Source organism: Oncorhynchus nerka, linkage group LG27, assembly GCF_034236695.1.
Source record: "Oncorhynchus nerka isolate Pitt River linkage group LG27, Oner_Uvic_2.0, whole genome shotgun sequence".
NCBI classification, from domain to species: Eukaryota; Metazoa; Chordata; class Actinopteri; order Salmoniformes; family Salmonidae; genus Oncorhynchus; species Oncorhynchus nerka.
Genome location: NC_088422.1, coordinates 42479143 through 42540090, shown reverse-complemented (window position 1 = coordinate 42540090; position 60948 = coordinate 42479143). Strand labels below are relative to the sequence as shown.

At 42.4% G+C, this 60948-nt stretch overlaps 3 protein-coding genes across 4 annotated transcripts; 2 read left to right on the top strand and 1 right to left on the bottom strand.

The window, feature by feature from the left end:
- The first annotated feature begins 2747 nt into the window (after positions 1-2747).
- Positions 2748-12679, top strand: tbx3b (T-box transcription factor 3b). Of its 2 annotated transcripts, XM_029638248.2 has the most exons (6): positions 2748-9333; positions 9516-9662; positions 10232-10308; positions 10399-10496; positions 10626-11230; positions 11378-12679. In XM_029638248.2, exons 1-6 carry the CDS (start codon positions 9070-9072, stop codon positions 11825-11827), a joined length of 1641 nt encoding a protein of 546 aa, XP_029494108.1. In that variant the 5' UTR covers positions 2748-9069; the 3' UTR covers positions 11828-12679. The 2 variants fall into 2 exon arrangements, with proteins under 2 accessions (XP_029494108.1, XP_029494109.1); XM_029638249.2 differs by lacking the exon at positions 2748-9333 and having other exon boundaries at positions 9356-9662.
- Positions 12680-23429: 10750 nt separating this feature from the next.
- tm2d2 (TM2 domain containing 2) lies at positions 23430-35798 on the top strand. Its single transcript, XM_065011265.1, is given in 5 exon segments — positions 23430-23828; positions 25076-25163; positions 25375-25420; positions 25423-25480; positions 35400-35798. Coding segments are annotated over 5 exon segments (435 nt in total). The 5' UTR covers positions 23430-23790; the 3' UTR covers positions 35605-35798.
- Positions 35799-40439: 4641 nt separating this feature from the next.
- htra4 (HtrA serine peptidase 4) lies at positions 40440-56940 on the bottom strand. Its single transcript, XM_029638247.2, has 10 exons — positions 56159-56940; positions 47999-48098; positions 47548-47752; positions 46120-46209; positions 45861-45965; positions 45527-45559; positions 43598-43712; positions 43346-43403; positions 42965-43060; positions 40440-41150 (listed from the first exon to the last, which is right to left on the bottom strand). Exons 1-10 carry the CDS (start codon positions 56577-56579, stop codon positions 40985-40987), a joined length of 1389 nt encoding a protein of 462 aa, XP_029494107.1. The 5' UTR covers positions 56580-56940; the 3' UTR covers positions 40440-40984.
- Positions 56941-60948: the final 4008 nt, after the last annotated feature.

The window sequence follows — 60948 nt, the reverse complement described above, 5'->3', positions numbered from 1 at the left end:
GCCTGGGCTTGGTGTGAGCTAGCCTGGGGTTGGTGTGAGCTAGCCTGGGGTTGGTGTGAGCTAGCCTGGGGTTGGTGTGAGCTAACCTGGGGTTGGTGTGAGCTAGCCTGGGCTTGGTGTGAGCTAGCCTGGGCTTGGTGTGAGCTAGCCTGGGCTTGTTGTGAACTAGCCTGGTCTTGGTGTGAGCTAGCCTGGGGTTGGTGTGAGCTAGCCTGGGCTTGGTGTGAGCTAGCCTGGGCTTGGTGTGAGCTAGCCTGGGCTTGGTGTGAACTAGCCTGGGCTTGGTGTGAGCTAGCCTGGGCTTGGTGTGAGCTAGCCTGGGCTTGGTGTGAGCTAGCCTTGGCTTGGTGTGAGCTAGCCTGGGGTTAGTGTGGGTTAGCCTGTGTTAGGCTTAGTGTGGGCTAACCTGTGTTGGGCTTGTTGTGGGCTAGCCTGTGTGAGGCTGATGTGGGCTTGGTGTGGGCTTGGTGTGTGCCCACCTTGCCCACGAAATACCCATGTGGGGCCAATGGGGTCATATTTGCTCGGTAAACACTTATGAACATTCAGCTCTCAAGTGAAGCATGGGCAATGATCCTCCGATTAGTAGGAGTGCAAAGTTAAAATACAAAAAGCAAGATCCCCCTACAGTCTGTTGGCATAATAGAGCACCTGACTTGTTTAGTGGAACATTGTTCTTAATGACGGTGGTCACTCAACATCTGTGGGTGCATCCTGAAAGCAGCAGTTCTTGTAGAAGTGTTGGTCTAAGTCATTGACTTCTATTGCCAAATTCTAGATGCTTGTTATTAAAAAGCAGAGCCACCATTGCCATGAAAGGAGTATGGTTATAGGGCAGAGAGAGAGAGAGAGAGAGAGAGCACAGGAAGGAAGACATAGGCTAGCCTTTTACTTCCTGCTTAACCCTGTGTGCCTGTTTCAACAATAGACACGAGGGAAAGGTGAAAAGCAGTAACTCGAGGGTCGTCTGTTTCAGAGAAGGATCAACATGATGTAGAAATCGCAAGAGAATGTCAAGCTCTGAGAATGTTAGGGAAAGGGGATTAAGGAGGGGGGAGAGGAGGCCTCTTTCATTCAGAGGTAATGCAAACAAGGAAAAAAGAAAAAACATACAGTATGTATTCCGCCTATCTAACCTACTCCTAATTAAAATATCTGGCCTAATTAAGGGATTTGGGCATATTTTCTTTTCGAGTGGCCAATCTCGTCAAGAGGAGGTTGGGAGGACAAATGCTGAGGGCAGCCTTTGAGGATTGTGTATTCTATATTTTTTGTAACGAAGTCCCTCTAACAAATTCACCTATTTCTGTTAAATGCTTAAAAATTTTTTATCCACTTCCCCCACACACAGGAAGGAAGAGAGACATCAATAAACAGACTAAGCCTCATTGTATAGTTGACCTAAAGAGTAAGGCAGCAAATTACCAGCTGAGTTTTAGGTTAAATCCCCAGGGGTTGTCAACAACAACCACGTACATCTTGCCACAGCTGCTGCTCTTTTGTTATTAATCAAGTATACTAAGAGGTTTCCATTTACCGGGAGGTTACTATCCAACTACATCTTATTTTTTGCTAAACACCACAACAGAAGTTTACTCAGGATATGGCTGCCAGGGATCAGTACTGTTAAGACATTTGGGCTGACCACGAAAGCAGCATTAAGCTCAAAGCTTCAGCAAAAATGATGAGGCTTTGTGCTGAGAGTAGCACTGTCTACTAAACTCAAAGGCTGTACAGTATATCTTTATTTCCACCTCAAATGTATGTGCCAAGGCCTGTTGAATGAAAATCACTATTCAGCAAATACACTTTCCATGGACCCCAAACTTTACACAAACCAAAGGTTTTATTATTGAGTAAAATTCATTTCCGCTTATCAATAACAACAAGGCTATAAATCCTTTTAAAGCTGAGTGAAAGAGGAAAGTGAATGAAAAAGGGTTGAGCAAGGAGGAGGTAGCAGGTCCCGAGAAATCAATTTTCACACATTAGAACTATTAGCTTATTGAGAGGTGGCTGACAGATTGAGGGTTTGCAGTTAAAAAGAGCTGTACCTGTGAAATAGTCTCTTCATCCAAGTATTGATGAGTGTGTGTGTGTGTGTGTGTGTGTGTGTGTGTGTGTGTGTGTGTGTGTGTGTGTGTGTGTGTGTGTGTGTGTGCCTGCGCACATGTGTGGAGGGTGGCTAAGTTGAGTAACCCGGTGTTTGGAGAAGCCCTTCCCATACTCTCCCAGACAGAACAGGACCACACCACTGTCAGCATACTCTTCATGGAAACAGCTCCAGCTATACACAACACCATATCAAACTTAGCTAATTCATACTTGGGAAAAACCATCAAACTCTGATTTGATGAAGGTATTTCAAACTGTTAATAACTTAGCTAATGCTGTAAGTTATAAATAAATGAAAGCCGGTTACTTCAGATGATTTCCCCTTCTGTGTGCTGTCCAAGCACCTCTCTGTCAGTGGCATCATCTATCACAATACATACCGCCATAAAATCTCAAATATACAGACCTGTGTCAGAGCTATCCTTTACAAAAGGGCTGAGGAATATGTTCAAAGGGATCAGAGCAAATGTAGCCTATTCATTCTTTTCTTTTTCCTAATTGACCTTTCACTACTTTCATTATCTGGATTCATGTTCAATTCTGCAAGGGTGCTAGAACTGCGGGACTTTTATTCACAGAGTCTGGCAGTCCTTTGCTAATCTTGAAGAGTAGCTTTTCGCTGCACAGAAATGCCAATACAGTATATCTGAAGTGTTGTTGAGTGTGTTACTTTTACAATGTACCCAGTCCTAGGAGGACAGCTATCCATCTCAACAGGCAGGACAGCGAGACAGAAACTCAGATGTCCCAAGATGGCTCAGGACAGTCTAATAGGAGTCTGGTAGGAGTCTAGTAGGAGTCTAATAGGAGTCTAATAGGAGTCTAGTAGGAGTCTAATAGGAGTCTAGTAGGAGTCTAGAGTCTAGTAGGAGTCTAATAGGAGTCTAATAGGAGGCTCATTGAGTACCAGAACTATGATAAAATGTTAATCTCATGTGTCAAATCATTTCCACCTGTGTATCAGGGCAACCAACAGGATCCTAAATCAGCTCAGAATTTCAAACTACACGCTCAAATTAATAAACTAAAACAAATAACCAGAAGGGGGACTCAAGCCCAATAGGGGTTGGCCTTGATGTTTATAGGACCTATTGATCCCAGAGAAACAGTGAAAAATTACCTGTTTAGAATAGGGTGCCATTTGGGACACATGAGTGTACCAGACCTGGTAGTCTTTGGTGGGCATAGTGCACACAGCAGTGTGAGAGCTGTGTTCCTGTAGAGCCACCATGCTCCACTCTCCCTTCACGCCACTCAGATGTCACATTAATCATGCTGATCGCCAGCTGCCTCTAGTGTAGTCTGACGTCCCAGGCGGCATCACAAATGGCACCCTATTCCATGACAGAGTGCACTACTTTTGACCAGAACCCTAATGGGCCCTAGTGCACTACACAGGGGATAGAGTGCCATTTGGGAAATATCCCCAGTCTATCTGTGCCAGTGGACCACAGGGAATGGTGACAGGCAGCCATGCTAAAAGTTCCCTTTCTAGCACTTTGTTGAAACATCATGTTTCACTTTATTTAGTTACCGTATAATTTAGTGAGAACAGCTTTATAGCTTTTGATGTTGATTCTGTCAAAGACAGATAATACTGGTATCTACTGTTCTCCGTGACGGAAGGGAAGATGAGGTGATGATTTGTGAATGATAAAGAGGAAAGACAGTCCCTTGTGTGAGGTAAAAGGACATTGTCTGGATCATGGAGATAGTATTAGAACATACTGAAATATCTCCATGATGTGGCTGGTCCCCTATTTTCCCCCATTCCCAGATATTCTGCTGACCAGTAAGGTGGTCATCAGACCCTTATATAACCACTACCTTCACATTAGTTTTCATAGTCTGCTCCATCACCCTGCCACTTGGCTGCTGCTGTGTGTTTGATGCCCAATCTACTCCAGGGCATCCTCCCAAATGGCATCCTATTCACTACATAATGCACTACTTCTAACCACTGCCCATAGGGCTCTGGTCAAAGTAGTGGGGTGTAGAGGGAATAGTGTGCTATTTGGGACGTAACTCAGGATTTCTCCTTTAGCACCTCTGCTCCTCTGTTTAACTACATTCCTTGTACCTGCAAAGTCCAAATGTGTTCAGTCACACTGACCTGCTACCATTAGACCATTCATCAGTGTTCAACTGCCGAAACATCAGAGGTGTTAGGGAGACAGCATGGCCATGGCGGTTTGGAGAGCTTCCAATGACCCTGGCCCTAGCTGTGAGCTGAGATTCCATGGCTAGGCTAGAAGAAATGGCTTTATGAGTGCTGCAGAGAGACATGGATCAGAGTTGTTTATATGTGCCTAGGAAATATATTCCTAGGCAAATAATATGGCAAGATGGTTGACTTACATTGTATAGAATGCAATTATTAATCTATAGACCTTCAGTGCGAGCGTAGACTGTGGTACTATTTTCTCAGACTTTTAGCGTGCTGTGGTTTGTCACCTAGTAACCAACACACTCCTCTGGCCATCTCACTCTACCTTATGACTAAGACATAAGCTGAATTTAAAGTAACTTTGGTGCATAAAAGAAAATGGACAATGCCTGTCAACATAACACTTTTACTTCCTGTTTTTTTGGACTGAGATAAGGATGCTCTTCAAGCTCTCAGTGCCCAAGTGGTCAGGGAACCTACAGTGGAGGGTGGTACGTTGAACCCTGGCAACGAAAAGTTGATTGGCACGGCATGACCCAGGGGTGTACAACATGTGTAGTGTGTACACTGTTTCCACTATAGGGTGATACCAGTGCCGTCTTTGTTGATGACAGTTAGAGTTAGGTGACCGCAACAAGACTGAAATCTACTGCTGGCAAGCTCCCCCAAGGTCCCTCAACAAGTGTTGTCCCAGAGTCCGGACCCCTTATGTCCTTCATGTCCTAACAGGGGCATAATGTAGAAGTTTTGCAGGGAGAGGATGTCACTGGGCAGTGACCCAATAGAAATCTGCGGTTAGTCCCTTGTGACAGGTTTCACACGTAGCTTGTGGCCAAGCCCACAAATAACAGCCAGGCATCTTGTTTGCTCTCATTCTCCGGCTTGTTTCAGATTACTCAGTGGGCCTTTTTGAAGTTGGCTGATGGACAGGCAGGGTTTTCCCTTTCCTCTCCTGACAAAAAAAGATTGGGTCATCGTCAGTGCCAGTGTAACCCCAGAATACGACGCATATTTAGTTCAGGATTTGATCCGGGACACATAGAGAAACCTATACACAAAGGTTCCATGTTGAGGTATCATCTAATTTCACAGCGAGGGTTGTCATAGCGATCCCTTGTTTTTGGTCACTGGGTCAGCTCTGCAACACTGTACTGTATACAGTGACTGCCTTGCTTGAATTGTATTGGAAGATGAAAGCAACCTATAGCATAGTAGTACTGAGGCCTTGTAACAATTCACACAGATCCGGTCCTCAACAATCGCAGAAAGGAAATGAACATCGCCAGCTTTGGTGAAAGCAAACCAATGACACTGGAGGTTGAACGCCTGTCTGAGACTTTGTTGTCCCGAACCTGCTGCTCTCACTCAGTAAGAGGTTTCACTAGTACGTTCCTAGCCTGCCATGGACCATTGAGCAATAAAAAGCTCTGTAACTAAATCCAGAGACTAATCCATCCTGGACAATCACTGGCAGACCTTCTACACTACATGACCAAAAGTATGTGGACACCTGCTCGTCAAACATCTCATTCCAAAATCATGGGCATTAATATGGAGTTGGTCCCTCCTTTCCTGCTATAACAGCCTCCACTCTTCTGAGAAGGCTTTCCACTAGACGTTGGAACATTTTTGCGGGGACTTGCTTTCATTCACCCTCAAGAGCATTCGTGAGGTCGGGAACTGATGTTGGATGATTAGGCCTGGCTCGCAGTAGGCGTTCCAATTCATCCCAATTCAGGTGTTTGATGGGGTTGAGGTCAGGGCCCTGTGCAGGCCAGTCAAGTTTTTCCACACCGATCTCAACAAACCATTTCTGTACGGACCTCGCTTTGTGCATGGAGGCATTGTCATGCTGAAACAGGACAGGGCCTTCACCAAATTGCTGCCACAAAGTTGAACGCACAGAATTGTCTAGAATGTCATTGTATGCTGTAGCATTAAGATTTCCCTTCATTGGAACTAAAGGGCCTAGTCCGAACCAAGAAAAACAGCCCTAGACCATTATTGCTCATCCAGCAAACTTTACAGCTGGCACTATGCATTCGGGCAGGTAGCGTTCTCCTGGTATCCGCCAAACCCAGATTCGCCCGACAGACTGCCAAATGTTGAAGCGAGATTCATCATTCCAAAGAACGTGTTTCCACTGCTCCATAGTCCATAGGCGGTAAGCTTTACACCACTCCAGCCGACGCTTGGCATTGTGTATTGTGATCTTAGGCTTGTTTGTGGCTGCTCGGCCATGGAAACCCATTTTATGAAGCTCTCGACGAACAGTTATTGTGCTGACGTTGCTTCCAGAGGCAGTTTGGAGCTTGGTAATGAATGTTGCAACGAAGGCGATTTTTACGCACTCTGCTGCTACAGCACTCGGCGGTCCCAATCTGTGAGCTTGTGTGGCCTACCACTTCGCGGCTGAGCCGTTGTTGCTCCTAGACGTTTCCACTTCACAATAATAGCACTTACAGTTGACCGGGACAGCTCTAGCAGGGCATCCTATGACTGTGCCAGGTTGAAAGTCACGAGCTCTTCAGTAAGGCCATTCTATTACCAATGTTTGTCTATGGAGATTGCATGGCTGTGTGCTCAATTGTATACACCTGTCAGCAATGGGTGTGGCTGAAATAGTTGAATCCACTCATTTGAAGGGGTGTCCAAATACGTTTGTATATAAGGTGTATATAGGTGTATATATACTATATATATATATATATAGTAGCTGTGCAGAGCAAAGGCCCTGACTGTAGACTGTACCCATGCAGCCCTGTTCTCATGTCACAAGGCTGTCACAGTGTGGGTCCAGGAAGCCATGGGGCACAGGAATGGTGTGGGAAGACTGAAGCAAGTGAATGTGTTTTAATAGGCATACCAGTGTTTAGGATGGCCAATGGTATTTCCTTGATGATGCAGCAGTTGAAGGTGGTATTGGCCTATAAAATAAAACATTTGAGTATGTAATATGGACTGAAGATGGACTATTGAAACACTTCAGATAGAGTGACAAGAGAGGAGGTAGACAGTGATTGACTTTGAAAGTGTTGTCTGGGGGTCAGACATATTTGTTGAAATGATCACTGTCTGAATGTATGATTTGAGAGATTAATAAACATAGCCTACTTGATGACAAGACTGTATTTGAATTATAACCAGAGGCATTTACTTTAATTGTCAATTCTAATTATTTAAAATGAGCCTATAGTGGATAATAGTTGTCAAATATAAACTTGAAATATCTTTATGATTCTAATCATTCAAAAAGTAAGTTGTCCTTATAGTTAATGGATTAGCCTAAAGACCTTACACGTTTAATAACTAGACATTCTCCAGCCTTTTAGCTGGTAGTTTGGATAACCACACTTATTTATGATAAATGTGTAAGTCCACTATTTTGTGCTCATTCATTGTGAAGGGAAACATGGGCTACTGTCTACTACAGTATGTTTGCATACCACACTGAATCTCTTCAATCACTGACTTTCTTGGGTGTAGCCTATGTTCTTTTTAAATGTCAGCAAGGCAATATAAATAGGACAATATTAAGTCTACCCCGCCAAATGATTGATGAGAAGTGGAATTCAGCATCAGACGCACGTGGACAGCTCCTAGTTGCAATGGTGCGCACTAATCCTTCATTGCTCACGAACACTCTGACTATATGGCTCGACGTTTCTTGCAAAGTTTTATTTTGATCACCCGTGAAGTGGCAGAGACCGAACTGCATATGAACCCAACACCCCATGTTACAATACTGCTTACTGAACCGCTCTACCCACCTGATCCGTGAAACCACACCCATAATGGAATATACAAGGTCCAACGTGTCAAAGAGCCAATCAACTCCGGCTCGGACTTCGTAACGTATTCGCACAGTTCGGGAAGGAAGAACATGAGCTAAGTGCACGCTACATCTTTGATGGGATAGGCTATTGCCCCTTTTCTGGGTTTGTTTTTCTCCTAGTAGCCTAATATAATGCTAAGAATAGAAGACAATTCCTTGGAATGAGATGGAGATGCACTTATCGAATGCAACCGGTAACATTTGTTCGGATTTAACACAAACTAGCCTAATCGAAATTTGAAATAGGTGGCATATGGGTAGGCCTACTTTTGTCTTCTGAAAAGGGTAAGCTACATTATAATTACGATGAAATGGCAACGAAATACCAGCTTGAAATACACTTGAGAAAATGTGACAGTTTGACTGAATATAGCTTATTCCAAATATCAAAACGTGTGCATTTAAGAAATGATTGAAGACATCGGTTGTCCTACCTTGACATGAAGAGGATTCACTTTTGAATGATAGATCCACTTGTACCAGGAGATATGGCATTCCAACCGTTTTTACCAAACACTGCTTCGGATTTCACCCTCGACGCAATAATGGCCCGACAATCTCCGTTTTTTCCTGCTATTGCGTTAACTTCCCACGGGTCTCTTCACATGCCTGTTGCGCAAAGGCATCGCATGCTGGATCTGGTCAATGCTGAAACGATCCTCCGCAAAGCCTCGCTGGAACAGCATAATGCAACCCAGTCTGCCAAGCTCAGTCCTCCTAAAACGCTGGAGACGGAAGCCACGGAGGATGATCCAAAAGTTCACTTGGAGGCAAGGCACCTTTGGACACAATTCCACAAATCCGGCACTGAAATGGTCATAACAAAATCAGGAAGGTAAATGTTCTAAAATATCATCAATAACCATATCCTATAAAGTTATTCGTTTTTTTCAGCCTATATTCTATACGTCTGTGATTTAGAATCGATGTGTTTAACCTTTTCTCCAGGCGCATGTTTCCACCGTTCAAAGCAAGATGTACTGGCTTGAACCAAAGGGCAAAATATATTTTGCTCGTGGACATTGTTGCGGCCGACGACTTCAGGTACAAGTTTCACAACTCCCGTTGGATGGTGTCAGGAAAGGCAGATCCTGAAATGCCAAAGAGGATGTACATACACCCAGACAGTCCCGCTTCTGGCGAGCAATGGATGTCAAAAGTGGTCAATTTTCACAAATTAAAATTGACAAACAACATCTCGGACAAGCATGGGTTTGTAAGTTCCAAAAATACTAGCGTTTTGTGTTAATAATGTAGTCTATTTACAGTGCAGTTTAACTAATCTAATGTATTGTTATATTGAAATATAACTGACAGACTAGTTTTTCTTAAACTAAAGTTCGAGTTGATGACTAGGCCTAGTTTACTATTTAAAATGTATGTTGTCTCCAATTACAGACGATTCTTAACTCAATGCACAAATACCAGCCCAGGTTTCACGTTGTGAGGGCCAATGATATCCTCAAACTACCTTATAGCACGTTCAGGACCTATGTCTTTTCTGAGACAGAATTCATTGCTGTAACTGCATATCAAAACGATAAGGTAGGCACTCATTAATTTCATAAAGCAAATTTCAGAATATCAATGTATATTTCGTATTGATAACACTCTGGAAAATATAAATTGTATATTTATATATATATATATATATATATATATATATATATATATATATATATATACACACATGTATATATTATGCATAAAGAGTTTGTAAAGAGTTTATAGATGGTGATGAACAATTATTGCAGTTATATAGACTTCAATCCAGGTCTAAATTCATTACTGACATATAGGCCGAGATATACACTATAGCATATTATGCCCAAGGCTCAATATTCGGCAAGTAATGAAATGTTGATGTTTGTGTTTTCAAATATTTTGTTGTAATATGCAATATATTTACACAACGTGTATTAACTGCTTATAAACCCTTTACAAATTTCTTGTGGACAAAGATTTTGTTGGAATCGTTTGAAGGATTTTATAGGCCAACTCCTGGTTTATCACTAGCCTATAGCCTATGAGACTATGATTAATAGTTTTCAAATGTAATTACTGGTCTAATGTTTAGAAACATTACAGTCCTTAACAGTAATTTCTATTTTTAGATCACACAACTGAAAATTGATAACAATCCTTTCGCCAAAGGATTCCGTGACACTGGCAATGGTAGAAGAGAAAAAAAGTGAGACAAAAAACGAGAAATGTACATCTAAATACTTCTAGAAACTCTTAATTGTCAATAGGCCTACTAAAATGTTCCTTTTTTTATTAGGAAACAATTGGGGATAAATATACAAAAGTTCAGTGAAACCTCTGGTGACTCTTTGGATGAGGCTCCCCTGAAAAGCGCAGGAAATGCAACGTCAATCGGTGAGTTTGTATGATAACGAATTGAATACATTTGTACCTTTCGTACCATACTATATTGTAATGGTAAAATGTTTAGCCTCAACTTGTTTTCAGTTTACAAACAACATTGTATTTAACCAATCATGTTAGAGGGCTGCCAAAGTGACAACGAAAGCGGTCAAGAAATCAAACATTGGAATAATGTTGGACAAGACTTGCGAAAAACCTCAACCACCACAGAGGAACTGACACCTGAGCCAAATGTCACCACATTCCACGACAAAGCGGACAGGGCTTCAACGGACTCACTTAGGACCGAAACAGACTCAGAGGATCCAAAAGAGGACCATATAAACTCCATAACTGGTGGTATGACACGTTGCTTTGGAGCAGAGGATCCGAGGGCAACAGAACACTACCAGCCTTTAACCGTGGAAACGGACCAAAGTGCTCACATCACAGGCCTAGGACGCAGCACTTTTTCACACTGCTATTCTTATCCACCGGATTGGACAAGATATATTCTCAACCCCTTGGGTGTCGCTCACCGTCTCCTACACAATGCCCAAGTCAACATGCAGGGAGAAACATTATCCAGTGTAGCAGCAACAGCAATGGGGCACATGCTGATGGCCGTGTCATCTGGCGGAGTGTGCTCCATGGGCACGGCTGGTATCCCAGTATCTTCTGTACAAAGAGTGTCAGGAACGTCAGGATTACCCTTGAACTTTCAGCAGCATGCTATGGCATCGCAGGTATGCCTACCATCTATTAATTCAGCAACACTACTCAACAGGCGGCTTTTACGTTTATGACGTCGTAAATGAATTAGGCTAATTTAAGTAATGAAAATAACAGCAAACTTTGCAGCCCTAACCGCTCTTTCTTTGTTTCCCATATAGGGCCTCACGGTTTCTCCTTTTGGTGCTATTTTCCCCTATCCCTACTCCCATTTGGCCGCAACGGCTGCTCTCTCCACCACAGCATCAACCCCAGTGCATCGCCGCTCAGTAACCCCAGTGCATCGCCGCCCAGTGCGCCCTCCTACCCGGTTCAGGCCATACTTAATTTCCAATAGAGTAGGCCTACCAGACAACTGTTCAACGCCCCCGACATCTATTCGCCTTATGACGGATAGAGACGTGAATTGTCACACTATTGCAAATAGTCCGATTGCTGCTCCATTGCACTGTATGCCTATGTCAGAGGTAAACAGCGTTTCCTCGCTACAGAGTTCTGGTGCGTCAGCGGCAAAACGTGTATCCAGCAAGGATTGCATGGATCAGCTTCAATGTATACAACAGTTGGTCAGAGGTATTGACTCCTATCAAGACAGAGACTCATATTCCTAGGTCATAAATCTAACAAACTGATTACAATTTAGATTTTTTTTTTCATAGCCTGATGAATGAAGATTGAGATGTTTGCTATCATACCAAACGGCATTTTAACATTTCTAATGCGGAATGTATGCATAATAGATAACATTGTTTGCGTCCGTGAATTATGGTTGCGCTTGTGTGTTGATGATACTGTAATTTGTTCACTAATGGCACTGAAGTTTATTTGCAATAAATCCCTAATGTTTTTATATATTACTTAGCCATGCAACGAACCGCTATAAACCACTGTATTTTACAACCAAAGCACGTGTGTAGTTCAAATATGATTTATTTCGGGATCTTGACAAAATAGTTAATAAGGACGTTTTGAAAATTCGTTTTAATTAACCATTCTATGGAGGAATGTTTTTGCTGACTTGTTTGTTAAACATTGAAAAGTCAATGGCGTTGCTTCGGTCAGTTAATCAATATCATTTGCAGTTTCAGTAAGACAACATAACTATTTCATGTCGTGGTGTGTGTTTTGTCCTCTTTTTAAAAAAACGTTATTTTATCTTTAATCCCAGTGCCTTTTGCCTTTTGGTAGGCGTCATTGTAAATACGAATTTGTTCTTATTAACTGACTTGCCTAAAGGTCAAATAAAATAAAAATGTAACTATTTTTATTTTCTGTAATTATGTGCATGCGTTGTAGATCAACATAAATTGTCACAATATTTTTTGCCTATCATTTATTACAACCCATTATATGCCTACAAAGCTCTTTGTTATAACATGTTTGTTCATTTGAAAACTGCTCTTGAATGCGTGATATCAACGCAACAAAATAATGTTAAACGAAATAAAAGTATACTGTTTTAATGATTGAGGAGGTTCTTGAATGGATGCTCATGTCTGCATTTTATGTTTGAAAAGTTTCAGTTGATTTAAAACGAAAAAAGTTCTAAATTAATTTCCTACCTCCCTACTCTGTGCGTTTTTAACATTTGCAGCCTAAAAGTATATAAAATACATTATTAGGCTAACCTACTATTAAGGTAATCGTTTACTATCATAGCGCTTATAACTACTACTTTGCAAATATATATATATATATATATATATATATATGAGCACATTGTATATATATATATACATGTAAATGATCCCGTAAGTTTCATATGATGATCTATATGAACAAATGATTACAAAACATTTATATTATAAACATACGTTATTGTTCTTTATTGCATAAGCCTATATACTTAACAAATATATACTTCCGTTTTTAGCCCCTTAGATATTGTTCTGGTAGGGGCCTACAGGACACAGTATTCATATTCAACGATCATGCTTGAATACAAATATTGTTTATCAAATACATTCAGCATCATAGTTTTTATTTCGAAAACGTTTTATTAAAATGTCATAAAATCTTCGAAAATATGAATGGCAAAGTTATTACGAGCATTTAGTGTTTTGATTTATGGAGATATATAGCCTACCAGCACGTGCAGTATTACTAAATAACAAATAATTTGGCAGGTGCGAGCTTCACCTGCCCTCTGATAAGTGAAAGTTTCCCCATACATTGCTTAAACCAATCAAACCCTTTCATATCTCCACAAGGGCGTGGCTAAAAAGGATACAGCTTGTGTCAAATTAACATAACAAATAGATGATTTGTGTACATTTGATCTACCCCAACCCCCAACTCATGCGTCATTGATTTTTGTCATATCGCTAATATTCAAAAGATTTGAAATACCTGGTTGGAGGTCAATACTATATAGCAGGGCTAGGCAACCCTGCTCCAGTAGTGCTGCAGGCATTTCATGTTTTTGTTAACCATCCTGGAAGACCGGCTTGGTATCCCACAAAGCAAGCTAGATCTACTCAGTGTTTTCTAAAGCTAACCATCTTCAGTTGGCTTCACATTTCAGCTCAGGCTTCATCCATACCATAACGGTGGATAATGGCTTGTCGAACGCCGAACTCTTCATTGAGACAATTCTGAAACATCGAATTCAACAGGTGTAGAGTTTACAGTGAAATGCTTACTACAAGCCCTTAACCAACAATGCAATTTTAAGAAAACAAGTGAAGTAAAAAAAAAAAAAAAAAAAAAAGGTTAAAGAGCAGCAGTAAAATAACAGTAGGGAGGCTATATACAGGGGGTACCGATACAGAGTCAATGTGCGGGGGCACAGGTTAGTCGAGGTAATGGAGGTAATATGTACATGTAGTTAGAGTTAAAGTGACTATACACAGATGGGGGGGGGGGGGTGTCACTGCAAATAGTCTGGGTAACCATTTGATTAGCTGTTCAGGAGTCTTATGGCTTGTGGTAGAAACTGTTAAGAAGACGTTTGAACCTAGACTTGGCGCTCCAGTACCCCTTGCCGTGCGGAAGCAGAGCAATTTTTAAGGCCTTCTTCTGACACTGCCTGGTATAGAGGTCCTGGATGGCAGGAAGCTTGGCCCCAGTGATGTACTGGGCCATACTCATTACCCATACGCATTGCCCTCTGTAGTACCTTGCGGTCGGAGGTCGAGCAGTTGCCATACCAGGCAGTGATGCAACCATTCAGGATACTCTCGATGTTGCAGCTGTAGAACTTTTTGAGGACCCATGCCAAATCTTTTCAGTCTCCTGGGTGGGAATAGGCTTTGTGGTTTAATTATAATGTTGCTAGTTTTCTAGTTGTGGCCATCTGGTTAGTATCAACAAAGGCTTACGACAAATTCTAGTTCGCTAGCAACAACATTAGCACAGCTTGCTAGTTAGCTTACATTAGCTACAACAGGCACAAGCCAAACAAGCTACTGTCATCTTGTGGCCTGGAGTATTTAAACAAAGCAAATCGGAGGTAAAACTGTTCTATGTGAACATCCAAAAGTTAACTGCAGACACTCTGGGCAGAGGTGCTAAGTACCTATAGGCATTCAGATTTCAGCCCCCTGGAGGTCAGGGCCCCCTGCCCTGCGTGCCCGGTCAGTATTCGGCCGGGATTCCTACCAGTTTAGATAAATGGCTAGACTAATTGACCAATTGAAACATTGTTAGCTGACATGACTAATTGAGTGACTGTCAGTGAGAAAAACTGCTGATGTGGAACTTTGCTTTGTAGGATATCCCTCAAGACTTGAATGGAAATGGAAGTTGTTTTGGGAGCTAACATAGCTTCACCACTAGAGAGCAGTATTTACAAACCAATATATCAATAGCCTTGATGTTTCATAAAATCCCCTTTCTCAATCATATAAAAGCATTTTTTTTAACAATGTTGTCAATTTTCAAAACTGTCCACAGTAAATGCTTTTTCAAAATGAAGTTATCTTCTCAAAACATAGTTACATCATCAAAACAATATTATACTGTAAAAATTGCAAAAACATTCATAAAAGAAACCCGAATGAATGCCTGCAAAAAGATTCATGCAACCATAGTTTCCCTTGAGACCAAGCAAACAAAAACAAAAGTTAGACTGTCTTTTAAAAATACCAGTAGATCAATAAATGTTCTTTAATGTTCATAAATCATGATGATCAAAATTGGAAGTACAACTATCCAAAGTTACAGAATTATGTGCAATTTCTCTACTTTTATGCATATTTCACCAAACGATTTCATATACATCAAAACAAATATTATTCTTGATAAAACATTTAATAAAAATAAGCACATTGTGTGCAGGATTCATTTATCGGTATCATTACAATGTATTCAACATTTGGCTGGTTTGCTCTTAGTTTTGTAGACTTTCCCTTGCCACACAGAAACAAAGAAGGTGAATACAGAGGAGGAACACAACTGATATGAATATATAGGCCTTAATCCACACCAAAGCTCTATAATGGAACTGCACAATGTTGGAGATGATGACTTTGGATTTAAATCATTTAGCAGACACCCTTATCCAGAGCGACTTACAGTAGTGAGTGGATACATTCTTTGTACTTGTCCCCAGTGGGAATTCTGGCATTGCAAGCACCTTGCTCTACCAACTGAGCCACACAGGACCCGAAGTTGCTAAGAGGCATAGTAGTCATGCCCACAGGGGGCACGTGCGCCCTCAGATTTGTCCTATTTAAAACATTTTCAGATGCAAAATCTATTACTGAACTTTGTGTTGATTTCCATGTGGAATGGAGACAGAATAACAAGCAGAGCACTGACAGCTGGCTAACCTAGCTAGCTAATGTTATCTTTTGTTGCTACACTGTATTCAAAATATTAGCCAGCTAGCTAGAATATGGCTGATTCTGGAGCTGAATATGTCATAAGCATTTAGGGAAACCTTCACCACAGATGGATAGGGGAAATCAGTATCTTTGACTTTGCCATCTATTGTTATCTCCAAAGTTTTGGCATGTTTCATAAATTGCGGCTGTGAATCTGACATAGAAATATGAAGAACAATAAGATAAGAAGTTGGGTGCTTACATTTGTCCTATTTCATACATGTACAAGTGTGTTTTTTGCACATCCCACTTGGTCAGAGATGAGCCATTATGGGTTAAATGCCTTGCTCAATGGCACATCAACAGATTTTTCACCTAGTCAGCTCTGGGATTTGAACCAGTGGCCCTACGCTCCTAACTGCTAGGCTACCTAGCTCTGGTAATATGGATAGCCTAACTATTGAACAGTTACAGCTGTGTTGTTTTTTACATTGCAATGGACACAGTGCAACCTTTGGTAGGCTGCTGGCAGGCTATTCGGCTGCTGTCAAGCCCTGGCCATGATGGAGAGGCTTTAATTCTCTATTTTGGTTAGGCCAGGGTGTGACTAGGGTGGGCATTCTAGTTTCTTTATTTCTATGTTTTCTATTTCTTAGTTTTTTTTTGCTGAGTGTGGTTCCCAATCAGAGGCAGCTGTTTATCGTGGTCTCTGATTGGGGATCACATATAAGTTGTCATTCTCCTTTTGGTGTTTGTGGGATTTTGTTTTTATTTGTTAGCTCTTTGAAGCATGCAGAACGTGACGCTCGTTATTCTTTTGTTGTTTTTGTTTGGTGTTCTGAATAATTAAAGTATCATGAACACTTACCACGCTGCACCTTGGTCTCCTTCCGACGACAAACGTTACAACTGTGCTATAGCAATGCCGAGTCAGCCTGTGCTCACGCCATGGTTCTCACAGCTAGGGGAAGTGAAATGATAGGCTGCAATGACTTTCTTTGTTCATGCGTGCTGCATATTATATGTAACAACCCCCTGAGTGTATCGGACACAAAACGAAACACCAATATACATTAACAGCCCAAAAGCGCTATCGACTGTGCCGCAAAAGCATGCTCGTGAAGCAGGGTTGATTTACACTACTCCCTCCTTTCAAAGAACACGTCCTCGCGCTAGCTTATGACTCTACGTCTTACAGGAACGCGCTCGCCGGCCAAGCAAACGCACTGTCGTGGATGCAAGGTTCGATCACTTCTGACACCAATGTAATGAAACAGCAGGGAGTCGATAGCGCGCCGGACCTTCTAGCCCAAGGTCTGGCGCGCTATCGACTGTTCCGCAAATGCTCGTGTGGCAGGGTCGATTTCCGTGCTTATAAACCCAGGGTCATTACATTACACTGAACAAAAATGTAAATGCAACATGTAGATTGTTGGTCCCATGTTTCATGAGCTGAAATCAAAGGATGTGTGTATGACCACAAACTTTTCTGAAATAAAAGATCCCAGAAATGTTCCATATGTGCAAAAAGTTGGGGGTGCTGAGAAGTATTTCTGTCTTTAATAAAGCCATTTTGTGGGGAAAAACTAATTCTGATAGGCTGGGCCTGGCTCCCCAGTGGGTGGGCCTGGCTCCCCAGTGGGTGGGCCTATGCCCTCCCAAGCCCACTCATGGCTGCAGCCCCTACACAGTCATTTGAAATCCATAGATTAGGTCCGAATGAATTTATTTCAGTTGACTGATTTCCTTCTATGAACTGTAACTCCAAATCTTTGAAATTGTTGCATGTTGCGTTTCTATTTTTGTTCAGTATAGCATAGACACTTCTAGTTGCATCAATCAAAGCAGTGGAGCGTGGCCAATCCATTCATCTTGGGGCTGCGGGGGGAGCGGGATTGCTAAAACATGTTTAATGAAACTGGGGTCCCCTTGATCTCCCTCATAATGTAATGAGCACTACATTATTCTTTTTTGCAACACTGTCAGTCAATTCTCATTGCTTTCACACATAATGCAAGTGCATAAGCACATTTTTGCAAAACAGTAAACACAACTTTCTACAAAAGATGCAAAAATCAGCTGAGTAAATCATGTCAAACAAAATTAAAACATTTGGTCACAGCTGATACAAATTACTCCCATTAATATGAGCCTCTTCTGCATGTGTGCAAAACCTTTTTTGCACATTTGTTCAATCGGCAACGAGTCCTTATTCATGCATAAAAGAGGTCACCTCTGAGTTACTGTTTGCACGAATGGACCAAGATGCAGAGGGCAAGGACAAAGGAGAGGTAGAGGGGCCCATAGAGGAAGATCGCTCTCATTTAAAATGTAAAAATGTAAAATACTGTAAAGCCTTTTGTTTTTGGATATTCATGCTCTTGAGTGACATTTTTTCTGCATTGGTCATCTTTGGTAAAATAATTTTATGAAAACAGGAAAACAGCCCATGCTGTGATATGTTTGCTTGCCTTTTATGGTGCGTACTATAATTATAGTATCAACAAATGGCATAGACATATGCAAGCGGGTTATGTTAGGGTATATTGATAGATGTAGTTAGTATTTATTGGGTCATTGTGTAACGCTTGATTAAAATAGCTTTTCATTATATAACAATGTGTAGCTTTTGAGGGGAGTTAGTTAATTTTGTGTCATCATTTAAAGTTTTGAAAGTTAATGCATTTTGCAAATTAGATGTGTCATTTATGATGCCATGATATGTGCCTGCGTTGATTGTGTGTTATGATCCCATGTACTGTTGAAATTTGGATGAAATGTCCTAGGCATGTTAGTGCAGTATATTGAGATGTGTGATTTACAACAGTCAGAATGACACCCTCATTAAAATGACAATTGAACAGGAAAAGATGTATGCTTAGAAAACCTATGCAGAAAAATATACTTACATTTTTTTTTTAAACATTAGGCATAATGATTATGGCTCTAGATTGCAGGAAAGCTGGTTCGGGTGTTTGAAGAATTCTCCAACTTCCAGGCCAACCATCCTCTTGTACTTCAGACCTCCTATAAAATAATGGGTGTGTGATGCTCCTGCTTAGAGGTAACCCAACTTCATTCCCTGCGTCTCTGCATGTCCGCAATATTGTAACAAATACTATAAATGATTCCTCATTCTCTATCCCTACATTGTTGTACGACACTGATGGGACTTTTGTGCACTTGTAGTTACTGATTGCTGGATACAGTGTATGCAATTGCACACATTTATCTTCTGGTGAAAACCAAGTGTTATATTCTGTGAACAAAACCACTGAACAGTGAATTTTGTATTCACTGATGAAAGGGAAAGGGGGATGCCTAGTCAGTTGTACAGCTGAATGCCTTCAACTGAAATGTGTCTGACATATATATTTAAAGTTAATAAAAAAGTGGCCTAAGATCTGCAACTCAGTTACAAATGAAAGAACAATGATCAGAAGTTCTGAAAAATGTACAGTATTTGATCATTGCTGTTCTGCAATAGATACAGTTGAACTCGGAAGTTTACATACTGTACACTTAGGTTGGAGTCATTAAAGCTCGTTTTTCAACCATTCCACAAATTTCTTGTTAAAATCGGTTAGGACATCTACTTTGTGCATGACACAAGTCATTTTTCCAACAATTGTTTACAGATTATTTCACTTATAATTCACTGTGTCACAATTCCAGTGGGTCAGAAGTTTACAGACTGTATACTAATTTGACTGTGCCTTTAAACAGCTTGGAAAATTGCAGAAAATGATCTCATGGCCTTAGAAGCTTCTGACAGGCTAATTGACATAATTTGAGTCAATTGGAGGTGGATCTGTGGATCTATTTCAAGGCCTACCTTCAAACGCAGTGCCTCTTTGCTTGACATGATGGGAAAATCAAAAGAAATCAGCCAAGACCTCAGAATTTTTTTTTGTAGACCTCCACATGCCTGGTTCATCCTTGGGAGCAATTTCCAAACACCTGAAGGTATCAATTTTATCTGTACAAACAATAGTACGCAAGTATAAACACCATGGGACCACGCAGCCGTCATACGGCTCAGGAAGGAGACGCGTTCTGTCTCCTAGAGATGAACATACTTTGGTGCGAAAAGTGCAAATCAATCCCAGAACAACAGCAACGGACCTTGTGAGGATGCTGCAGGAAACAGGTACAAAAGTATCTAAACTCAGCAAAAAAAAGAAACGTCCTCTCACTGTCAACTGCGTTCATTTTCAGCAAACTTAAATGGGCTGCACCAGATTTGCCAGTTCTTGCTGTGAGATGTTACCCCACTCTTCCACCGAGGCACCTGCAAGTTCCCAGACATTTCTGGGGAGAATTGCCCTAGCCCTCACCCTCTGATCCAACAGGTCCCAGATGTGCTCATTTGGACTGAGATCCGGGCTCTTCACTGGCCATGGCAGAACACTGATATTCCTGTCTTGCAGGAAATCACGCACAGAACGAGCAGTATGGCTGGTGGCATTGTCATGCTGGAGGGTCATGTCAGGATGAACCTGCAGGAAGGGTACCACATGAGGGAGGAGGATGTCATTGCACAGTGTTGAGATTCTCTGCAATGACAACAAGCTCAGTCCAATGATGCTGTGACACACTGCCCCAAACCATGACGGACCCTCTACCTCCAAATTGATCTCGCTCCAGAGTACAGGCCTTGCTGTAACGCTCATTCTTTTGACAATAAACGCGATTCTGACCATCACCCCCGGTGAGACGAAACCGCGACTCGTCAGTGAAGAGCACTTTTTGCCAGTCCTGTCTGGTCCAGTGACGATGGGTTTGTGCCCATAGGTGACGTGGTTTCTGGTGAGGACCTGCCTTACAACAGGCCTACAAGCCCTCAGTCCAGCCTCTCTCAGCCAATTGCAGACAGTCTGAGCACTGATGGAGAGATTGTGCGTTCCTGGTGTAACTCGGGCAGTTGTTGTTGCCATCCTGTACCTGTCCCGCAGGTGTGATGTTTGGATGTACCGATCTTGTGCAGGTGTTGTTACACGTGATCTGCCACTGCAAGGACGATCAGCTGTTCATCTGGTCTCCCTGTAGCGCTGTCTTAGGTCTCTCACAGTACAGACATTGCAATTTATTGCCCTGGCCACATCTGCAGTCTTCATGCCTCCTTGCAGCATGCCTAAGGCACGTTCACGCAAATGAGCAGGGACCCTGGGCATCTTTTTTTGTGTGTTTTTCATAGTCCGTAGAATGGCCTACTTAGTGTCCTAAGTTTTCATAACTGTGGCTTTAATTGCCTACCGTGTGTAAGCGGTTAGTGTCTTAATGACGGTTCCACAGGTGCATGTTCATTAATTGTTTATGGTTTATTGAAAAAATCATGGGAAACAGTGTATAAACACTTTACAATGAAGATCTGTGAAGTTATTTGGATTTTTATGAATTATGTTTGAAAGACAAGGTCATGACAAAGGTATGTTTCATTTTTTGCTGAGTTTATATATATCATTTTCAGAAAGCGCATATTTTCTTTAGTTCTGCAAGAACTGGCAAATCATGCACTGTATGATGCAGCTGGTGGCCACACCAGATATTGACTGTTACTGTTGATTTTGACTCCCCCTTTGTTCAGGGACACATTATTCAATTACTGTTGGTCATATGTCTGTGGAACTTGTTCAGTTTATGTCTGTTGGTGAATCTTATGTTCATATAAATATTTGACACATGTTAAATTTGCTGAAAACTCTCCCACAGTTGACAGTGGGAGAACAGTTCTTTTTTTTGCTTAGTTTATGTAGATATATAGTGCTGTTAAGGTAATCAATGGATTATGGAAGTATAGCATATGGATCAGCAGCTCAGACATCTTAAAAAAAAAAAGCTAGATGTAATCCAGGTCATAGCCCTGTCGCGGAACAATGCAGGTAGAGTTGGGAGAGATGCCGTTAAAGTTGAGACAACAGTTAGCTATGACATATTGGGTAAATCTACAAGGACATAAGGCTACACATTCTACAAAAAAAGGTGCACGTACAGTGTACTGGGAACATTAACAAAATCTTAATACAAGCTTTGGGTGGATAGGCAATTGCATGGTGAGAGAGATGGGGTTGTTTGGGAGGGAGTTAAGCCCTTCTGTAGTTCTTTCTGCTATCCAACCTGGGTTTCTCTGTGACTTGGTGAGGTTGGACACAGGTGCAGAGAAGAGACCAGATGAGGAATCAATAGTTAAGGATAAACATAATACTTCACTGCGGAACCGTAACAGAAGGATCACAGTAACACTGACAAACCATACAAACACAAAGTCTCAAAATCACTCCGGAGACATACGCATACAGCACATACTTTAAGCTTCAGCAAAAAAACAAAAAAAACACACCTCTTTTAACAGGGAAATAATCAAAATGAGTAAATAGGACACACCTGAGTGTCGTTAATGTCTCTAGGACGGTCTCTGCCCCCATCTGGTGACAGGTGGAACCATGACATTCTCCCTCAGCCAGTGATAGATCTAGGGTTGCCTGAGAGGAGTAGATTCATTTGTAAGCGAACATTTAAGAACACAATACTATGCTTTCTTGAATATATTCAATTATGGATCTAAGGATCCCAAAACAGGGAGGACAGGAGCATATATCAGTGTTCCTGAGTTTAAGGTGGCAGTGACAAAAATAGCAACTGATAATTTACACAATTGAGGGGTAGTCATCCGCTCTGACTCCTGTGCAGCACTGATGAGCTTAAATTAATGTGTCTCAGGGCAGACATGATGTATTGTATGTTTTGCAGTGCTTGTATAGAGTGAAACAGATGTGGTATTTGTTATGTTCCTCTGGGTACCAGCTCACGTGGGAGTGGAGGGGAATGAGGAAGTGGATATTATCGTCAAACAGGCTCTTAAACATCCTAATGTTGAGATGGAATTGTCAATCAGTAAAGCAGAATCCGAGGGGTTAATAATAACAGTGGTTAAAAATAAGTGTCAAGAGTTGTGGAACAGGGAGAGAAAGGGATGACACCTGTACAAAATCCAGGAAAAGGTGGGGGCAGGGAGGTCCTCTGGCTGAGAGAGAAGGGAGGATAGTGTAGTCACAAGGCTAAATATAACATTGAAATTGGTGGGGAAACATCCGACTGGGAGGTGTGATCATTGTCAGGAGGAGATGGAGACAGTGAAACATGTTCTATTTCAGTGCCAGAAATATGTGAGAGAAAGGGAGCGATTGTTATTAGATTTGAGGAGTAATGGGGTTGAAGAGTCAGGATTAAGTGAAACTGCTGGGGAAATCTTCAGCAGATGTAGTGTTTCATTTTGTATGTCGTTTCCTTTGGGAGACGAGATTATTGGGTAGGATTTAGACCTTCACTGTCTCTGGTTCACACTCCAGTCCAATTGGTGGCGGTAATACACCTTAAAGTTGGTTGCCAAATGCGATATAAAATCCACAGAAATTTTTGAAGAATCAGCGCTCTCGTTGACGTCACATCCAGTTTCTTCCCAGCTGGATAAAATAACATAACTCATCTTTGAATAAAATATGAAATAAGATTGTATGCAACATTAATCAATGTAATCTAGCTATATTAACCAAACTATCTGGCAGGATACTGGTAGATAGCAATAAAATATGATCAGTTCTTAGCTAGTTCTAACGTTACAGCTAGCTAACGGTTAGTTAGCCATTGGCATTGCTTGCTGACGTTTCTCCAATCCAATGGCGCAACAAGCAAGCTATAGCTAGTAATAGCCGCAGTTCAACCAAAGTTGAGAAGGTGGCTAGGATTTCGGTCAGCTACATTCTTCTTTGCGGTCAAGTTATCTTGCTACTAACAGTGTTGCTTTTGCAATGTTTGGAAGGAATACAGTTGTCTTCTGCAGCCATCGGTAAGTATTACATTTATACACTAAACAAATAAACGTAACACGTAAAGTGTTGGTCCCATGTTTCATGAGCTGAAATAAAAGATCCCAGAAATGTTCCATATGCACAAAAGTGTTGTTTCTCTCAAATGTTGTGCACATATTTGTTTACATCTGTGATAGTGAGCATTTTTCCTTTTATCAAGATAATCCATCCTCCTGACAGGTGTGGCATATTGAGAAGCTGATTGAATGGTATGATCATTACACATATGCACCTTGTGTTGGGGACAATAAAAGGCCCCTCTAAAATGTGACATTTTGTTACATAACATAATGCTAGAGGGAGTATGCAATTGGCATGCTGACTGCAGGAATGTCCACCAGAGCTGTTGCCAGAGAATTGAATATTAATTTCTCTACCATAAGCCATCTCCAAAGTAGTTTTAGAGAATTTGGCAGTACGTCCAACCGGCCACGTGTATCTAGTTGTGTGGGTTAGCAGCTTGCTGATGTGCCCCATAGTGGCGATGGGGTTATGGGTAGGCATAAGCTACTAACAAAATTGCATTTTATCAATGGCAATTTGAATGCACAGAGAAAGCTTGACAAGATCGTGCCATTCATCCACCACTATCACCTCATGTTTCAGCAGGGTAATGCACAGCCCCATGTTACAAGGTTCTGTATGCAATTCCTTGTCCTAGTTCTTCCATGGCCTGCATACTCCCAGAGCTTATTTGGGATGCTCAGGATCTACGTATACGACAGCGTGTTCCAGTTCCAGCCAATATCCAGGAACTTTGCACAGCCATTGAAGAGGAGTGGGACAATATTCCACAATCAACAGCCTGAACAACTCTATATGAAGGAGATGTGTTGCGCTGCATGAGGCAAATGGTGGTCACACCAGATACTGACTCGTTTTCTGATCCACGCCCTTTAAAAAAAATGTTTTAAGGTATCTGTGACCAACAGATGCATATCTGTATTACCAGTCATGTGAAATGCCTAGATTAGGGCCTAATTTATTTATTTTAATTGACTTATTTCATTATATGAACTGTAACATCTTTGAAATTGTTGCATATATATTTTTGTTCAGTGCCACAACAAATTGCTTTGAGACTGCTCTCTAAGTTGGTCTGTCACCTCTTGCTTTTTTTTTGAGTGTCTTAGCTCCCTGTTTGCCCAGCCCGTTTTCTAATGTGGTACACAAAAATAGACAGAATACACATTTACATTTTTCCCTTTTCTGTCGGCATGTGAAGACTTGAGGAGTTCATACCCTGTCAAGATCCAGTGGACCATGCACAGAACTCCACTGCCATTCTGGAGATGGGACATGGTTGTTGGAAGGTATGTCAAACCGTAGTGGATAGGCCCTCCCGCTCTCACTCAATCTGTGTGTGGCTTTCTATTCTGCTAGTACATTGACTAGTCAGTCAAAAACAGATGGGCAAACTGGCACGGTTGAACATTGTTTCGATTTTTGGTATTCCGTCAATTTCTGTGCGTGAACATTGTGTGATTTCATCTGTTATTCAACTAAATCACCACCTTTGTTTAGTTTGGAGTGCAGGTACACAAAGATGTGAATCACACACCAGTCATCTGCACGACATTGAGTGTGCTGGACCCAGGGAGTTCCTGAGAGGGAATGAGCCATGCATCAAGTAAGGGAGAATCTAGCTGCTGTACTTGACTGCAGTTTCTGACAAGCTCATCAGTCATTGTTTGTTGTTACATGATGATAGTCATTCCCAGTTTACGCTACTGAGACACCTGCCTGACTTCATCATTCAACAGATTTGAAATACCTGCTTGGAGGTCAATGCTATATATCAGAGCTGTTCAATTCTGGTTCATGAGGGCCGAAACACTTACAGTTGAAGTCGGAAGTTTTTTGTACCTGTTTCCTCCAGCATTTTCACAAGGTCCTTTACTGTTTTTCTGGGATTTATTTGCACCAAAGTACATTCACCTTTAGGAGACAGAACGCGTCTCCTTTCTGAGCGGTATGATGGCTGCGTGGTCCCATGGTGTTTATACTTGTGCACCATTGTTTGTACAGCTGAACGTGGTACCTTCAGGTGTTTGGAAATTGCTCCCAAAGATGAACCAGACTTTTTCTGAGGTCTTGGCTGATTTTTGTTGTTGTTGATTTTCCAATGATGTCAAGCAAAGAGGTACTGAGTTTGAAGGTAAGCCTTGAAATACATCCACAGGTACACCTCCAATTGACTCAAATGATGTCAATTATCCTATCAGAAGCTTCTAAAGCCATGACATAATGTTCTTGAATTTTACAAGCTATTTAAAGGCACAGTCAACTTAGTGTATGTAAACATATGACCCACTGGTATTGTGTTACAGTGAATTATAAGGGAAATAATATGTAAACAATTGTTGGAAAAATTACTTGTCATGCACAAAGTAGATGTAACCGACTTGCCAAAACTATAGTTTGTTAACAAGTAATTTGTGGAGTTGTGTGTAAACTTCTGACTTGAACTGTATATTTTTTGGTGTCTACCTGGTAGTTAATTGCACTCACCTGGTGTCCCAGTTCTGAATTAGTCCCTTATTAGGAGAGGATGTGGTCACTGAATGGTTTGATAAGCATGAAAATTATCCAAACCAATGGTCACCAAACTTTTTTCTCAAGATCACTTTGAGTCAAAAGGCAAACCGATCTACTGCTCAGATTTTTACATTATTTTTGTAAGCCTATGCAACATTAACCAATTCTATAGTAATGAGGTTTGTGCAGTAGGCTATAAGCCCAATAAATGATCTCTGCATACTGTCTATGCTTGAATTGTCCGGACAATTTTGTTCTTAGACTATTTAGAAATTGTATAGAATTTTTTTTTATGTATAGAATCACACTGGTCATTGATCATTTCAAATACAATGTTGGTCACATACACATGGTTAGCAGATGTTAATGCGAGTGTAGCGAAATGCTTGTGCTTCTAGTTCCGACCATGCAGTAATATCTAACAAGTAATCTGACAATTTCACAACAACTACCTTACACGTGTGTGTGTGTGTATAAGGAATGAATAGGAATATGTACATATAAATATATGCATGAGCGATGGCCAAACGGCATAGGCAAGATGCAGTTGATGTTATAGAGTTCAGTATATACATGTGAGATGAGTAATGTAGGGTATGTAAACATTATATAAAGTGGCATTGTTTAAAGTGACTAGTAATAAATTTATTACATCCAATTTTTAGTTATTTGAGTCAGTATGTTGGCAGCAGCCACTCAATGTTAGTAATGGCTGTTTAACAGTCTGATGGCCTTGAGATAGAAGTTGTTTTTCAGTCCCTCGGTCCCAGCTTTGATGCACCTGTACTGATCTCGCCTTGTGGATGATAGCGGGGTGAACAGGCAGTGGCTCGGGTGGTTGTTGTCCTTGATGATCTTTTTGGCCTTCCTGTGACATCGGGTGGTGTAGGTGTCTTGGAGGGCAGGTAGTTTGCCCCCGGTGATGCGTTGTGCAGACCTAACTACCCTCTGGAGAGCCTTGCGGTTGTGCGCAGAGCAGTTTCTGTACCAGTCGGTGATACAGCCCGACGGGATGTTGGTGACAAGCCACATTTCTTCAGCCTCCTGAGGTTAAAGAGACACTGTTGCGCCTTCTTCACCACACTGTCTGTGTGGGTGGACCATTTCAGTTTGTCCGTGATGTGTATGCCGAGGAACTTAACTTTCCATCTTCTCCATTACTGTCCCGTCGATGTGGCTAGGGGGGTGCTCCCTCTGCTGTTTCCTGAAGTCCTCATCTTCTTGTTTTGTTGACGTTGAGTGTTAGGTTGTTTTCCTGACACCACACTCCGAGGGCCCTCACCTCCCTTTAGGCCGTCTCGTCATTGTTGGTAATCAAGACTACCACTGTAGTGTCGTCTGCAAACTTGATGATAGAGTTGGAGGCGTGCATGGCCACGCAGTCATGGGTGAACAGGGAGTACAGGAAAGGGCTGAGAACGCACCCTTGTGGGGCCCCAGTGTTGAGGGGCAGTGGGGTGGAGATGTTGTTTCCTACCCTCACCACCTGGCTGCGGCCTGTCAAAGTCCAAGACCCAGTTGCACAGGGTGGGGTTGAGATCCAGGGTCTCAAGCTTAATGACGAGTTTGGAGGGTACTATGGTGTTAAATGCTGAGCTGTAGTCAATGAACAGCATTCTCACATAGGTATTCCTCTTGTCCAGATGGGTTAGGACAGTGTGGTTGCGATTGCGTCATCTGTGGACCTTTTGGGGCGGTAAGCAAATTGGAGTGGGTCTAGGGTGTCAGGTAGGGTGGATATGATATGATCCTTGACTAGTCTCTCAAAGCACTTCATGATGACTGAAGTGAGTGCTGCGGGGCGATAGTCGTTTAGCTCCGTTACCTTAGCTTTCTTGGGAACAGGAACAATGGTGGCCCTCTTGAAGCATGTGGGAACAGCAGACTGGGATAGGGATTGATTGAATATGTCCGTAAACACACCAGCCAGCTGGTCTGCACATGCTCTGACGCGGCTAGTGATGCTGTCTGGGCCGGCAGCCTTGCGAGGGTTAACACGTTTAAATGTTTTACTCACATTGGCTGCGGTGAAGGAGAGTCTGCAGGTTTTGGTAGAGGGCCGTAATCGCTGGCACTGTATGGTCCTCAAAGCGAGCGAAAAGGTTGTTTAGTTTGCTCTGGGAGCAGGACATCGGGGTCTGCGATGGGGCTGGTTTTCTTTTTGTAGTCTGTGATTGACTGTTGACCCTGCCACATTCCTCTGAGCCGTTGAATTGCGACTCTACTTTGTCTCTATACTGACGCTTAGCTTGATTGCCTTGTGGAGGGAATAGCTACACTGTTTGTATTCGGTCATGTTTCAGGTTGCCTTGCCCTGATTAAAAGCAGTGTTTCGCTCTTTCAGTTTTGCGCGAATGCTGCCACCAATCCACGGTTTCTGGTTGGACTGTTTTAATAGTTGCTGGTGGTACAACATCACAGATGCAGTTGCTAATAAACTCGCTTCCCGAATCAGCGTATACATCAATGTTGTTCGACTCGTTAATCATAAGGCATACACCCCCGACCTTCTTCTTACCAGAGAGATGTTTGTTTCTGTCGGTGCGATGCGTGAAGAAACCAGGTGGCTGTACCGACTCCGATAACGTATCCCGAGTGAGGCATGTTTCCTTGAAACCGAGAATGTTACAACCTCTGATGTCTCTCTGGAAGGCAACCCTTGCTCGGATTTTGTCTACCTGTTGTCAAGAGACTGTACGTTGGCTGGTAGTATACTCGGGAGCAGTGGGCGATGTGCCCGTCTATGGAGCCTGACCAGAAAACCGCTCCGTCTGCCCCTTCTGCGGCGCCGTTGTTTTTGGTCTCCTGCTGGGATCCGATCCATTGTCTTGGGTGGTGGATCAAACAGAGGATCCGCTTCAGGAAGGTCGTATTCCTGGTCGTAATGTTGGTAAGTTGACGTTACTCTTATATCCAATAGTTCCTCCCGGCTGTGTGTAATGAGACTTAATATTTCCTGGGGTAACAGTGTAAGAAATAATACATAAAAAAACAAAATACTACGTAGTTTCCTAAGAACGCGAAGCGAGGCGGCCATCTCTGTCGGCGCCTGAAGTGTCTGTTGTATTACTTGTGAGGCCCAGCTGAGTGAACATAATATACAGTACAAGTCAAAAGTTTAGACGCCTACTCATTCAAGAGTTTTTCTTTATTTTTATACTATTTTCTACATTGTAGAATAATAGTGAAGACATCACAACTATGAAATAACATCATAACAATCATGTAGTAACCAAAAAGTGTTTAACAAATCAAAATATATTTGAGATTCTTCAAAGTAGCCAACCTTTGCCTTGATGACAACTTTGCACACTTTTGGCATTCTCTGAACCAGCTTCATGAGGTAGTCACCTGGAATGCTTTCCAATTAACAGGTGTGCCTTCAGTTAATTTGTGGAATTTCTTTCCTCCTTAATGCGTTTCAGCAAATTAGTTGTGTTGTGAAATGGTAGAGGTGGTATACAGAAGAGAACCCTATTTGGTAAAAGACCAAGTCCATATTATGGCAAGAACAGTTCAAATAAGGAAAGAGAAATGACAGCCCATTACTTTAAGACGTGAAGGAAGGTCAGTCAATCTGGAAAATGCCAATAACTTTGAAAGATTCTTCAAGTGCAGTCGCAAAAGCCATCAAGCGCTATGATGAAACTGTCTCTCACGAGGACCGCCAGAGGGAAGGAAGACCCAGAGTTACCTCTGCTGCAGAGGATAAGTTCATTAGTTACCAGCCTCAGAAATTGCAGCCCAAATAAATCAGGGATGTAAACTAGTCACCTTTCGGCGAAATTCGCCGTTTTGATTCCAAAATAGATAACCTACGTGATTTGTGTAAATCCAATAAGAAAGTGGATCGATCACTCCTGGCTGTCAGCGAACAAGCGATGCGCGTTTGTGGCAATATTGGCTGTATCTGAAGAGACAATCAACTTGCTAGTTACAGCATCAGCATGCGCTCTGGAAAGGCAGCGGAGAGTGGGCAGGCAGGTTGCCAGTTACAGCAGCGCGTCCCCAGAACGATAACGAAGAGGTAGGTGAGAAGCCTGACCACGGAAACAGGGGTGAGAAGGTGATGAACCGTACTTCATGAGCTGTAACCGAAAGACGGGCTGGCGTTTGGAAAGTTTGAGGTGATGGAGCAAGTGTGTTGGAACAAGAATTGTTAGCTTTGTAAAGTATCTTGCTAGGTGAATCGAATTCTCTTTTAGCTAGCCAGAGAAATGTTGAGCAACATTAGCCAACTTAGCTGATCAAATAATTGAGTTTATGGTGTGAAAATTAGCTGGCTAATAAAGTCAAGACAGCTAGCTAACGTTACAACATCAGATGATCTAACGTTAGTAACCAATTCGCTAGTTAGTAACCAATTCGCTATAGTATTAACTGGTATACGACTCCTTGCCGTTTCTCAAGTTATGTTAGTTGCTTACTGGACCATGGCAATATGTGTGAAATGTTAACTAGCTAACATACTAATGTTTTCCCTCTACAGTATGTGGTTAATTACCAGAATGAGAGAATTAGGTGAAAATGAGGCGTTGCTTGTTAAACAAGTGGATTCAGGGATCAAGTGTAGCTGGAGCTGGGCCTAGCTTAAGCTGGATGGCACTATAGAGGTGAAATGATCACCACACTTTCCCTATTTCTCACTTTTTCCAATACAGTGGATAAAAAGGGGTATGCCACAAACGGTCTCGTGCCTGTTGGCACATTGTAGAACAGATGTCCACAGGCAAAACGTGTACAATGTAATAACGTGCAGTGTAGCCCAAAGATATTGCTTTTGTTGTGTTGAATTTGACAGTAACATGTGTGAGTGAGGATGAAATGGTATGAATAAATTCATAAAAACAACTTCAATGAAAATAGGTCAATCATTATTTGGGGCGGCAGGTAGCCTAGTGGTTAGAACGTTGGGCCAGGAACCGAAAGGTTGCTAAATCGAATCCCCGAGCTGACAATGTAAAAATCTGTCGTTCTGCCCCTGAACAAGGCAGTTAACCCACTGTTCCCCAGTAGGTGGTTCTTAACTGACTTGCCTAGTTAAATACATAAAGGTTCAATTAAAAAAATGTTGGTAACACGTTGTATAAAAGTGATAATGCCAGGGAAGCCGCTGTTTGGAGGATATAATGGAAAGTTCGGTTGCCAGAGACGCAACCCAGTCGTTCGTTGTAAATGTTCCATTGCCATACAGGCTGGAAACGTTCTTATCCCTTGCTTACTAGTTAGCCAACTATGGCTAACTTAGTCACGTCAAACAGTGCAGCCAGAATAACAACAGTAGCTGCATTTGTTTAAGCTGTTTCCTAGTGACATTTTAATTGGATACATCCATAAGCATGAGCTAATGAGGCACAATTTCACCCTGGCATAGAAAATGTGCTCACTCATCAGGACACTGTTGTTCAGAGGAGCTAGACAACAACACAGCTAAAAAGATCACTTCAAACGGAACCTGGAAAGACTGCAAACTTGCTGCACTTTGTTTTGTTTGGCCTTTTCTTAATTGACATTTCTTTGTATATATCCATAAAAATGCCAGGTGACTCATGATTTAGACTGTCTGAGAAACGCTTCCTGTCTGTCTTGTCCTGACTCCCGACACGTTGATTACTATGGGACAGCTGGAGATTGAATTTTAATAATGAAACAATGTTGCAAATGTTGGAGAGACAGACAGTAGGGTTTATACAAATCAAATCTCTGCTATTGAAAACTAAATGTTAGTCTAAAAGAAATGTGAGATAATGTCTAGATGCTTTTTATAGTGGAGCTCAAGTTCATAAATTGCCTGGTTGGGCTGATGACAGTGGATTGCGCAGTCAGATGGTACAGAGTAAATAGGCATTTTAACGACATAGACTTAGCCAGTGGTAACTTGTGGAATAGATACTGGCTGGAATGCGGTTTTAACCAATCAGCATTCAGGATTAGAACCACCTGTTGTATAATTGCTAGCTAACAAGGTTGAACAGTTTAAATGTTATGAACACACATCACTTCTGTTTGAAAAGCATGTTAGCATGTCCACTTTGTTCAGATGTTGAAATCAAGTGGCCTACCTTATTTCTCAGAATGAGAAGGAGTTGCCATTTCCTAAAATAATTGTTTTATGCTTATTGCACATTTATAAAAGACTAGATAGCTAGTATAACAGTCTTTGGCTAAAATGCTGCTAGTGGTATGTGGTACCCCAAGGACAAACTGAGCATTCATTTCCCAGAATCAATGTTCATTGATACTCTTGTTTTAGTAGTGTCTGCTCTGCATGCAATTTGAGGAGTTGAGACATAAAAAGGGTATTGTTAGAAAAGTTATCACATTAAAATAATGTCTCAATGTGTTTCGGTGTCCATATGACCGATTTTGTTGGACCAAACCTCAAATGAAAATAATGAGTTGAAACCGCTTGTCAGAGAGGAAGACGTGATCTCTCAACTTGGTTGGCGTGAGAGACAGGTCAATGGGTTGGTGTGTGTAAGCCATAGAGGTTTCACTCTCGCTAAAATCTGTCCAAAATAAATCCAATGCATTTCTATGGGCTTATTTTGGACCTGAGCTTGTCGCCTTGCCTTCCCGCCTTTGGGACAACGACTCCCATTGTTAGGGCCGAGACGTGCATCTCTTCATTATTTACATCTCTGTGGTAAATGAGAGTTCCACACAGCACAGATGAGCGAAGGAGATGAGACCAAAAAATACAACATGAGAACAAACACTCATAAAAACGAAAAACAATAACCTTGCGAGACAGGCATTTGGAATATCGCTCAAAACCATACATTAGAATTAATTCCATATCTCCTAGCCCTAGAGCAGTGGTGAGGTTGCCTCTCACCTGACTCACCGTCCCTCCACTCTCCCTCTGCTGAGAAAAGGGGAGACAGTCTTCTGGCTGATGGCGAAACTCATGTCGCACTGCATTATTTCTACCTCATGCACCAATTCCTGTTGTTAATCCTATGACTGGAGAAAGTGAAATATTCTTCCATATTCAAAAAGACACAAGCTGCAAATAATAAGAAAGCTAATCAGAACACTTTACTCTGCTCATTCATTGCAGCTGCAGCGCTGGTTGTGGCGTGAGTGGAAGTAGGTGAACGTACACTTTATGGCTTATAAGTGCTGAATAACAACTTTAAACATGAACATACTCATAAAAACAGCAGCTCTTTGCTGTATATTCGTTGAGTCTCTCTCTAGTCATGGTTTTGAAGTCTCACAGTATCAACTTTGCTGTGCGTTTTGAGGTTTCTTTTTACAGTCTATGGCTTGAGAAATCTGTGCAGACGTGGCGATCTGAGCTGTCTGATTGGCCAGCGGTATGCCTATAGGCGCACTTGATTTGCTCTCCGGGCCTGCTCTCCGGATGGGCGCAATTCTACCTTCAGACACATGAAATGGTTCAAAACACTGGGAACACTATCCTTCCCGGTGCTAAGGAACGCAATGGTTTGATTTTTTTTACAGAAATGTTTGGTGATCGACTAGGAATGCCTTGGAGATAGAGCGTGGTCGAATGGTTTGTGACCACTGATCTAAACCATATGCCAAGGTTGTCTCGACCACCAGATCTCAACCCAATTTAACCCGTTATGGGAGATTCTGGACCGGTGTCTGAGACAGCATTTTCCATCAACAAAATACCAAATTATAGAATTTCTCGTGGAGAAGGGTGTCACATCCCTCTGAGTTCAAGACACTTGGAGCATTGACACTGTTCTGGCAGCTCGTGGTGTCTCAACACACTAAGATACTTTATGCTGGTGTTTCCTTTATTGGAAATGGAAGTTGTTTCAGAAGCTAACATACTTTTGTATATATAGTGTATGTGGACACCCCTTCAAATTAGTGGATTCGGCTATTTCTGACCACACCCGTTGCGGACAGGTGTTTAAAATCGAGCATACAACTATGCAATCTCCATAGACAAACATGGAGATTGGACTCAGTGACTTTCAACGTGGCACCGTCATAGCAATCCACCTTTCCAACAAGTCAGTTTGCCAAATTTCTGCCCTGCTATAACTGCCCCGATCAACTGCAATTGTGAAGTGGAAACATCTAGGAGCAACAACGGCTCAGCCGCAAAGTGGTAGGCCACACAATCTCACAGAACGGGACCACTGAAGTGTGCATTGCGTAAAAATCATCTGTCCTCGGTTGCAACGCTCACTAACGAGTTCCAAACTGCCTCTGGAAGCAACGTCGGCACAATAATTGTTCGTCGGGAGCTTCATGGAATGGGTTTCCATGACTGAGCAGCCGCACACAAGCCTAAGAACGCCATGCACAATGTCAAACGCCAGCTGGAGTGGTGTAAAGCTCGCTTCCATTGAACTCTGGAGCAGTTGAAACGCGTTCTTTGGAGTGATGAATCACGCTACACCATCTGGCAGTCTGATGGACAAATCTGGGAAATCTTAACGCTACAGCATACAATGACATTCTGGACGATTCTGTGCTTCCAACTTTGTGGCAACAGTTTGGGGGTCATGCTGTTTCAGCATGAGCCCTGTGCACAAAGCGAGGTCCATACAGAAATGGTTTGTTGATCGGTGTGGAAGAACTTGACTGGCCTGCACAGAGCCCTGACATCAACTCCATTGACCACCTTCGGGATGAATTGGAACGTCGACTGCGAGCCAGGCATAATTGCCCAACATCACTAAAGCTCTTGTGGCTGAATGGAAGCAAGTCCCCGCTGCAATGTTCCAACATCTAGTGGAAATCCTTCCCAGAAGAGTGAAGGCTGTTACAGCAGCAAAGGGGGGACCAACTCCATATTAATTCACATGATTTTGGAATGAGATGTTTGACGAGCAGGTGCCCACATACTTTTGGTCATGTGGTGTAGCTTCACCACTAGAGAGAATTATTTACAAACCAATATATGAATGGCATTGGAAGTTCATAATAATGCGCCCAATTAGGAGACCTTTTACATCACTTTTAATGGGCTCACCTGGCCATTCCTTCATGTTATTGACACCTCTCCCTTGTGATTTCAGATACGCTGGCCACTATTTCATCACCACTCTGCTGTATTCCTTCTTCCTGGGGTGCTTTGGAGTGGACCGGTTCTGCCTGGGGCACACAGGCACAGCTGTGGGCATGCTGCTGACCCTAGGAGGCCTGGGCATCTGGTGGCTCGTGGATCTCCTCACCGGAGGCCTGATGCCTAGTGACAACAGCAACTGGTGCACCTTCTACTGAGACCAGCATGGGTTGAAGACCTTTTAAGGTGGGTTTACATTGCAGAGATGCGGGCAGAATATTTACCTTTTGCTTATTTATATTTACATTTACATTTAAGTCATTTAGCAGACGCTCTTATCCAGAGCGACTTACAAATTGGTGCATTCACCTTATGACATCCAGTGGAACAGTAGTGCATCTAAATCTTTTAAGGGGGGTGAGAGGGATTACTTTATCCTATCCTAGGTATTCCTTAAAGAGGTGGGGTTTCAGGTGTCTCCGGAAGGTGGTGATTGACTCCGCTGTCCTGGCGTCGTGAGGGAGTTTGTTCCACCATTGGGGGGCCAGAGCAGCGAACAGTTTTGACTGGGCTGAGGGGGAACTGTACTTCCTCAGTGGTAGGGAGGCGAGCAGGCCAGAGGTGGATGAACGCAGTGCCCTTGTTTGGGTGTAGGGCCTGATCAGAGCCTGGAGGTACTGAGGTGCCGTTCCCCTCACAGCTCCGTAGGCAAGCACCATGGTCTTGTAGCGGATGCGAGCTTCAACTGGAAGCCAGTGGAGAGAGCGGAGGAGCGGGGTGACGTGAGAGAACTTGGGAAGGTTGAACACCAGACGGGCTGCGGCGTTCTGGATGAGTTGTAGGGGTTTAATGGCACAGGCAGGGAGCCCAGCCAACAGCGAGTTGCAGTAATCCAGACGGGAGATGACGAGTGCCTGGATTAGTACCTGCGCCGCTTCCTGTGTGAGGCAGGGTCGTACTCTGCGGATGTTGTAGAGCATGAACCTACAGGAACGGGCCACCGCCTTGATGTTAGTTGAGAACGACAGGGTGTTGTCCAGGATCACGCCAAGGTTCTTAGCGCTCTGGGAGGAGGACACAATGGAGTTGTCAACCGTGATGGCGAGATCATGGAACGGGCAGTCCTTCCCCGGGAGGAAGAGCAGCTCCGTCTTGCCGAGGTTCAGCTTGAGGTGGTGATCTGTCATCCACACTGATATGTCTGCCAGACATGCAGAGATGCGATTCGCCACCTGATCATCAGAAGGGGGAAAGGAGAAGATTAATTGTGTGTCGTCTGCATAGCAATGATAGGAGAGACCATGTGAGGTTATGACAGAGCCAAGTGACTTGGTGTATAGCGAGAATAGGAGAGGGCCTAGAACAGAGCCCTGGGGGACACCAGTGGTGAGAGCACGTGGTGTGGAGACGGATTCTCGCCACGCCACCTGGTAGGAGCGACCTGTCAGGTAGGACGCAATCCAAGCGTGGGCCGCGCCGGAGATGCCCAACTCGGAGAGGGTGGAGAGGAGGATCTGATGGTTCACAGTATCGAAGGCAGCCGATAGGTCTAGAAGGATGAGAGCAGAGGAGAGAGAGTTAGCTTTAGCAGTGCGGAGCGCCTCCGTGATACACAGTTGAATGACTAGTCTTGAAACCTGACTGATTTGGATCAAGAAGGTCATTCTGAGAGAGATAGCGGGAGAGCTGGCCAAGGACGGCACGTTCAAGAGTTTTGGAGAGAAAAGAAAGAAGGGATACTGGTCTGTAGTTGTTGACATCGGAGGGATCGAGTGTAGGTTTTTTCAGAAGGGGTGCAACTCTCGCTCTCTTGAAGACGGAAGGGACGTAGCCAGCGGTCAGGGATGAGTTGATGAGCGAGGTGAGGTAAGGGAGAAGGTCTCCGGAAATGGTCTGGAGAAGAGAGGAGGGGATAGGGTCAAGCGGGCAGGTTGTTGGGCGGCCGGCCGTCACAAGACGCGAGATTTCATCTGGAGAGAGGGGGGAGAAAGAGGTCAGAGCACAGGGTAGGGCAGTGTGAGCAGAACCAGCGGTGTCGTTTGACTTAGCAAACGAGGATCGGATGTCGTCGACCTTCTTTTCAAAATGGTTGACGAAGTCATCTGCAGAGAGGGAGGAGGGGGGGGGGGAGGGGGAGGAGGATTCAGGAGGGAGGAGAAGGTTGCAAAGAGCTTTGTGAATTCCAGTTAAGAGCAGTTTTGACCACGTGTCGGATGCCTTTCTATCCGATTCTCCTAGAGAATCTTGACACCTGACATGCTATCGCTTTGTTTTGCGCATGCCACAGATGACCATTAATCGCACCATAATAACCAACGTGTCGGCCGTTAACGCAATTTCCTCAGTCTTTTCTCTCACCATGGGAAAACGAGAAGTATGAGCAAATGATGTCTGGACCAGGGGCATGGTTGAGTGGCTGGCATGTTCGAAACCTTTTGCCTTCAGTAGGCTGCTATAGATTTCTCTGCTTTGTTTTGAAAGACTTTGGGTCTAAAGGTTAGACCACTGAACTGTTTTAAGCAAAGGAAATGGTTTGCTATGTTGTCTATATGAAAGCTTAAATCTATATGTTTCATTTATGCGATTGTATGCGTGCACAAGCTACACAACATCTACGATGTCCGAGGGCAATTTCACAACACATTTACTTGAAGAACAGTGCAGATGCAAAGTTTAACAGGATGACTCTGCACAAACGCCACACACTGTCCTTCTGTTATCGAACTTTGCACCGCCACTTGCTCTTCAAATAAATGTTTTTGTAAAATTGTCAGTGGAAGTTGTTAAAAGTAGTCCTTGTGCATCGAGTTGTATGGTTTGTTTAACTTCGCAATCATTGGTTTTTGTTTTGACATTTTAAAGTGAAAAATCCAAGTCCTCCACGACTCATTCTGTTACCATGGAATTGCCCATGACCATATGATGAAAATTATAATAAAAAAATGAATATATATGTTCTAGCTGATCCACTGAAGCTTTGCAATGTTCTAAAGGATACATTTGAGCTGTTCCCCTTTCATCATACTACTACACGTTGATCATCTCTGCGCAGTCCTTTTTTCTTTTTCTTTACATCTGATGTATACTAAAAGTACATCATATTGGATGTTGGCATTTGCACCCTTCCATAGTGCTGGTTGCATTAGCCTACAGGGGTCACACCTACAGATACTGTTCACATTGAATACATGTCATTCCAAATGTAGTTCTGTTGTGTTCATTTGAGAACAACTACATGAACCAGAGGTTAAAGACATATTAGGACCCTATGTGTAATGCTGTTCATATCTACCCTCAATAATTCAATGATTGTTTTCTATTCCTTTGTTATGCATTGAAATGTTTGTCTTTATTTATACTTTAACAGAAATATAACAACTTGCAACAATTTCAAAGATTTTTACTGAGTTAATGAGGAAATCAAATAAATTAATTAGGTCCTAGTCTATGGATTACATATGACTGGGCAGGGGTGGAGCCATGGGTGGGCCTCCAAGGCTCACTTGGCAGCCAGGCCCGGCCTCAAAAGGGCTTTATTACAGACAGAAATACTCCTCAGCAACCCACCCCAGGCGATCCCGCAGGTGAAGAGGCCGGATGTCGAGGTCCTGGGCTGGCATGGTTACACGTGGTTGTTAGGCTGGTTGGACGTACTGCCAAATTCTCTAAAACGACGTTGGAGGCAGCTTATGGTAGAGAAATGAACATAATTATCTGGCAACAGCTCTGGTGGACATTCCTGCAGTCAGCATGCCAATTGCACGCTCCTTCAACTTGAGACATCTGTGGCATTGTGTTGTGTGACAACTGCACATTTTAGTGGCCTTTTGTCCCCAGCACGAGGTGTACCTGTGCAATGATCATGCTGTTTAATCAGCTTCTTGATATGTTACACCTGTCAGGTGGATGAATTATCTTGGAAAAGGAGAAATGCTCATCAACAGGGATGTAAACAAATTTGTGCACAAAATTTGAGAGAAATAATGTTTTTGTACTAATGAAAGTTTTCTGGGATTTTTTAAATTTCAGTTCATGAAACATGGGACCAACACTTTTTACATGTTGTGTTTAAATTTTTGCGCTACCTTATTGTCTTTTAAGTGATAGGCTACTTGAGTAAAATGACTGCCTTCTATAAATATGGACTGAAAGCTGAAATTGATACATTTGATGGAATATTATGTCTTCCAAAATATGACATTTTGGGGGAAAAGGTTGGCAAAAATGCATCTTCCTAGGTGTAATGTGAGAGAATGCAGACTGTGTTTGCCATCCCTGCACATCAAGTGTGTGTGGTTCAATAAAATGTTTGTTTGATTAAGTATTTCTATTTGAATCCTGTTCTGAATCTATGATTTGTTAAAAATTAACAATGTATGAGATGGGTCCTTTTGTTCTGTGCATGCATCCATCTATGCACTTCACGATTCATTGTGTGTCTGTACATCTGATGACCTAGGCTTGTTCAAAGCACAGAGATATTTTTACTGTGACATACAGGTAACTGCCAAAATAAAGGAAACACCAACATATAGTGTCTTAATAGGGCATTGAGCCAGAACAGCTTCGATGCACCTAGGCATAGATTTTACAAGCGTCTGGAACTCTATCGGAGGGATGCGACGACATTCTTACATGAGAATTTACATAATTTGGTGTTTTGTTGATGGAAAATGCTGTCTCAGGCGCTGTTCCAGAATCTCCCATAAGCATTCGATTGTGTTGAGATCTGGTGACTGAGACGGCCATGGCATATGGTTTTATATCGTTTTCATGCTCATCAAGCCATTTCAGTGACCACTCGTGCCCTGTAGATGGGGGCCTTTGCCATCATTTGGGGTCAAAGCCATGGTAGCCAAAATAATGGCCTGCCCATCATTTTTATACATGACCCTAAGCATGAGATGTTAATTGCTTAGTTAACTACGGAACCACACCTGTGTGGAAGCACAGGCTTTCAATATACTTTGTATCCCTCATTTACTCAAGTGTTTCCATTAATATGGCAGTTACATGTACTTAGAGGAAAGGAAAACCAGGTTTTAGAGCCAAGCACTATAAAGACTTTATTAAGTGTCCACAAATGTCATATTCACCACTTCCAGAGGTAACCCATTGTACATATCATGACTTAAAAAAACACAAACCAAGTCTCTTAGAACTGCCTATACAGACTGGAGCTGAATGTCTCCTAAGTACATTGGATTCTATAGTTCTGGCAGAGAAATGGGTGCGGCACAGTTCATAAGGGACTCCCATCACCACAATGTTGCATATTGTAACTACGTATATTGCTATGGGAGTACGTCAGCGCTAACACGTGCATGTATGGCATGAACCACATTCACTTGTGACACACAGGCACCATAAACAACCAACGTACAATGCATTTGGCACAACCGTTGTGATACAACAGAGTAAAAAAAAAAAATCTATATACAAAAATAACACAATCGTCATGGAAACATGGCACAATGGTTGTGTAAACATTTTGGTGCAGACAAACTTGGATCACAGTTGTATCACAACCGTTGTGTCAAAACCTCCGTGTGTGTACGTACGGGGGGACACAATGAGTGGAGCGAGGCAGGCAGCCACTCAGTCGATTTCCTCAGGGACAACGTTAATCATGACGTCTTCGTTAGCTCGCCGCACTACCACGGACAGCGGACTGCCTGACTGGACAGCGTCACTCACCTCGTCTGTGGTCTGGATGGGTTGACCGTTGATGCTGATTATAACATCATGGTTAATCATGCCAGCACTGCATGGGGAACATGCATTAGAAAACAATTAACACTACACACACCTAGCCTGCTCCCAGATCTGTTTGTGCTCTTGACCACTCTGTTGATTGCCGTCAAGCCAATGTTTGGCGTGACACGGACTTGGCATGATAGCACAAATACTGGCACTCAGGCTCACGCACCCTCGCTGTTATACGAAACTCGACCTTTCTCTGACTTCTCATCTTATACCCTAAAGGAACAAGCATTGACCTTTAGACTAAGTTGCAGATGCTGTGTCTTGATCTGAGAAAGAGAGATGCCGGTGGATTCAAATCCAACAGAAAATAGGCCAATCAGTATCATTCACTATAGTTTTGTAGTGTTTGCCAGGCTGGTTTATTATTGGATCTAACATCTATTAGCCATTCAGATTCAGAAGCATTTGTTTGAGAGGGCTGCTGCATGCATGTTTGTGTTCCATAGCTGTGGGGGCTACTTCCTGCTATTACCTGCAACGACAACATAGCACACAGAGCTATTGAGACAGATTTGAGCTCCTAACTGTTCTAGCTTTTTTTGCATGGGGTAAGAGGGGATGTGGTTGAAAGTAATAGGGCTCTGTTCAAAAGTAGTGCACTATGAAGGGTATAGGGTACCATTTGGGGCATGGTCAGGAAGAGGACGTAATCAGAAGCCTGCCTGTGGGTGACTGCTGGCTGCAGTGTAGTAGAGATCTGGACCAGAGTCTAGTCTAATAGCCTTGATAACCACAGGCCTGTCATTCCGTTCCTTTGAAAATATCCTGATGCCTCCAAAACCCTTTGTGCACAGCACTGTCTGCTAAACCATTTGACCAAGACCTAATGGGTAAACAGACAAGTATCCTACTGCGCAGCACAAATCATACAGACTTGTTTCAGGTTGCGTCCAAAACCTTTTAATATTGAGTAGTGCTACTGTATCCTTCTTATATCCCATTAAAACTGCTTTGGTATTATGAATTTAATAACGTTCCTATTCAAAAAGCGCAATGTAACAGGTAATTGTCAGATTTAGGTCTCTATACCACTCAAATACACAAAACTATCATCTGTGAATAACATAGTAATGGCGGTATTGTCCCATTATCAGGCCTTTTGTGGGTGTTCCCACCATATGCCAATAATGAGAAGAAGTCTAAACTTGACTCGGAGTGTGTCCTAAAATAGCCGCCTGTCCCCTGTCTGGCATCGGCACACATTTCAGCAAATAAACGCAGGGTCTAAATGAATTGTTTACGAGTGAACTTCAGTGAGTACCATAAAGATTGTGCAAAATAAGATAAAGGAGAGCAATATCATTGCCATGGGGCGGCAGGGTAGCCTAGTGGTTAGAGCGTTGGACTAGTAACCGGAAGGCTGCAAGTTCAAATCCCCGAGCTGACAAGGTACAAAACCCACTGTTCCTAGGCCGTCATTGAAAATAAGAATTTGTTCATTAACTGACTTGCCTAGTTAAATAAAGGTAACAAAATGGATGAGACAGCAGTCGGGTTTGACATGGTCGGCTTAACTACGGGGGATACGAGGTGTGCGTGAGAGAATGGTGCTAAAGCACAAAATCGGGGGTGTGTGATTGGCAGCCTAGTCTTTACAAGTCTGATCTGCGATAGATTTGTTATTCTAATGTTTATACTGGTCACAATAAGCAAAAGCTGTGTGCGTGTTAAGTGATTAGAAGCAAATGTCTGGGATATTAATTTAAGTTTTACGGTAGTGCACTACTTTTGACCAGGACCCATAGGACTCTGATAAAAAGTAGTGCACTTTATAAGGATAGGGTGCAATTTGGGATGCACACTCAGTCTTACCTGGAGGCAGCTGTACCTGGGATCACTTCATAAATGTACACTCCTGAGCTCACATCTGGGAAGCTGCTCTCCCGCTCCCTCAGATCTCGGATCAAACTGGGAGGAGGAAACGGAGGATATTACACACAGTATGGCAAGACTTGGAAATGGTCACACACAAGATTTTAGCCAGCAAAATTTTGAGAAAGGCAACAATTTGACCGTAGCCTTAATATAGATTGTGGCTTAATCGGGATCAGCATTTATGGTGCATAGTAAACCTGCCAGTAATAATGTCAAGCCCTGCATCCCCAATGGCACCCTATTCCCTATATAGTACACTACTTTTGACCTGGCCATGGAAAAGTGATCCCTTTTGACCAAAAGCAGATCTTTACTCACAGAGTTGAGAGTTGAAGCATCCGGACACCCATGTATTTCTTTTTTGGCAGTGTCTTTCCTGATAACAATGCAGTAAAATAAGAACGGTTATAGAATACCAAATGATTGTATAGAAATGTGCCATATAAGAATTTGATCTTAACTGACTTGACTAGTCAAATAAAGATGATCCGCAATCTGAACAAGAAAAGCTGTCATGTAAATCATGGGGTATATTAGTGAAATCGGTAGTGAAGAATTAGTCATACAAACCCTTGATTTGTCTGTCGTAGGAATCCGCAAGGAATTGCCGTATTCTGTCAGCAGGAATTGCAAAGGATATTCCTGCTGTGACCTTCAGAGTATTTATGCCAATGACATCCCCATCCTGGAAACAAGTCAAATTGAACATAACAAATGATGAATATAAACAGAACTGTAGCATTAAAATATGACAATATGCATTTGATATACAGTAGCAGTCAAAAGTTTGGACACACCTACTCATTCAAGGGTTTTTCTTTATTTGGACTATTTTCTACATTGTAGAATAATAGTAAAGGAATCAAAACTATGAAATAACACATGGAATCATGTAGTAACCAAAAGCTTTAAACAAATCAAAATATATGTTATATTTGAGATTCTTCCAAGTAGCCACCCTTTGCCTTGATGACAGCTTTGCACACTCTTGGCATTATCTCAACCAGTCACCTGGAATGCATTTCAATGCCTTGTTAAAAGTTAATTTGTGGATTTTTTTTCCTTAATGCGTTTGTGCTAATCAGTTGTGTTGTGACAAGGTAGAAGTGGTATACAGAAGATAGCCCTATTTTGTAAAATACCAAGTCCATATTACATCTCCATGTGTGGTTCCCACCGTGAAGCATGGAGGAGGAGGTGTGATGGTGTGGGCGTGCTTTGCTGGTGACACTGTCAATGGTTTATTTAGAATATAAGGGCACATTTATCCTTAACCAGCATGGCTACCACAGCATTCTGCAGCAATACGCCATCCCATCTGGTTTGCACTTAGTGGGACTATCGTTTGTTTTTCAACAGGATAATGACCCAACACACCTCCAGGCTGTGTAAGGGCTATTTGACCAAGGAGAGTGATGGAGTGCTGCATCAGATGACCTGGCCTCCACCATCACTACCGACCTCAATCCAATTGAGATGGTTTGGGATGAGTTGAGCCACAGAGTGAAGGAAAATCAGCCAACAAGTGCTCAGCATATGTGGGAACTCCTTCAAGACGTTGGAAAAGCATTCCTCATGAAGCTGGTTGAGAGAATGCCAAGAGTGTGCAAAGCTGTCATCAAGGCAAAGGCTGGCTACTTTGAAGAATCTAAAATCTAAAACCTATTTTGATTTGTTTAAAACTTATTTCAGATTCCATATGTGTTATTAATAGTTTTGATGTCTTCACTATTATTCTACCATGTAGAAAATAGTAAAAATAACGAAAAACCCTTAAATGAGTAGGTGTGTCCAAACTTTCGACTGGTACTGTACATCCATGGAATATGTACTTTCATTAAAGAAAGTTCCTTTGAACATGTCAGTCAACATTGTGTAATGTTCTGTTCTTTCCTGTGGTTCCAAGAATGTTCTGTTGTTTCCATGTGTGATGCTAAGCATGGTAATTCTCACTGAGTGAAGGAACAGAATGATATGTGTATCCTTTTGGTGTATTTGAAAGTAAAGCAATCTTTTTTACAACATAAAGCTTGAGGCCACTGCTTTGATATATCCTATGTAATTGTGTACGCGTGCACAATGATGTTTTATGTAATTGCACTGCACCAATGCAATGTTGTGCAAAAGCCTTCTGTTATACACCACAAGGACTGAGATGGAAAAAATGATATAGCGGGTGAAGAAAGGCTTCGTCAAGGGCAACTCTAGGAGAATTCTTCTGCTTTGAGATCAATAGGCAGACATAAGTCATCACTATTACAGGAGTCTGCAGATAAAGAATGTTTCCCGTGGCGGATTTTAAAACAACAGATGTCACAGTAAAACATAGAATGGGGACCTTGAGCAGTAAGCCACATATAGAAAACAGAATTATGACCTTGCAAATCTTTCCTAAAAATTAAAAAAAAAAAAAAATAGATAGCCTGCCTGCATTTCAAATGTGCTGATTTACATATTACAATCCTCTCAAATACAATATCAAGTAGTAAATCCCCTTACCAAGTTAACAAGTGGTCCCCCTGAGTTGCCATACTATAAAAGAACAGAGCAATTAACAAAAGGTAATGACAATTGTATTGCAGTGCAATGTTTCATCCAAAACAGAGACAAGAAGAGAAGATGGACACATACAGTATGTAATGATATGTAAAGTGATGCACATGCAGTAAAAAACATTCTCAAAATACTGCTGCTTCACGTTTGCATCCTAAATGGCACCCTATTCCCTATATGGTGAACTACTTTTGAACATGCAGGGCCTATAGGGCTCTGGTCAAAAGTAGTGCACTAAACAGGGAATAGGGTGCCATTCGAGTCACTGTCTATGACTCACGTTGATGATGGCGTCCGTCTGGATGTACTCCATGTCAGAGTCTTTGAGTCCCAGCTCCAGGCCATTCCTATGGGCCGTGCTGATGATGCCTGTGGTGACCGTGTTCTGCAGGGGGAAGAAAATTCAAACAAAGCTTCAAAACTAATATCCAAGTGAGCGCTGGCCTTTTTCATGTTTGTTGTGATCTATTTGTGGTTCCAATCATCCTTTCATGTGTTTACGCAAGAGGATAACAGTTGAGCATGTTCCCTCCCTTTACCTGCAGGGAGAAGGGACTGCCCACTGCCACCACAAACTCCCCCGGCCGAAGGTCAGACGAGTGGCCCAGCAGAAGCACCGGCAGTGGACTCTACAGAACAAGGCAAACATAGAGATCATATACATGGCAAATCCACTGTTTCATGTTGCTGGTATATCAATGTTCATTCTAGTGTTCTATTTAATTATGTGAAGAAAGTGAGTTGGCATCGCTACTGCCTTCCTGAGACCTGTAGTACTGTCCTGGAACCCAGAAATGTTTGGGCTTTTCTTTAAGCTGTGTCCGAGCCAGAACGTCCCATAGAGCAGGAACCTGTTTCTGAAGCTTGAGGCAGTTTGATGTAAAGTACACCCCCTGAACAGGACGCTAGTTAGCTTTTCTGGGACAGTAGTATTGATGGTGCTTCTGGAGTATGTTGTGTCAATAAGGCGTGGGTTTGAATCCCAGGTCTGCCATTGTAGAGATGGACTGTGTTGTAAAGGCAACTGTGGGCTTACTGACTGACACATTGCTAGCCCTGTTCATTGAGTCATCAGAGCTACTTCCTGATACTGTATATGCAGTAAGGGAAGACAAATCACCCCCCCAAAAAGGGAGAGAGGCTTTCCAACTGCTCTGTTATACATTGTCCCTATCAACAGAAGACCCTATGGCACTGAATCATCAGTAAAGCCAACAAGGCACTCTCACTCTAACCTTCACGCCCAGCCTAAGCGTGTATCCGCATGCCTTTTCTTGTCGTGGGTTGAAGTATTTGTATTGCTGGAATCTGACGATTACAGTTTATTTCCATTGCCAGCCCCTCTAGGGCCTAAAGCCTTGTTCCATCACAGCCACACTTTGCAGGCAACTTTTGGGGTCTGTTGCAGCCAATGACTGCTTACTGTCTACCATCACAACTCATTCTACCTAATCCCTTTCTACTGCGTTTGTAGTCTCCACGGAAGTTTGTAGTCTTCTGAAGTATATTGTGTAGTGGTGAGCTGAGTCAAAATGATCAGTTGTATTGCCTGTATGGTTTGGCCCTGGCCTAGATTGGGTTTTAGTGGACTGTGCTTTGGCCAGGGATCCCATAATGCCACACAAAGTAGCTGTTTAACCAAGCTCCTGTCGTTGCAGTGACAAATGTTTTAGTAACAGCACCACTTGCGAATACTGGATGAAAAAAAGGGCTGAACCTGTGAATTTGTAAGACCAGAACAATAGCCCCTAGAGGAAAACTTGGTGACAAATTGACCATGTCAAGGAGTGCAATCCAATTTTGGTCAGGCGAAAGGCCCTCGGTCACCTTTTTTATGTTAGTCACTGATGACAACCCAGTCGGCCAGTGGAAAACACCAAGCAACATTTTGTTTAAGGACCTGTGGAATGAGAGAAGGCCCTTGGAACAGCCTCATTTTAGGGAGGAGGAAAAGGAAGAGCACTCACATCCGACTCAATTTTGATGAGTGCAATGTCTAGCTTTGTGTCCACGTCCTTGACGGAGGCATCGAATTTGACACCGTTCTTCATCTCCACTTTGATTCTCTGCTTGTTGGTGAGAACGTGGGCGTTGGTGACAATCCAGCCGTCCTCTGACACGATGAACCCCGAACCACTAGAGACGGGGACTTCCTGGTTTGAAAATGCCAACCTGAGTGAAAAGACACAACAACCAATCAGGTTGCTTTCATCGTCATACCAAAATATAATGGAATCAGTTCCAATGAAGGGTTTGCCAAAAACACCTAGTCAACAAAATGCAGAGCTTGAAAATGAAGTATTGGTCACAACTCTGTTAGACGCCTATTTCAATATGTTGCTGCAGAACGCATTGGGAGAGAGGCACATTACTGACAGAAGGATTAAAGGGCTCCAATACTGTACTTGCGGCTTCTACCTCTTGAAAAGCTCTAGGTGCACCACAGCAGGGGCTATCTTATCCACCACATCAGCAATGAAGTTGAATTTGAAGCGGATACTTCCTGGGTCCAGGGAACCTGAGGGGACAAAAGACAGAAATACAGAAAGGAAGGTTTATTCATGTGAAACAAAGTTCATGCATATATTGGAGGTAGGTTTCATATGTTGTTCATGAGCTGTAAACATTTTCATATTTATTGGGATACTAGTATATGAATTTTTTTTAAATATAAAAAGCATAACATCTGTCAGACTTTTTACAGCAGTTAAAGAATAGTGGGAGGGCAAAGTGGTAGGATTTAAGCCCTCTCTGAGCCTGATATGGGTATGCAAATTCTGAGCTTTGGGTTTGGTGCATGGTCTCCTTATGAACACAATGACAAATACAGTGGGGCAAAAAAGTATTTAGTCAGCCACCAATTGTGCAAGTTCTCCCACTTAAAAAGATGAGAGAGGCCTGTAATTTTCATCATAGGTACACTTCAACTATGACAGACAAAATGAAAGAAAAAAACCCCAGAAAATCACATTGTAGGATTTTTTTTGAATTTATTTGCAAATTATGGTGGAAAATAAGTATTTGGTCATCTATAAACAAGCAAGATTTATGGCTCTCACAGACCTGTAACTTCTTCTTTAAGAGGCTCCTCTGTCCTCCACTCGTTACCTGTATTAATGGCACCTGTTTGAACTTGTTATCAGTATAAAATACACCTGTCCACAACCTCAAACAGTCACACATGTATGATACAGGGAAGCACTTAAGGCAAGTAGTAGCATATCTCGGCATTTTTAAATGTTTTCATTACAGTTGAAGGAACTTAGATCAGTAGGGAATTGCCCACAGGACCTGCGGGTCCTGACAGAGATCATTGCAGCACAGTCTGCATTTTTCATGCTGTGGTTGGGAATGGTCGTTCCGACAGACAACTTTGGGATAAAAATATTTAAGTTGTCCCGCAGATTATTTGGAAACAGAGACATTGTATTAAAATCACATCTTTGTTGCATTATTCACACACACTGCGAATTCGCTGCTTCAAGTTCAAGTCTCCTAATTGGGCGTGTGAGATCAATTGTGCCTAGTACAGTTGAAGTCAGAAGTTAATATATCTTCACATGACCTCAGTATATACAGTATACACCCATTCTGAAAGGCCCCAGAGTCTGCAACACCACTAAGCAAGGGGCACCACCAAGCAAGCGGCACCGTGAAGACCAATGAGCTCTCCAAACAGGTCAGGGACAAAGTTGTGGAGAATTACAGATCAGGGTTGGGTTATAAAAAAATATCAGAAACCTTGAACATCCCATGGAGCACCATTAAATCCATTATTAGAAAATGGAAAGAATATGTCACCACAACAAACCTGCCAAGAAAGGGCCGCCCAACAAAACTCACAGACCAGGTAAGGAGGGCATTAATCAGAGAGGCAACAAAGAGACGAAAGATAACCCAGAAGGAGCTGCAAAGCTCCACAGCGGAGATGGGATTATCTGTCCATAGGACCACTGTAAGCCGTACATTCCACAGAGCTGGGCTTTATGGAAGAGTGGCCAGAAAAAAGCAATTGCTTAAAGAAAAAAATAAGCAAACACATTTGGTGTTTGCCAAAAGGCATGTGGGAGAATCCGCAAACATGTGGAAGAAGGTACTCTGGTCAGATGAGACTAAAATTGAGCTTTTTGGCCATCAAGGAAAACGCTATGTCTGGCGCAAACTTAACACCTCTCATCACCCCGAGAACATTATCCCCGCAGTGAAGCATGGTGGTGGCAGCATCGTGCTGTGGGGGTGTTTTTCATCGGCAAGGACTTGGAAACGGGTCAGAATTGAAGGAATGATGGATGGAGCTAAATACAGGGTAATTTTGAGGGAAACCTGTTTCAGTCTTCCAGAGATTTGAGACTGGGACGGAGGTTCACCTTCTGGCAGGATAATGACCCTGAGCATACTACTAAAGCAACACTCAAATGGTTTATTGGGAAACATTTAAATGTCTTGTAATGGCCTAGTCAAAGCCCAGACCTCAATCCAATTGAGAATTTGTGGTATGACTTAAAGATTGATGTACACCAGCGGAACCCTTCCAACTTGAAGGAGCTGGAGCAGTTTTGCCTTGAAGAATGGGCAAAAATCCCAGTGGCTAGATGTGCCAAGCTTATAGAGACATACCCCAAGAGACTTGCAGCTGTAATTGCTGCAAAAGGAGGCTCTACAAAGTATTGACTTTGGGGCGGGGGTGAATAGTTATGCATGCTCAAGTTTTCAGTATATTTGTCTTATTTCTTGTTTGTTTCACAAGAAAAAATATTTTGCATCTTCATAGTGGTAGGCATGTTGTGTAAATCAAATAATACAACCCCCCCCAAAAAAATATATCTTAATTCCAGGTTGTAAGGCATCAAAATAGGAAAAATACCAAGGGGGGTGAATACTTTCGCAAGCCACTGTATCTTATATGCAAAACGTGCCGACAGAATTTGATCTCCCTGTGCTGCTGACGGCTATTTTTTCTACTTGTATTATACATTTTTTAGATTTATCAGGGGGTGCTGCAGCACCCTCAGCACCCTTACTTTCCGCAGCTATGCTAGAGACCCCTTGAGCCTTCGGCTCCTATTCTGCTACCTGTTTGCTTGGATAGCTTGTCAGGTTGGTTTCCAGGGATCAAATTGATATCAGCAAGCTTGTGCCTGCTGAGCTCATGGCCTTGTTTGCCCACAAGGCAAATCAAGGTCTGAATGCAGCGAACACCCAGCCTGTAAGCCCACCTGATTGGCTGGCAGGAGGTGGAGCACCTTTATAGGCCACCTAGCTCTCCTCTTCTACTTAAAGGTTATTTATGACTCTCTTACTTCAGGCGAACTTGAAATCTTTGCCCCCCCCCCCAAAAAAAAAACTATTCCCCTGCAGTATCTCATCTTCCCAATATTAGGGCATTTCTTCTCATGTAGGCTACGGCACGTTGCTGTCACACACACGTTTACCACATGTACTTTCCCTAAAGCTCCTGTGCACCACACCTTATCCTTAATGCATTCAGACACACGGTTTTGAGATTGATATTTGCATAGCAGCACAATGAACTAATCTCTGCGGAAACTTCTTTGAATGCAAATTTAAGCATGGCAAAAAAAGGTACTCCTTTTGCCAAGACATATCCTTGGCAGGACACCGAATATTTTTTGCCTTCACCCCCCCGCCCCCCAAAACAACTTCTTATAAGCTACTAGTACACTCTTTAAAAATCTATGCCATTTTACAAACATATCTAAATGTTTAACACTTTCTACATAAGATGATTATCAGAACTGGGTGCATTCTCCTGGTGCTGTCAGAAGCCTGGGCCCTTTGGGAGACTGAGGTTGTGTCCAACATGGTGCCCTATTCCCTATACAGTGAGTATACCAAACATTAAGAACACCTTACTAATATTGAGTTGCATCCTCCAGAACAGCCTCAATTCGTCGGGGCATGGTGTTTAAAGCGTTCCACAAGGATGCTGGCCCATGTTAACTCCAATGCTTCCCATAGTTATGTCAAGTTGGCTGGATGTCTTTTGGGTGGTGGTAAATTCTTGATACACGCTGGAAAATGTTGAGCGTTTGTCAAACCGGTGTGCCTGGCACCTAGTACCATACCCCGTTCAAAGGCACTTAAATATTTTGTCTTGCCGATTCACCCTCTGAATGGCACACATACACAATCCATGTCTCAATTGTCTCAAGGCTTAAAAATCCTTCTTTAACCTGTCCCCTCCCTTTCATCTACACTGATTGAAGAGGATTTAACAAGTGACATCAATAAGGGATCATAGCTTTCACCTGTATAGTCTATGTCATGTGGAGTATAGTGCATTACTTTTGACCATTTGGGACGCAGCCTGAGCGATTGACTTGAGGGAGGCCATGGGGTGCACTGCATCTGTTCATGGATACTGTCCCTAGGCTCCACTGCCAAACTCTGATGGATGGTCAGAGCTTGGAATGCCTTGAACAATATAAAAATACTGGGTGCACTGCACACAAAGATTCAGCTTGTTTATTTTCTCATTTTGAGATATAATTCTATTTAAAATGGTGATTCAATTAATGAACTATACCAGAATAACTTTGGTGAACGTGCCTTCCATCACAGTGTTGTGTCAGTAGTGACGGGGAAGAAATAAAATCTATATTATCAAAAATCAATCGTATTTGACTATCGCAATATTATTTTTTTTGCACTAATTTGCTGTACCTGCACCAAAACTCCAGTATTTTTATTTCATAGCTTGTACTCCATCTTTTTAAACATGGAGACAATTTGTTTTCAACACTTTTATTTCTATGACTGATCAAAACTAGTTTTCTCCAGGCTTACTGTTGTCCCTCTGCAGCAGACATGGTGAGCAATATGTTTGAAACATCGAATCGCAATAATATCACATTATCGATACATAAAGAATCGTGAGAATCGCAATACATACTGTATCGGCACTTAAGTATCGTGATAAAACCATATCGCAAGGCCCCAGACCTATATTTCTAGCCATATTAGACTGTTATATAGACTGGCTTCCAGTTGAAGCTCGCATCCGCTACAAGACCATGGTGCTTGCCTACGGAGCTGTGAGGGGAACGGCACCTCAGTACCTCCAGGCTCTGATCAGGCCCTACACCCAAACAAGGGCACTGCGTTCATCCACCTCTGGCCTGCTCGCCTCCCTACCACTGAGGAAGTACAGTTCCCGCGCAGCCCAGTCAAAACTGTTCGCTGCTCTGGCCCCCCAATGGTGGAACAAACTCCCTCACGACGCCAGGACAGCGGAGTCAATCACCACCTTCCGGAGACACCTGAAACCCCACCTCTTTCAGGAATACCTAGGATAGGATAAAGTAATCCTTCTCACCCCCTCCCCCCTTAAAAGATTTAGATGCACTATTGTAAAGTGGCTGTTCCACTGGATGTCTTAAGGTGAACGCACCAATTTGCGAATCGCATCTCTGCATGTCTGGCAGACATATCAGTGTGGATGACGGATCATCACCTCAAGCTGAACCTCGGCAAGACGGAGCTGCTCTTCCTCCCGGGGAAGGACTGCCCGTTCCATGATCTCGCCATCACGGTTGACAACTCCATTGTGTCCTCGTCCCAGAGCGCTAAGAACCTTGGCGTGATCCTGGACAACACCCTGTCGTTCTCAAATAACATCAAGGCGGTGGCCCGTTCCTGTTGGTTCATGCTCTACAACATCCGCAGAGTACGACCCTGCCTCACACAGGAAGCGGCACAGGTCCTAATCCAGGCACTTGTCATCTCCCGTCTGGATTACTGCAACTCGCTGTTGGCTGGGCTCCCTGCCTGTGCCATTAAACCCCTACAACTCATCCAGAACGCCGCAGCCCGTCTGGTGTTCAACCTTCCCAAGTTCTCTCACGTCACCCCGCTCCTCCGCTCTCTCCACTGGCTTCCAGTTGAAGCTCGCATCCGCTACAAGACCATGGTGCTTGCCTACGGAGCTGTGAGGGGAACGGCACCTCAGTACCTCCAGGCTCTGATCAGGCCCTACACCCAAACAAGGGCACTGCGTTCATCCACCTCTGGCCTGCTCGCCTCCCTACCACTGAGGAAGTACAGTTCCCGCTCAGCCCAGTCAAAACTGTTCGCTGCTCTGGCCCCCCAATGGTGGAACAAACTCCCTCACGACGCCAGGACAGCGGAGTCAATCACCACCTTCCGGAGACACCTGAAACCCCACCTCTTTAAGGAATACCTAGGATAGGATAAAGTAATCCTTCTCACCCCCCCTCCCCCCTTAAAAGACCTAGATGCACTATTGTAAAGTGGCTGTTCCACTGGATGTCATAAGGTGAAAGCACCAATTTGTAAGTCGCTCTGGATAAGAGCGTCTGCTAAATGACTTAAATGTAAATGTAAATGTAATGTAAGTCGCTCTGGATAAGAGCGTCTGCTAAATGACTTAAATGTAAATGTTATACTCCTGTATGTTAGACTACGAATCAACTAGAATCTCTGTAACAAACCCACAGAGACATAAAGCATAAATAACACACCGCCTACAGATTTTATACAATGAGCAAAGAAAAAGCTGTCAACACATTCAGCGTGGCTACTTATTCAGGCTGGTGTTATTACTAAGAAATGCTAAAGAGAGGTGATGAAACAATGTGTTAACACCTTTCTTGCCTGTAGTGTACATCTGAGGCCGTATGTATCAAGTTTCTTAGAGTAGGAATGTTGATCAAGGATCAGGGCCCCCGTCAATGTCATTTTTATTAATTGTGATCTAAAAGGCAAGACTGATCCTAGATCTGCACTCTCATCACTACTCAGACACACTTTATTAATACAGGCTCTGTAACTCAGTAAAGTGTTGAATGTTGCTGCAAAGGTAGTCGACGCAGCTCTGTTTTGTACACAACTTTGGCTCCCATGTGGAGGAATCCTGTCATGCAGTGAAATCTGAAGTACTGTTCTCTCTACGATTGCTCTCTTAACCCCTCCACATGCTCCAAGCCTTTTATAGGCTGCTTCTCATTCAGGTGATTACTCAGTCCAATCACCTCATTCTTGTGCCAGTCCGTTAAACATTATGTGACACCCTCCAAAGCACACAGTAATTGGAAGCCATGTGGTTTGCACACCTGCTTTTCTTAGAAACCAGGAGGGGATCTAATGCATGATGAATTTCTTATTTTCTCCTTACACATGCTACTGTGGGTATAGCAACAATAAGTAACCACTTGCTATAAGTAATAGGCCTAGATTGTGTTGCAATGGACACATTTCCGTTTAGGCATAACAACAGTTTTGTCAATAATAATGAAACCATTACCATGTCTAACACTTTCTGGCTGGCACAACATGGAACAGCAGACTGTAAACTGGCATTTGTTATCGTCTCAGATCCATCAAGATATCAACAGCTTGATCATGGAGCACGTACGGAGGTCCAATACCAGATCATTCACTCCTGCTCTCTTTGACTACTATGACTGTGTACAATTCACCATCTCAAACCGTGCTAGAAAGTAATAGCCTACATCCTGAATGCCTCCGTATTCCCTATATAGTTCCCATAGGGCTCTGGTCAAAAGTAGTGCACTATATAGGGAATAAGGTGCCATTTGGGATGGACCAAGATAACATGTAGGCCTATGATTATGACCAAAAATCGATTGAATATGCTCAGGATCCATGCTAGATGAGGAAAGAAAAAAACAGGGTTTGTCTGATTGTATTGTAAACAACATCTACCCTAACGCACTTTTGCATTTTAGCGTCGAATGGCATGCTAACAGGACCAACCTTTATCAAATAAAGTTGATCTGTCGATCCTTTATTCAATGAAATAATGTTTTATTGGTGGGCTTGGTTGGAAGTAATGTTGTACTTCTGCCAAGGCTCTGGCCAGGGTGTTTTTTTCTCTATTGGAGAAAACAATTTAATCAAGTTTTCCCTTACATAATTGGATCAGAGAGAGAATGAAAGGTGAAGCATTCTTCAGTAGGCTGTAAAATAAGATGATGGCTTGACCTTAGAGAGAAGCAGCAGTTTAGCCTTCCTACTTAATAGGTTCATTACAATCCCTACATGCAGCCTGGCTTACACATTGCAGTAGAGCACAAATACCCATGTTGGGTCAACTTGACAAGTAGTCAGGACTGTACAATCCAGTTATTCAACAATTAGGACTGTATAATTTATTTATTCAACAATTAGGATTGTACAATCCGGTTATTCAACAATTAGGATTGTACAATCCAGTTATTCAACTATTAGGATTGTACAATCCAGTTATTCAACAATTAGGATTGTACAATCCCGTTATTCAACAATTAGGATTGTACAATCCAGTTATTCAACAATTAGGATTGTACAATCCAGTTATTCAACAATTAGGATTGTACAATCCAGTTATTCAACAATTAGGATTGTACAATCCAGTTATTCAACAATTAGGATTGTACAATCCAGTTATTCAACGAAGAAAATGCATAAAGAAAATACATAAACACAAACTAGTGTCTTGATAACAATAGGCTACTTTGCATGGTTGATTGGAGATGAATAAATGTAGGCTATGAAACTTTTCTTCCTTTGGCCCTCAACCACCACTAGGATACTCACCCGAATCACAGTGGCCTTTCTGAATCAAGATGACCGGGGGATTTATACTGAGTTCTGCTCTTTTGTTCTCGGCTCTCAAACGGCACATACTGGGGTAAGTCCTTCCATCACTTCCGCACACCGGCTCGGCAAGGGTGCAAACGCATGAACCGCGAACTCTGCGCTTTCCCGCTGGATATTCGCATGTCATCCCCTCGCCACAAAGGCCAATACCGCGCTCCCCGCAAATGTCACCTTCTCCAGACGCGCATACTGTGCAGCATCCGCAGCTGTCCTTCACTACACCGTAGTAACACCGTGATTCAGGTGCGACAGGACAGCGGGAGCCATCACAGACTTCCGGACACGGAGTTTGTCTCTTGCGAAGTAACCGCGCATGAACCACAGAGGCGAAGACAATGCAAACCACAAATTTTATCATTTTCCAAAAAAAGCTGATAACTCTTGTAAATTCAATTCGTAACCAACAATGAACAAGTTCAAGTCCTCCTGCCCGTTTGCCTATACCTGTCTATATCACCTACTATTTTTTTTAAATCTAAATTATGCCTTATTTGAAAAGAAAATGCATGTGCAAAATGTGCATTCAGAATCCACCCCTTCTGGTTGGTCTAGTTTGCAGTTTAGTCTAAGTCTAAATGTCTTGTAACTATGTTTCCAGTAGCTGCAGTCTGATTTTGAGCTCCACTCTTGCTTAGTCCTTTAAGCCCCCCAAGTGAACTCTCCGGAATGCAGCTGTGTGACTTTATGTAGAGGATTTGAAGAGACCCACAAGGAAGGAGCACCCTTTCAGTTTTCAGTACAGCTGTCTCCTGTGTGAATGATCAACAACACTCAATTCACTGTAACTCACTTGATGACATATGACAGCATAAACCTACTTTTTTTGTGATCATTTTGAGCATTTATAAATTACAATTTCAGTGGGTTGGTTAAACATGTCTGCATAATATCTGCCTGGTCTAAATAGTATAGTGTATGTTACTTGATGTTAGGTTACATTACATTGATTAGATGTAACATAGTAAACACGGAACACTCAAATTACACTGAACAAAAATATAAAAACGCAACATGCAACAATTTCAAAGATTTTACTGAGTTACAGTCAAATGAAATAAATTCATTAGGCCCTAATCTATGGATTTCACATGACTGGGAATAGAGATATGCATCTGTTGGTTACAGATACCTTAAAAAATAAAGTAGGGACGTGGATAAGAAAACCAGTCAATATCTGGTGTGACCACAAACCCATTTGCCTTATGCAGCGAATAGAGTTTATCAGGCTGTTGATTGTGGTCGGTGGAATGTTGTTCCACTCCTCTTCAATGGCTGTGCGAAGTTGCTGGATATTGGCTGAAACTGGAACACGCTGTCGATCCAGAGCATCCCACACATGCTCAATTGGCTACATGTCTGGTTAGTAAGCAGGCCTTCCAGGAATTGTGTACAGATCCTTGCAATATGGGACCGTGCATTATCATGCTTAAACATTAGTAAATGGTGGCGGACGAATGGCACGACAAATGGGCCTCAGAATCTCATCATGGTAACTCTATGCATTCAAATTGCCATCAATAAAATGCAACTGTGTTCGGTGTCTGTAGTAAAAGCCTGCCCATACCATAACCCCACCGCCACCATGGGTTCACAACGTTGACATCAGCAAACCGTTCGCCCATACGATGCCATACACTCTGTCTGCTATCTGCCCTGTACAGTTGAAATCGGGATTCATCCATGAATAGCACACTTCTTCAGCATGCCACTGGCCATCAAAGGTAAGCATTTGCCCACTGAAGTCGGTTATGACGCCAAACTGCAGTCAGGTCAAGACCCTGGTGAGGACAACGAGCACGCAGATGAGAAATTCTTATGTTGTGCAAACCCACAGTTTCATCAACTGTCCAGGTGACTGGTCTCAGATGATCCCCCAGGTGAAGAAGCCAGATGTTGATTTCCTGGGTTGGTGTGGTTACGCGTGGTCTGCGGTTGTGAGGCCGGTTAGATGTACTGCCAAATTCTCTAAAATGACTTTGGAGGCAGCTATGGTAAAGAGATTAACATTCAATTCTCTGGCAACAGCTCTGGTGGACATTTGGACATTCCTGCAGTCAGGAATCTCTTGAGAGATTCTGTGGCATTGGGTTGTGTGACAAAACTGCACATTTTAGTGTGGCCTTTTATTGTCCCCAGCACAAGGTGCACCTGCGTAATGATCTTGCTGTTTAATCAGCTTCTTGATATGTCACACCTGTCAGGTGGATGGATTATTTTGGGAAAATGCTCACTGACAGGGATGTAAACAAATTTGTGCACAAAATTTGAGAGAAACCTTTTGTGCGTATGAATTTTTGTTCAGTGTAGTATGATATGTTATGTTTGTTATGGACAGTAGGTTATATATAAGCCGAACGTCTAGTAACCCAAAGGTTTTATGTTCGAATCTCAACACGGACAAGTTTAGCATTTTATCTAACTAGCAACTTTGCAACTACTTACTACTAAGCATGTTAGCTAACCCTTCCCCTAACCCTTTAACCTAACTTCTAACCTTAACCATAATCCCTAACCTAACGTAGCGTATCATACTAAAGCAATCAAACGTAATATGTCATACTAAACAGATCAAATACGATCTATTTAACAAGTGACATCAATAAGGCATCATAGCCTTCACCTGGATTCACCTGGTCCGTCAAGGTCATTGAAAGAGCAGGTGTTCTTAATGTTTTGTACTCTCAGTGTATGACCGCTATTACATTGGTAGGCCAATATTATGCAAACTAACAAAGTAACATATACTAAATGGAGTGGCACGATTTTAGTAAAATATAAAATGTTTTGCTCTGGGACCAGGTTCCAGCATTGGCCTGCATTTCAGATTAAGTTTGATTGATCAAGTCAAGATATTAGCTCCATATTATCTGGACTTTAAAAAGGCAAACACATACAAAAAGTACAAATAAAGTAAAGTAACAATGTTGGGAACTTTATAAAAGTGATCTAATTCTTTCCCACATAAAGCTCTCCCTTTACCACTAATGGCTTATTCATCTACCAAATGTCACCACCCGAAACAATACAATCCATCACACACATCCACATTCTTGTTATGAGCAAGGACTATGTATTTAAAGGGATACTTTAGGATTTTGGCAATGAGGCCCTTTAGCATGCTAACAGATACCCATAGACTTCCAGTCATTGCGCTAACGCCAGTTAGCGTTGGCTCACAAAACTACCTCTAACTTCCTTCACATTGGACACAGAGACATACAAATGGTATCATGTATAAAGGGCCAAAATCATTGCCAAAATCCCGAAGTATCCCTTTAACCTAGCCTGAAATACCTGCAGTGTCATTTAGTACAAGGCTTGGTTTTTATCTAGTTGGCAGCTGCTAATATAAAGATGGATGTGGGAAGTGTCCTTTCTGTGTAGGCCTAGGAGGAGACCCTATACTCTGCATTAAAAAGAGCCAGTCCTAGGTTTGATGCAATGGAATGAAACCCACCTGGTGTATTCCAAGCATGTAATTCTTGGAGCAGATACAAAGCAATGCTTTTTGGAGAGAACAGCTCAGTGTATAGGCTGTTTTAGTTGTCACTGAGAAAAGTATTTTTTTGTGGTAATTTTATTCACATTATTAGCTTACATTTAAAAAGGAAATGTGTGATGGCGACAGGAATGCTCAAGTTCAATCATCGCTCTCCCCCGCACTTGAGCCTAAATTGTAGGCCCTAATATGTCAACCTTTCTACTGGTTTTAACGTATGTAGGCCTAGGCAATTGCAAAATGATCTCCATTGTTAGCAAGTTATGCTGGTATCTTTGTAGCTCCAGTGAAATCATTTTCTTTCCGTTTGTGCATTCATTTGAAGTGATACTTGCATTCGTCTCGATTGCTGCTTCTCAGAGCGCCACTCGTGGCACATCCACGTTCTACTAAGGATGCCTACGGACATCTGCGTGTAGGCTACACTGGCGCAAGCTCGACAAGCACGCACCTCTTTTACCCACTGGTTCTGTTATTTTGTCCTTCTTAATGTAATTTAACGAGATCTCTCGTTTTGGGAATGTAACTGTGAATATTATGTGATGTTATGATAGACCTCTATCATAACATCAGGGGGACGGACCCTGATTCATTTCCCCATAGTCTTTGACCAACGAGCCATGGCTAACTAATTTCCGTTTTTTAGGAGTACAATCTGGTGAGCTCTATTCTGGCTAAGGGGGAAATAACAAAAACAAAACAATATTTTTGGATCACTTTTTGAAGTGAATTGAGTCCCCTTTTGTCTATACATATATAAAAAAGGTGTTTACTCTCTTTAAATGACAATTGTTTTATCACACAACTATTTACTTCAAAATTCTGAAAAATAAATGATAGTATAATCAAATGATGGTAAATGAGCTTTTTAGTACTAATGTAGATCGTATTTTGGGAAAAAAAGCTGCACCTTATATATAAACAAATATATATTTAGCTAATTAACTGTATTTTTCCTAACACAACAGTCTGTTTTGGTAAAGAAAAAAATGGGATAATGTTAATTAATGTCTATAATAGGAAATAAGTTGATATTTGCTATTGCTTTTTCCAATAAATTCTTCTTGGGGTCAAAATTAATTTTTAATATTTTGTTACTTTACAGCCTTAGTCTAAAATGGATTGACAAAGCAAAAACAGGTTTTGACATTTTTGCAAATGTATAAATTTAAAAAATGGAAATATACCATTTATTAAGACCCTTTACTTTGTACTTTTTTGAAGCACC

Coding starts and splice junctions, on each gene's coding strand:
- htra4 (XM_029638247.2), bottom strand. CDS start 56,579: ATGATAAAATTTGTGGTTTGCATTGTCTTCGCCTCTGTGGTTCATGCG. Junction 46,210..47,547: donor TCATCAAAATTGAGTCGGAT/GTGAGTGCTCTT, acceptor CTTGTTCTGTAG/AGTCCACTGCCGGTGCTTCT. Junction 45,966..46,119: donor GCAGTCCCTTCTCCCTGCAG/GTAAAGGGAGGG, acceptor TTCCCCCTGCAG/AACACGGTCACCACAGGCAT.
- tbx3b (XM_029638248.2), top strand. CDS start 9,070: ATGTTTCCACCGTTCAAAGCAAGATGTACTGGCTTGAACCAAAGGGCA. Junction 10,309..10,398: donor AATGGTAGAAGAGAAAAAAA/GTGAGACAAAAA, acceptor TTTTTTTATTAG/GAAACAATTGGGGATAAATA. Junction 11,231..11,377: donor AGCATGCTATGGCATCGCAG/GTATGCCTACCA, acceptor TTTCCCATATAG/GGCCTCACGGTTTCTCCTTT.